The sequence below is a fragment of the Haplochromis burtoni genome, unplaced genomic scaffold (assembly GCF_018398535.1).
Source record: "Haplochromis burtoni strain Fernald_Lab_line unplaced genomic scaffold, NCSU_Asbu1 Contig_115, whole genome shotgun sequence".
Classification (NCBI taxonomy): domain Eukaryota; kingdom Metazoa; phylum Chordata; class Actinopteri; order Cichliformes; family Cichlidae; genus Haplochromis; species Haplochromis burtoni.
In genome coordinates this window covers 126,051-198,139 of record NW_024582476.1, presented here as the reverse complement: position 1 = coordinate 198,139, position 72,089 = coordinate 126,051, and the positions used below count along the sequence as shown (strand labels likewise).

Genomic DNA, 72,089 nt, shown 5'->3' with positions numbered 1-72,089 from the left:
TTGCTCTCCCCTCCTCCTGCCATGACGGCACAATTAACCATCAGACACACAATAGGGGCACATGTCCCCCACAGCCACGGCCAGCTCCCTCAGACCTGTACATCCTAATAAGGATTAGGCTAGAAGTTAACAATGAATGAAGAAGTCTTTCAGGAGCCTCTAATTCTATTCTGCCCTGTGTCACTTTTCATATGAGGTCTTTCACAACTGTGTGTTTGAACATAAGGTATAATCCTCTTAAATATCAAAGGTGGACAAATCATATTAATTTAGACATTACTTCCCCAGGCTCAAGAGCACATTATTCACTCGACACAGACCCCCAGTATCACCATCTGCTCTACTCTGTCACCTGCCACTGAGTGACAACCAAGTGCTCCTCCACTCAACTTCTTGCCTTTTTCCTCCATCTGACTTTAATCCTTTAGATTTAGTTCTTTTCAGTAACACTCTGATAAGTAATGGAAACTAGATAATGTGGAGACATGATTGATGATCAGGACGTAATTATACAAATATTTGATTCTGCGGATTGCTCCTACCAGTTAATCAAAAACTTTTGTGAAAAGTTGAATTTCTTTTGATATTATCTATCAAAAGAGAAAATGACTTTGTCACTGGCTCTGGCAAAGGATTTAAACCATCTTAGAAAAAGGTTTACAAGTATGTTCAAAGGATATGAGAATATGTGGCACACTTGATCTGATGAACACTTGAACACATTTTTCATGTTTTTACTCTCAGTGAATATTTCTCTTGCGGTTCTGTTAAATTAAAAGATTAACTTAAAAACATATTGTTTATTAAATATTGCTGAGCTTCTTCAACATCTTTTACAAAACCGCAGACACTATGTTATCCCTTAGCTGATTTAAAAACTCCACAGATCCACTTAACTGATACATTTTCTTTGATTGCATATGTTGGTAAAACTAGAAGGGATCTTATTTGAAAATTGCAAACACCTGCTTCGTTTTTCCACTGTTTAATAACGCAGTATACATCCAGCCTTGCTACATGTTTCTTTCTACAAGTGTAAGTGAAAAATGGCCAGAATCTGTTTCATCCTTTAAAGAAAGTCACAGTATCAGCCTACCTTCTTCCTTCCCTGGAGTTATATCTGTTCATTTGTACAACTTCAGTTCCACTTGAATTTTATCAGCCTTCTGCTGGCCTCTTTCGTGAAGATAGCGTATACATTCTGACAAGAATTAGCCTCAGACTAACCGATACGGCTCCTCCCCAGAGAGTTCATGCTCTCATCCTTTACTTTTTTCTCTTCTCCTTTCTTTCTCTCTGCTGCCTTCAGTTGGTTTTCTCTTCCTTGTCACTCACCTGTCTGTAAGACATCAAGCAATGCCTTTGTCTGACAGACAGCTGCTAGCGATGTCTGATGGAGTAATTTGCAACAAATGTACAAAACACGACTGATGAGAAAAATGTCATCCGAGGTAGTGGTGAACACTAGAGCACTGTGGATGGAGAAGAGAGGTCCATTTCCATTCATCACAAGTACTGACAGATGGTCCCAGTTCTCATTTTCCATCTTTCTGTTCCAAGTCCCTCAGCTCATTAATGTTCTACATCCTCCACAGGTTGATTTATTCTCTACTTGAATGCAGTGCTTACCACCACTTGAGAAAACAACCTGTGCATTTAAAGGTGTCGGAGCAGTTTTAAAATGCAACTGGAATTAGAGCGCTATACTACATAATGCAAACAATCAATATTTGTAGAACACAAGTCTTCATTTTCCACCCCGCCGGGTCATTTAAAGGGAACTGGAGCAAACCATCCAATTGTAATTTATATCAAACTCTGTCCAGATTCATTTTATGAACTCAGCACAAAAACGAGGGAAATTTGTATTTAGGTGATTATTTCTTTGTTGTAACAATCGTTCTTGGCAATAGATCCTTACACAATGGCAAAGCCTGTTTATTTCCCCTTAAAATGTGAAATGGTTTTCAGTTTGTCATTCTGTTTCTCCCTAGTTGTTGCCCGACGTTCTTTCCTGTGTATCTTTGCTGATTTCATGAAGGCCTGGTTTGGATAACCACATGTTTTAAGAGCTTTCTTTGCATGTCTGTGTTCCTTTTCTTTGCCTTCTGCCTCAGATGGAACATTTTGTGCCCAGAACATTTCCTCTTAGGCAGAAGGGAAAGAAAACAACTTAACCTTTTTGATATAAAATGGTTTTTACTTATTTTATCCCATCATATCTCTGTAATTTTTTTAAAAAAATTGAGTTATGTTCAAAGACATGTTTTATGAGATCACAGTGACCTCTAGACATCCAGCAGACTTCCATGTGAATATTTCAGAAAAAAAACAATACCCTCAGTCCACCCTTTATATACTGTATACTGTGAATGGGACAGAATGACATCCGAAAATGCTAATGCTTCCTGACCCACCTGTTGCTGGCACAGAGGCACATTATAGGTGGAAAAACCTTCCAGGAAGTAATGGTGAAGGCTACGAGGTGCAGGCAGGGTGTTTGACTTTGTAACACTCTTTGGAGTAAAAGGCTTGTCTGCGTGTTTGACCACAGCATGCTACGCTGTCAAACATCTTTATTTCTGGGGTACAAAAAAGCAGTTACAGGATGATATCGGCTAGCACTTTCCAGGGTGTCGGCCACAGATGGAAAATTGATTTTTCCTTCCAACAACATTTCATCTGTTCACACATTTGTCGTATCCGATACTGGACCGGACAAGTCCATGGGCTCTGATTTGGAGGTAAAGGTTAAAGACAGAACCTTTATGATCTACACTGCCTGTCATATTTACATCACAAAGCAAAACCTGACTGTATAGCAAAAATCAGCCACATAATTTGTATTACTGTATGCATGGGGGGCGAAGCTGGAATCTGTAAAAACACTGCAAGAAAAACTTTTGAAGCTCTGTTCAGATTACATTAACACTTTAGAGAATCATTTCATGCCAATCACGGATTATAGGGTTCAAAAAGAGAGGCTTCTTAGTTTTTGGTTGCATGCATGAAGAAGTGTATCAAGGAGGAGGTAAACAACAGATGTAGTGGAATAAAGCAGTCTAATCCTTTAGGTGAGAAATAGAATTAATAATTATTTTAGGAGATTAATAAAAATGGAAATCTTCTAACATATAAAAGCCACCGAATTTAGATAACCATGAAATGCACTGTTTCTTTTTCTTACTTTTCTTTCTTATGCCTCATTTGTATTAAGGTATTTTCCTCTTTAGTTCTTTATGCAGCATCAATCAATTTGATGTAGAGCTTCATCCACACAGTGTTCCTAAATTAATGGGGTTTATTCTTGAACACCAATCAGAACAATGTTTAAAAAGGGGGGGCTTTCTTAGTCCGTATGCCTCATTTCTGTGTGAAAGAGTTCTTGGAGATATGAAGGAAGAAAATAATCGATACACTACACAACACTCAGAATCCAACACTAACACCTTAACTAAAGGTTTTCTTTCAAAATTTCCCCTGACCCTGAAATGACCATGTTCTGTTATTGTTGCTTCATCTTCACTGAGGGGCTAAGAGCCACACAGAATTGATTGTATCTCCACAACATGGAGATGGTCATTGATCTTATTCTTTTTTTTAAAAAAATAAAAAAAGAAAGAAAAAATGCTTTGTTTAGCTGACATCTGTCTTTTCTCTCATGGTCAGGATACCCCAAAGCTTTATGGTGCAGGAAATCAGTGGGCTGCTTGATTACATTCAGTGTTTCAGCAGGAACACAAAGTACTGCTGCTCCTTGGAAAAATGCCAAAGACTAAATCTACCATATCAGGTCTGTAAAATTCAGAAAGAGGTTTCCCTACAGTGCCCCTTCCTTTTCTTTGCGGTGAATTTGATGGTGATCTCTCTGACAATTCCTGATTGTGGTTGGGGTACAGTGTCATGCTTCTTTTATCTCTCATTCTCTCCAGAGAGTAGAACCAATAGGCGTACTGCGCCAAGGCACCGATCACCACAGGTCCTGTGTTATTAACTGAGGTCAGATGTGAAGAATCAGTGATTCTCACACCTTCTTCCTGTCACTCTCTTTAATTCTCACTCATTCCTCACGGGAACTGAAAGGTTTTGACTGATCAATCACCTGCAAATAGCTTTATTGACACGGCATATGTAACATCTGCATTGATGAGGCTGTTTGGACAAACAGTTGGCATGGTCACATAACACTCAAGCAAGTGAAGTAGTCTCAGACTCAGCTCTAATCTGTAGTAAAATATTAATGAATAACTGTGGAGTTATGGAACCTTAAGCAAATGAGTAGATTGGGACAATGTTTCAAAAATTGACCAAACCAGTGAGGAAATTATTAAATACACACGCTAACAGCTCCTCCAGTTTTATTAATACATTTTTAATAATGCAAATATTATACATATTACACATTATTCAGTCTGCAAAAGGATTAAATTATGTGTAAAAGGGGATTGGCAGTCTTCTGTCAGGCCCGGCACTCAGCAATTTGAATTGACAAAATTAGATGCCAACTCTGTGTTATTTCAGGCTGGTCGGGCAGGGAGGGAGCAATAGATCCAAGTCCTGCATTCAGCTGTACTGTATTTTATTATCAGCATTAGTCAAGCGGCATGATGCACTGGGCTGTGAACTCTGAGCTGTGATCAGCTGTTCCACTCGGTCAGTCCATTAACACTTTTCTCCATGCATTGTCCTGAATCTAACCGCCCACTGTCACTCCGGCACTCGGGCAGGCCAGAGCATGAACAACTCTGATATAAGTTACGTAATATATAGATAATATATATGTTATATATCTAAGCTATTATATTATACTAGTGCTACCACTGGTGTTTTGTATTATAGTGAATATATATTCCTTATCGCCTCATGATGTGTGACTAGTTAACTAATATGAAGAGAGGTCTTTTTTGTGACCTTGATGCTAAGTGAAAACCCAAGAGCTGGGGGAAATCAAAGCAGCACACTAACATTGAAGCGCTTGAAGGTATACGTCACTCAATTGATTTGATTTGTAAGCTCTTCTACTTCTTTCTCCTCAGATTTATTTGCATGATAATGTGCAAGTGTACTAAAGAGAAGCACCACACGCCACGCGTGATCAATTGATAAAAAGTCCCTTATCAGACATGCACTCACACTGCTGTGTACTCTCATTCCAATTTTGTAAGAATCTCTGTTAATTGTCCTTCTCTGCCGTGTGGCCTTTATGCAGCCACAAACATGAACCCACAAACGCACAAAATCTTTAAACTACTCCTCTCTCTCTCTAGGGATATTGACCTTGCCAGTTACGTTCTGGTTGGCTGCATTCTGCGCCGATGTTGGGTCTGTCAGAGGAAATATACAGTCCTTGGCTGGAACCCAGGTGTGCTCAGGCAAACTGTTAAATTTGGTCATTACTCTTGTAATAGTGCTTTTATGGTTTGTTCACATGGGCCATGTGCACAACCGCCTCAGCAGAGCTTTGCTGTAAGGTCTGCAGACAGAGACGAAGGCATCATTTCTCAAGAAGCTCAAATTAAAATAGCTTCCTGTGTCCACGTATGAAGCACCATGACTATAAAGCAGACATCTAAACAGCCTGTTGCAGAACTGAAAGATCTATCTATCTATCTATCTATCTATCTATCTATCTATCTATCTATCTATCTATCTATCTATCTATCTATCTATCTATCTATCTATCTATCTATCTGTCTAATTTTGGATGTATGCATGCTACAACATATGTACGTCTGAATTGATTTGTAAGTGTCAACTCAACTAGAGGCAGGACCAGGAGGAGGGAAAAGCAATTCTAACGGCTTTTTGATGTAGATAAATGGCGTACAGATGGCCCACTCAATATATTTAAATGAGATATAAAAATCGGGGAGGGGGTGACTGGAATACATTGATTAGCCTACCAAGCAGACACGTTTTCACTGCTATAATTCAAATGTTTATATGATTTGATAAGTGCCCTTAAATATCATAAAAACGTTTGTAATGATGTCATCAAAAGTATTTTAAACAAACAGAAATTACTAAATAAAAATCTCAGCACTAAGATATCTCTATAAACATGATTTTTATTTGATATAAAAGTGTAATGCATTAATAAGAAAACGGTAAACTGTTACAACATAAATGTACACCGACATAATGGATAATATATTTGTTATTGAAGTTGTAAAACCCCTGTCTGTTTCAAATTAATGTCTGAACTAAATCCAATACTTTCCATTCATCTACTTTGTTTTAGGGATTAGCTATAGGGTAACAACAGTAAAAATATTCAGTTTTGTCCTCTATTACACTGTAGAGGAGAGGCAAAGTATTGCTATGGCAACATGACAGACACACTTGTCATCAAACATGTAATGTTTTCATCATTGTCCTACCAATGTGATTTACTAATGTCTCATGACTCCTCATGGGGGTGTTTATCAGATTAAAAGGAGTGAAACTGACACAAGTTAACCAATAGTGCAGACAGCAGAGAAAAGCAAATCTGAGAGATAATCAATTGACTTGACACATTATTAAAATTTAACATTAATGATAATAAACAAATGCATTTCTCCAATTACACTGATGTCATGATGTATGTATACAGTGTACATAACATCACAATCCCATTCCAGTCACGAGAAACAGTATTTTACTATGAGCTACTCATTTATTTCTACCCTGAATGCACTGATACTCACCTTGATCAGTGCGATGTAAGTTGTTATATTACCATGTTCTTTTTTCTTTTTTTAAAAAAATATAACTATAAATATTATTCAACAATAACAGTTTAAAGAATTGAAAAGTTTTAATTTGTGTGTCATTAAAACTTTTCAATGGCAATACCATGAAAATACTTACTTACTGGCATAACATACCATCTGTAAAAGGTTTCCTGAAATATCTGTTAGTCTTAACCTATAACTCTATTTTTATGTAAGTCATGTAGTCTGTGATCTTTCTGCTTTTTGTAACTCTACCTTGTGAAGTTGAATGACGACTCCCGAAACAGAAATTATCGAAGAAAGCTTAAGTCGGGCTGTAATTAGGAGATTTTGTGCCGTCGCGGTAGAAGAGATCAATACAAAGATATTAATATACAAATGAATATAAAACCATCAAAACACAAAAGATAATGCAGGGAAATCCACCACTGAAGACAGCCTTGGGTGGTGGTATTATGACTCTCTAAGATGCACCAGCCTAGACATTTTATGACTGAAGAGATAATCCTCTTCATTCAGCCATCTCGGTCTGCAGACACTATCCTGAAGGTAAGAACTGCTAACACATTCCAAACAATACTGTCCGACAAGTGTAAATTGTATTTACCCACAGTTCACCTTTAACACTGGGCTGCAAAAGAAGCCCAAATGCGATTATGCACGTGAAGAATTAATCCCGAGATGAGCACAGGGTAATGTATGGTAATTATCCAACAGGATATTCTTGCGTAGCGATTAGCATATCTGGGAGGCCAGACATGGATGGGAGGGCAGTCTGAGAGGAAGGAAAGGACACAGCTGCTGATAAGAAGCCCAGATTTCTTTTTTCTATGTTGATGGTCTGGCTACAGGCAGTGACTCATTCTCCCCTTTTTGTTTCTCTCTATCGTATATACGCATATACAACATCAGATGAAAATCTGAACAGTTGGATGTACACAAGCACTCACAGACTGACAACGCACCTATCATAGCGAATGCTGGTAAAATAAAGAAGGGGAAATGCTGGATATCTGGGAAACAAATGCTCTCAGACACTTACAGTGTGTTTATTTTGCACTTCGGTTTATAGTTTTATAAATCCAGCTTACAGTTTATGCCAGCAGCATGGTTCAAAAACTTTAAACAGGGGCATGTTTGTTGTTGTTTAACCTGTATTTTTTATGCAAACAAACATGCCACTATCATTTCTCATGAAGACTTGTTGTTTTCATATGTGCAGAATATGGTTTATAATGGTCTTGCTAAAATATGTAAGGTCTTCTGTGAAAATGATATCATCGCTCAAATCTATATGCATTGAAAAATGGTAGTAATGGCTCCTTTACTGATAAAATTAGTCATGCATTTCCATTCGTACCACCACAGATGCTTGTCAGCTGTGTATTGATCATTTTATTTTAGATATTATTATTTATACATACTATTACATTTATACAGTTATCACTTCTCTATCCATCTTGTATGAGTTTGGGACAAGAGAATGCAGCTTGGTAGAGTTTTAGCTTCACTGTCAACTTCAAGTGAGCCTCAGTCCAAGTGATACTGATTTAGAATTGTCATCCAAATAGAAACATGATGAAATCTGAATCGTGAAATCCCCAAATTCTCAAATTCTGTCCAGTTATAAAAGGAAAAATGTTTGTTAAATTGTTGAATTGAACCAACATCATTATTATTATTTTTATTTTATTTTCATTTTTTCCCATAACATCTTTTATGCCTCTTAGCATCCCCCAGCTTTTCATTTCTTCACTTCTACATCTTCTGTTGTACCAGTAGCAGTATTTATGAAATCTGAATAACAGACACAGGTTTCAACCCATTTTTTTTTATTTATTTTTTTTGGCTGCCCTCTAAACCCATTGCATAATGTGACCATGAACCACTGTATCAATTCTGGGTTTGGTATTTAGGTGTAATCAGCCATGTAGGACACCAGTTTGCTGAGAAGCACGGGCCTTTGTGAGATGCCCATCTGTTTAGTGTATTGGGACAAGCCCAGTCCCACAGAGCTGCTGAAATGAAAGGGGTGAGTATGAGAAAGCCCAGCTGAAAAGACAAGGGTGGGCGGCTGCATCAGGGCACAGTCTGTCTAAGGCACTCCTGCAGTTCTGTCTTATTCTAATGCAGCGTATACGAGTCCCCTGCTTGCATACAACTCAGAGATCAGAGACTGACAGATGCACCATGGGAAGCAGACTGGGATGTCTGATGCATGCATGCGTCCATCCTTTCATGCATGCGGTGTCTGTGTTCTCTCACTCTCTGTTAAGCTTTTTAGCTAATATTTGCCTATTGACTTGACAGTGTACATATTACCCTGCCTTGGTGACCTCTTAGCAGGACATGTATGTGTGTGAGAGTAGATCAATTCATACAGTGGGCTCCCCCATCCTTGTTGTTAGTATTCAGCAGTTTGGCTGAGCAGGGTGGGAGCAGGTGATAAGCTGCTATAGGCCAGTGAAACCATTCCAGCAAGAGTTGTGACCCTACTTCAGCAGGACTGATTATATCTTTCCCAGGGCTGCTAGGTCTGGCAATCGAGCCTACACTACAGCCTGAAACATATCACCCCAGACTGAGATCACAGCAGCCATGTTCGAGATAATAATAGCCAGTGAGCAAACAGTGGAAATGACAACAGCGTTGTTTTCAAAATTCTGTTCATCCTTTAAAATGTGCTTTTGATGAGTTATATTTAAAACTGTACATTCCTGCATCTTCATGGCTAAGCCAGACTCCTGACACATTTAGAAATGTTTCTGTAAACTTTAGATTAAACATAGCTTTAATCGGCTTCTTTGGCCTATTTTTAAGCTAATTTAACTATTTTATTTATAATTGTACAATTTCACATGATGAGTGCACAGACAGTTTTTGATAACCTTGCACCTTTACAAACAGAAGAGCAAAATAATAATGGAAAACACACACACAAACCATTTTTCCCGAGCAGCCTGGAGATGTGGGGCAGGTGACCTGCTTGTGAGAGACTTGCCATGTGTTGCATGGAAAAGAGAGCTTTTGGTCCTGTAGGTCCATATGCCCTCAAGCTCCAACAATCCTCCGTCCGCTTCCCCCTTAGACTTACACACAAGCATGCTTCTCTCTATCAAAGCAGGCTGCACCCCCACCCCCGGCGCACACTCTTGATAACTGACAGCAGCTGCATTGATGAGCACAATGCACGGGCCAAGGCAGCTCAGCTGGCCTCACTCCCCACTTGACACTGGTTTGACCTCTGGCATGTGAGTCTTCCTCCCCGAAAGATGCTCTTCCTATAGCCTGACACAGTCTGTCTATCTCCTTTACCCACACTCACACAGACAGAAGCACGACACACACCCAGAAACGGGTGCATCCTGAGGTTAGCTGGGTCAATTAAATTCAAACCAAGGATAAATGATTTGTAAATCATGTACAGATAAGGAATTAATGGACAATAGAGTTAGCAGCAGTGCTGCTTTCATTTTCACGTAAAAAAGTACTCACAGCAAGCATCCGTGGGTGTTTCTTCCAATGACCCATAGTAAGGAAGTAATTCTCAAGCAATCTTTATTTCATTACTGCCTTTGAAAAACCAAGTCACACTGTGCTTCACAGGTGAACATAAAATATAATACCAAAAGTTGCATAACTGGTGAAGCATTGAGAAAATAAACAAAGACTTTGAATAAAAAAGAATAAAACCATAGTTTCAAGGAGTTGTTATGTACACTTCTTGCCATATACTCATACATACTTCCATATGCGCACAAGGAGCATCAGCAGTGTATCCAGTACGAGTGAGCATGAAAGGCTTGTAATAGCTCACCTCCCTAGGGGACTGATGACACCAAGGAAACCAAACAGAAGCTGATGGTATGACAGAAGAGCTGGGGAGGGCGTGCTCATCGCTTCCCCTCCACCATTGTGCTCCTTTACAACTTTACAAAATAGCCTTTTAATTTGCTGCAGCGTCTGGGGTGTCTGAATTGTGCCAGCATCAATCACCATCATCACCAGGGCCGTAGGCACTCCGTCCCTTGGGCCCTCTCACTGAACGGCCCCCGAGGCAGATCACTCTGTCTTCCCTCATACAGGCTAGGTTTCCCAATCTGTGCGATTGCTTGCACTACCTCACAATCATGCAAACAATGTGATGCTGTTTGAACCCTAACATTTGCTCCACTCGACATCACTCAAATTTTGACCAGCCTTTGATACTCCAGTGTTGTGCATGAGAGGAAAAAATCTAAATACAAATGACACTGGCTTGAGCATGAGATTTCATTGGTTAGTTTTCACTGGTTTTTACTTTAAGAAAATCTATCAAATTTCTCTTTTTCCAAAAAAAAACAAAACAAAAGAGAATATTTACATTACATTAATATATATATAGACTATTTTTTCTATAAAGCTTCAAGATTTGGCTTGGGAAATTACCCCCATGGTGAAAAATGATATATCAAGACAGTGCCAGGGTAAAACACACTTCTCTGGGTTTGTTTTGGGGTTGTTGTTTTTTTTTTTTAAGTATTTGAGGTTAGTTGGTTAAAACTAGAGAAGGTACTTTGACAGAAACTGATAATAAACATTTTTTAAACTGTTTAAAGATCAGTGCTTCATGAAACCTGGCTTGTTAGGCATGTTAGGGATAGAGCCTGATACAAAAACCTAATAATACCTCCTCCTACACAATGTTCAGTTTGGGTGCAAATGATTCAAAGAAGTGTTGGCTCAGATCAGGATTTCTTACGTGGTTTACTAATATACACGCATGGCTGATGGAAAAGTTCTTATATAGTGCTTGATATGTGTTGTACATGTCTTATTTACTTTTTCTAAGTCCAAGTGTTTTGCTGCAGTACCCTAACCTATCAAGGTGAACTAACAAATAGAGATGCCTTTTTAGTAACAGACTGCAGTATCGTGATTGGATTAAACTTAAATTGTCCACAGAAGACAAGAAGGGCATTAGGAGAGGGATTTCATCTGCTACTAGTGTGTGTGTGTGTGTGTGTGTGTGTGTGTGTGTGTGTGTGTGTGTGTGTGTGTGTGTGTGTGTGTGTGTGTGTGTGTGTGGTGTGCTTGTAGTTTTTATTACCTTAAAGCGTTGCAGACCTATATAGGTTTTTATGTTTCTATCTATTATATTAAGTATATTGACTCTACATGTAATGAAATGTTCTATATAAAATAGAACTGACATTGACACTGACAATTATGTAGACTGAGACAGCTTCTCTTTGTTGTTCTAATAAACATCAGCTGAGTAATGTAAATGTTCAGTTAGGCTGTTGAGCTAAGTTTCACAACTTTGGAATTGTTCTTTTAAACTAAGCCTGTCCATCCATATTCTCTTCTGCTTATCCTTGTCAGGGTCACAGGGATGGGGCTGAAGCCTATCCCAGCTACCATAGGGCAAGTGGCAGGGTATAGCCTGTCCAGATCGCCAGCCTGACGCATGGCTAACATAGACAGATGCACAATCGCACTCACATTCACACCTACGGGCAATTTAGAACCACCAAATAACCTAATCCCACTGACTGCATGTCTTTGGACTGTGGGAGGAGACGGATATCCCCCATAGAACTCACACAGACACGAAGAGAACATGCCCGCTCCACACAGATAGGTCCTGGAAAGGTGGTGGAGTGGAACTCAGGACCTTCTTGCTGTGATTTATTGAATTCATTGACAGATGGACGGTTGGCTAGAGTCCATCTCTTCTTAACTGAACTCTTGCCACGTATAATCCCTGTTCTAGTGCTAAGGCCAGGCAGTTATCATGATGTCACTTATGAGCTGTTCTGACTGAACAAAGCAGACCATTAAGCACCATTCAGCATAGGTACCAAAATGGTAAAGTTATCCCGCTTCACATTAGGAATCTCTTTAATCTGCAGATATGCTTGTCATGCCTTATTGTGTGCTGCATAGTATTTTCTTTATGTCTGTCACTTCCCATTCTGCCACTGCCTAGTCAGTTTTAATTGACTTTAATTAGCATCTAGTAATTAATTTTGTTTTCTACAAATTATTTGTATGAGTGGTCCCAGTGGGTGGCCTTGTTCATCTCGTTAGGGCCAATTAGCTGCAATTAACAACCACTAATGACTTGCTTTTTTCATTCCAAAACAAACAGTGCACACCCTGGCAGATTCCAACGCTGCACAGAGACCTCTCGTGTGTATAAGTGGTGCTGGGGCCAAATGATGGGCCAGGCCTCTAATCAACACCTTCCCTGGAGAAACCAAACTCACTAAGGAAACATGTATCCAGCTTCCAGCTTCCCTCTGGTCTTTTTGTTGTCATCCACTATTACACCAAAGCTTCTGGGAGCAAACTTACTAACAGAATAAACTTATGAGAAATCTTTATTTAGTTTAACAGTTCAAAACATGTGAAAACAAATTTATTGTTGAGTGGGTGCTTATTTTTGCTTTTAAAATAATAATAAAAGTAATAATAATAAATCACATACTTACAGTGCCACTGAGAGACTGTCCTTTCTGCACTGTCTTACTTGCAATGTTTTGATGCCATCTTCCTATATGGTTTTGTGTAAAGTGTAAGGCCTGATGAGTGAATCAGCTGATAAATTCATAATTTAAAACACATCCTCTTAATTAATCAGCATTTACAGTTTATCAATAAGACCACAGCCTGAAAATAGTGATAACGATTCACGATATGCTACAAATCTGCTTTATGCACACAATTCTAGCATTAGATAGGCCCTTTAATCCCTTGATTTTAATTCCGTACACTAAGTAAATGTGTACATAGTTTGTTCAATGAATCAATAATAACCCCCTACTCCCCATCACAATTCTGCTTGATTGACTGGTTGTCAATAACTGAGATCCACATTAGTTGTGCTAAAAGCAGAATTTTAAAGTAATGACTTTAAGTGTCAAAGAAATGTGGAGACGTTGTAAATCAATACAGTGGACTCTGATAAAAATGACTGATAAAATTACGAGTTGTAAAACGTCAGGCGTGATGTGACCTTGCTTAAAAAGAAGAAAAAAGTCAAGAGAAAATCCGAAGTGTGGCTTTAAAAACGAAATTTTTAAAAAAAGAAGTTTTTTTAAATCTTCAAAGTATATATATAATATATATTATATATATAATATATATAATATATATTATATACTATAATATATTATATATATAGTAGCTCAACCTACATATCGGGACATCGGATATCAGGGCCCAGCAGAACCCGAAGCTTGTATGAGAAAATGCGCTATCTTCGTCCCCAGTGTACCAACATGGTGAGATAGCATCTATAAGAGGCAGCCTATCGCCACAGATTATAACCATTAGTGTTCCCAGTCATTTCAATGCAATGAAGAATAATGCAGGGCCACAGCGTCGGTCTGTGTGAAAAGACTGTGTTGAGCACGTCCTCTCCCCACAGCCTTTCTGCTGGGATAGACCTGCTGATCATTTGTCACCTGCCACTGATTCAGTCAGACTTATTCTCCGGCCTTTTCCAAAGGAAATCATTTATTCACGTGACATTATCACGGACTCTCAGCACTCTATTCTACAGAGGAAATGTATATCAGTCATAAAAAAGACTATTATTGTAAAGTGAACCACTTTCCTTATTATTTTATATTATTTATTCGTAACTATAATTTCTTTTAAATATTAGTTTGAGCTTTTCTTTTTAGCTTGCGGTGTTAACATTAGACATCCGTCACTAAAATCTGCTTTTAGAAAATTTATTTTTAACAATTTTCCAAGAAATAAAAAGGCTTTAAAACATATTGAGGTTTCCTGTAGTTTTTACCGCCACATTTCTATTTCCTTTTATTTTATTTTGTAACCATGATGCTTCACCTCTGTAACTTAAATAGTTATTTGTGGCGGACTGAAATGAAATCCCCTCATCCTCCACCCCTGAAGCTGACGTCACAGGTTTGTTAATAGGCAATAGGCTGAGCTCCGCTAGGTGAGCTCATTACAGCGTCTCTCTCAGAGAGAGCTCGTCAGAGGCAAAATGGGACACATATGACCACACTAAGCGCACAGACAGCATTTTATTGTTGTTCTTTCTTCTTCTCTACTTTAGCCAACTGCGGATTTTTCGCAGTGAATTATTTTAATATTTATGAATAGCTTATTTTTTTTATGTCCTGAAATCGCACACCTCGGATCATCTTCACGGCCCGCTATGATCTCCAGTCAGTGATTATTATATATACATATTTTTTTAAATACCAGTTTGTCTTCAACTGCTGATCTTTCATTTGGAGCAAAAGACTGAATTTGGATTGTTGCCCTGTGGAACAAAAAAATCAAACAAAAACAACTACTTTTACTCTCACTGATGGCGACCTAATCGATGCGAATAATTCGGATGAGCTGGATCTTTTGGATTATATGCACTAAAGCGAATCCATATCTAGGTGAGCGGGACGGAAGAGAAGAGGAAGAGTTGATTTCGCACTCGCACACTGGAGCGGGAATAAGTCTAGACAATGCTTCAGTGTGCCAGCTGTGAAAAACCTATTCTCGATAGGTTCTTGCTCAAAGTTTTGGACAGACCGTGGCACATCAAATGCGTCCAGTGCTGCGACTGCAAATGTAGTTTGACAGAGAAGTGTTTTTCTCGAGAAGGGAAACTGTATTGCAAGAATGATTTCTTTAGGTAAGAATTGACAGTGTTTGTGGTTTAGTATTTATAGAAAAGGTTTGGGGTTTTTTTTTAGTCAGTTAAAAACAGGTTAAAAATGCATTCCAGTGGTTGCAACTAACCATGTTTTTATACAATGGACACGCTTGTCTGCTGTTATTTTATCTCCTCGTCTTATCTTTCTCTTCTCTCTTTTCGTTTAATTCTCGGTTTTCTGTCTTCTTTGAAAGTGAAGCTAACCCTAACAGCTCCTGTGATTATTATGATGGAAAATATCTTACAATTGTACCTAATATTTGTGTTTAGCCTGTTTAGTTAGACAACTGCATTTTTACTTTCTGCTCAAATCTTACAGTTGTGAAAAACTGACTGTGGTAATTTCACTGACTACAACACACTAAGTTTCCGGTAGTTTGAATGGGGGGGTTGTTTTGTAAAAACAACACAAACTTGTCAAAACTGGGCCTAAAGTCATAGCAGGTGTAAAGGTGTTCTCCTAGATTAAGACCAACATATCACGTCTGTGCCGAAACTTTTCCCTGACTTTGGTTCTCCCTCTTGAACAGGAAATTTGGAACCAAGTGCGCTGGATGCGCGCAGGGGATTTTACCCAGTGATCTAGTCCGCAGAGCCAAGAGCAAAGTGTTTCACCTGAACTGTTTCACCTGTGTGATGTGTAACAAACAGCTGTCCACCGGAGAGGAACTGTATATCCTGGACGAATTCAAGTTCGTTTGCAAAGAGGACTATGAAAACAACTCTGGGAAAGACACAATCCTCCTTTCAGGTGATTTATTATTATTATTATTATTATTATTATTATTATTATTATTATTATTATTATTTAGAGTATTTTATTTATTTTTTAAAAAAGATTCCTGAGGTGCACTTTTCATAAATATTTAGCCTAGAGTAGTGGCATTTTCTGATTGTCTTATTCTGATTACAGTAACGACGTGCAGCGATCCAAGTCTGTCTCCGGACTCTCAGGACCCGCAGGACGACGGGAAGGAGTCAGAAAACGGGCATTTATCGGATAAAGACACGTGCAGCAACGAGAACGACGAGCAGAGCGCCGTCGGAAAGCGACGCGGGCCTCGGACCACTATAAAAGCCAAGCAGCTGGAGACCCTGAAAGCGGCTTTTGCGGCCACACCGAAGCCCACCAGGCACATCAGAGAGCAGCTGTCAAGGGAGACGGGTCTCAACATGAGAGTCATCCAGGTAAAAGCAACAAATATAGAAAAAGAAAAAAAAACCCCAGATAACTATAAGTTTACTGTTTTTTTATTCATACACAGACTCACACAAAGTGACAGTAACACAATCACCAAGGCACTAGTGTTACAGAGAATAAAGCCTTTGATGTAGGCAACTCAACAAAGCAATGTGGCTGGTGGCGCTTGCAAGCACCCACGTACAATATATGCTCTGCTGATTTTCATTTTTTCCCCCGCCTCTCATTTGGGGTTTTCCTTAATCTGTGCGCCCAGTGCGTCCCTAACATCACAGAGGACTCATGATGCCCATGGGCATTTTAAAAGGCCCCTTAATAATAATAAAAAAAATCGTGTCGCACGGATACATCTTGAATGCTAATTTAAAAATGCTATAAATTATATTTTTAGTGACCTAAAAAGTTAATTTTTGTGTCTTTTCTCATCAACTAAAACCTTACCCCAATTTATAAAGACCTTGTCATTATTTTGGGTTGATTTATTTCTAATCATCGTCATCCAAATCATCCAACTGCAATTTGTCGCCCTTATTTCAAAAAGCTGTTGGCCACACTTCATAATTCATGCTCTTTGTTTTTGAACTGCTATCTTAAAGGTTTGGTTCCAAAATCGGAGGTCCAAAGAGAGACGTATGAAACAGCTGAGCGCTCTAAGCGCTCGGAGACACGTGTTTTTCCGCAACCCGAGGAGAATGAGAGGCCTGGGAGAGAGAGTGGAACCAGGAGAGCTTGGACACTTTTCTTATTATGGAGGTGAGCTATATAAAATAATGATTAAGATTTAGTGTTTTAAGACTGTCAAAACAAACAGATAAATAAGCAAATATGGTACAAAGTATCTATGCTTTTTCAGGTTGATGCATTAGCTGTAATCAATAAAATGAACCTTATACAATCTTATAATCAATGCTGTTTTTGACCAAATTGTAAAAATTCAAGATACATAAAAAAAGCCACTACTATTCTTTCTTTAAATTCTGACACAATGCACTAATCCTTATGTTCATATGAGTGCAGAATATCCTGGTGAATACTATGGCTCAGGAGGGAATTATGAGTACTTTCAAGGCCCACCATTATCGCAAGCACAGACTCCAGCAGACCTGGGCTTTGTGCCCTCCACAGTCCCGGCTGGCACTCCACTAGGAGCCATGGACCACCATCATCCTGGGCACCACTGTCCCGGAGAGGTTCAGTGTTTCTCTGATACATTATCTCATCATCCCGTGGACTCACCAAGTCCGGAGCCCAATGGACCAAGTTCAATTCACAGCATCTCCAGTGAAATGTGTGGCCCCAGCACGCCCTTCACCACTGTTTCTCTCAGTGACAACGGATACACCAACCAGCTGTCACAGCCCTCTTCAGAAATGAGTGAAGGCACTGTTTGGTAATCAGGCTAAGACCGAAATACTACAAATGCAGTTTGAAGGCAAACCCTTAACTTTATTTCATATATCAGCTATTTATTTATAATTATTTATGAATATTTATTTATTTATTTATTTATTTATTTATTGTATTTCATTATGCTTTTTTTATTTTTATGTTGGTTATTTATTGACGGGCCACGTATTAGATAGTTTGGAATAATCTGTGTGAATTGGCTCGTTAATAGGTTCGCAGTGCTGGGCCTCACTGACTAAGCAATAAACAAATACATTAATACTGCTGAATCGTATTTTAGTGTTTACAAAACCTTTTCTGTCATGTACAGTACTGTGCAAAGGTTTTAAGCACATTTAATGCTTATATTCTTTATCCATTATACAAGAATATCAACTGGCCATAAGCCCATTCTGTATTCAGTTTTTTGGCCCATGCTAGCTGGAATAGACAGTTAAGAAGATGGATGTATGGATGGACAAGGCAATGGATATCCCCAAACATTCACACAGAGTCATAAAGAACTTCAGTGACAAGAACTACAAGGAGTTCTGCAAGATGCTATGGCCCACAGAGATCCCTCGTCTCATTGTGCTGTATTTATATCAGTCTAAGATAGCAAGAAGCGATGGAAACAACTGAGACCAGCCTAAATGCAAAGAAGAATCGTGACCATACATTCAAAATGGCTGGGAGAAAGAAAAAAAGAGTACCCTGATAAGCAATGGTAAGTGCACCCATAAGAATTTGTGCTTTTTAAAGGAAAATGGTGGTCATACTCAGTATTAATTTGAAACTTTTTTTCTGCTTAGTGCACTTTATGCAAAGTTAATTGATAAAATGTCAGATTTCAATGTCATTTCTAAAAACATTCACATTTTGATATGTTTAAAATTTGCACAGCACTGTATATGATGAAACTGACCTTAAAATTCAAATATGAACTGTGTGATTGTATTTGTTTTATCACCTTTCAGTGTTTCAGCCAACTTACAAATTCCAAGTATGAGATTGTGTGTAATATTCATGTTCATGTATTACACATGAACCACCCGCTGATTACAGATCATGAACGTGATACATCTGACCAAAAACATTTCTCAGGACTGCGGAAACATTGCATTGTTTTTTGTTTCGCTACACCTTTCTTATGAATAATTTGCTGTTTAGCATGTGTTTGCCTTCAAAGTATTGCCATTTTAATCTGAACATTTACATGAGTAGAAAATGATTTGACTGTGACATGATATGAGTCCAACCTGACAGTATGTATAATAATGGGCAATAATGGATGGAAGAGTCAATTGTTTATGTGACACTCAAGTGTTCAGAGGGTTGATTTTGAGTTGTTTTAAACATTTTCATTCTGGCATTAAATGAAATGCCAGAATGAAATAAATGAAATTAAATGGCAACCCATTTAATGCTACTATTTCACTATGCTATTTTGCATACCTCAAAAAATACTGAAAATACAATAAACTGTTGCCAAATGAAAGGACATCGCAAATCCTGCCATTTCAGTTGTAAAAAAAAAACAAAAAACACCTCTAAAGACTTAAACGGCTTTTGTCTTTAAAATGTCAAATTATTTATAACGATAGTATTTCACTTTTCCACAGACGACTTTTTTTCCATGAGATACTTGACCTTTCTTATCCGGTTTGTGAAACAGGCATCACAATGCTGTATAATAAAAGTCCTATTGATGATTGTTATTTGTTTATCACTTTTGGGGGAAATGATGGGAATTCCTTTTTCAGTCTTTCCTGATTTTGTGAATGTTTATTGAACAGGGATTTGTTAACATGTATGTAATCTTTTGAGATTTTTAAATAGACCAAAAAGATTACCAGAGGGAATCCTTTTAGTGTACAAATGTGCATTTAAAATATTTTTGTTGTCCTTTAATAAACACACTCTTATGGAGTCTGATGAAGAAGCCAAAGTGTCAGCAACTGCTTAAAAACTGCTGCAAGATTAGAAATAAGTTCTAAATAACATCAGCAATAATGCATAACCGCTAAAAGAGTTCAGCTCAAAAGTACTTGTATATTTATAACAGACATTGTAAAGTTGCTTAGCTTAATCTGTTACACTGATTGTGAAGAGCTACTCATTGCCATAATTTACGGTTTTTGCCATGACACTGAGTGCTCACTGTTCTGCTAAATCGGGAAAATTATGACTAAGTGAAATTCTAGGAGGAAATACAAAACGTCTCTTTGAAACTTTACTATAGATTCACCAAAATCAGAGCTGTTGTGCTAATGTGTTTATAGCATTATCTAATTGGCATTGTCAATATATTAACATCTTCTTTCCCCCAGTTATGTTCAGTGAGCCTAAGACACAATGTTTAAGTAGAAAGTTATCAACTCACATTACATACTGTATATATGTTGGTTTTTCCTTGTGTTATGCAAAGGAGCTTCATAAAATCTTTGGCACTTGTTACTTTGCTAGGTGTTTTCTTGATAATTCAAGAGCTGCAAGCACGTATTTGGATTCGCCGGCAATAAACAATGAGCCTTTCTCTAATGCCAGCTAAGTGACATGTTGCAACATTAACAGGCCAATGACAGAGTGACTATTTTCAAGCCAGGGAAAGGTGAGAGCATCATAAAAGGGGACAGGACGCTGCATAGTGGATCAGTAAGCAGTGAAGCGGGAGACTGAAGGAGCAGATCAGTGGAGCTGATTGGGGGAGGGGTAGAGGAGACGAGCAATGTCACAAGGCATAAACTGCAGGAAAACATGGGGATGGATCATCCACCTCCAGTGTATCTAGAGGCATGTTTATAAGTTGAAGATTAGATTTGACAGTGGCTAACAAATGTCAACCTGATCACAAAATATTATAAAAAGACATATGAGAAAATGTGGAGCTGAAGCTGGAAAAGAGAGTTGCACAATTGTTAATATGGTTTGCATTAGACTGATGTGTTTGAAAAAAACAAGTTCAGTCTCCCTTTTGCGTTACAACTTTGCGAAATGTTACGCTGAATGTTAAAAGAGTGACATTCAGCGTCATTTCCCCCAAAAAATTCATAGCAGGCAACTTGTGCTTTTAAACACTATTAAAAGGATGTGATAAAAACTATGGACTTTGACATAACTGGGCATGTTTTTTGCTTAACCAGACACATGTATATACCAGCTTATGATGATGAGCTTAACTTAACCTGCTAAAAGAGCTAGATAACATCCTAATGTTCAATATTCATCGAGATTTTCTTATAAATACGTGCAACTTGTCAAGGTTAGTATCAGTGTTGCCTGCTGCTAGTTGGTAAAGTTAATGCTAAATGGTATTTTCACTTATGCTTAACTTCCTATTCACCCATAACCCTTTATCAAGTGTAGAACCCCATGTAGTAACTTTATTTGCATCATAACAACGGAGAAAAAAACCCCCAAAAGAGTAAAATGTTCATGTGATATCCTCTAATAACACTCAAATTTTGAATTATTCAGTGAAAATCCTATAAAAGATTGAAATTGTTCCAGTCATAACATTTTCCTTAGGTGAAGAAGTTTAGGACACTGATGAAGAGGCAGGTGGTAGCACAAACCTGAGCTCTTGACCTCTCCAGTAATATTAACTGGTGGCAGTGTTATGCTACTGGGGGTTTGTTTTCCTGGTGCTGTTTGAGTTTGTAAAGGGAATTCTCCCTCAGAATCAGCGATTGAATTGACAATGTTCCAGAGGGCAGTAGGGGCTGAAACATATGCTATCCCCAACTGAACACCTGTAGAAGATTGTGGCCCAGTGTACTGTTCACCAAACACTAAAAACACCAAATGAGAGAAGAATAGTGTTGTAGTAAGGATTCTGAGAGTTGCAGAAGCATTGCCAGGTGCACTGAAGCTGCTCTAGCCCAGCACCTTACCTTTAATTTGTTACCTGTCTGTAGAAATGTACAGCTACTTGATATAGAAATGTAATCCTCAGCAGATAATGCTGCAGTGTGAGGGCTCTGAGATGCAATCCAGAGTTTATTTATGTCATTTAAATGTGCTCTCGTGTCATTTCAGCTTAGCATGAGAGATAGTACTGCTGTTCTTGCTGGCCTGCTCTGCTCTCCCTCGTACTATGTGTGCAAGAAATTCTAATCATGATGGTGAACTTAACATCAGTTGGCCATTCAGTGTAATTTGGTAGAAAGTTTACCACTTAAAGCATGTCTGAAAATGCCCCTAATACACAATATTATATTTTTTGCTAATATTGATCTTTGAATTCTGCTAATTAACTGAAATTTACAACATTTACACGTTCCCGTTTGCTGTAGCAGATAATGTTATGCTGGAAACGTAATCCCTATAATCTCAACAAAATACCTTGATGAAGAGAAAGATTTGCAAGTCAAACGTGAAACCAGCAAATCAATTTAAATCTCGCTGACAATGAGAGAGAGAGGGAGGAGGGGGGGGGGGATAAGACTTAATTGACCTCTAAGCATTGATTTGTGCACTTACCTACCAATTTAACTGCTTTCATAAGTGTCCTGAAAAACATAGCAAATCAAGCAAGCAATCATGGAACCTGGTGTCCAGGAAATCTGAACTGTATTTTATATATCGGGTATGTTTTATGCACAAAAGAGCTGATGGCTAATTAGCTGCCTACCGCTGACTGGATGGACTGTTTGACTCCTATTATGCCCTGACACTTGAGCTGGGTATCAGCAGCTTGGTTAGATGCCTGCAGCTATAGTATCTTTATTGTTCTTCACAAGACTAGACAATGTTCTTAGACAGAATCAGCATAGTTTGTTGGACCAATTATCAAAAGTTTTTTTTAGTCTCTTCTCAAGGAGAATAATACAGTCACCTATGAAGACTTAGCGTGAACAAATATAACTATCTTACATCCTGTGTATCAAAATTTAAACACCTGAAAACCGAGAAAAGAAAAGAAAAACCCAAAACAATAAGATAAATGCTACCATGTACTAATAATCTACTGCAATTTGAGATGAATCCTTCTGATCCTTATTTGATTTGAACTTAAATTTAGTATTTTTCTCATTGCTGTTCTTTTTAGCCCCTTTCTCAATCTAGCCCAATTCACAAATTTGACTCTTTCTTCACTTTATGCTTGAGGCTTGGTACTCCAGTTTCTGCATGAAAATCATTCACACATAGAATTTTATAATCAATGCCCACAGTAATAGGATTCCTCTGGCCATGGGCAATTAATACAGTTTTCTCCTTTTTTCCCTCCTTGCGCTGATCTCAAAGCTACGAGACATTGGCTTCTCCTCATTTACATATTTATTGCATTGGACTCAAATCTGGCGAGTGATTGATGTGGAGCCTGCCTTCTGAATTTTTAGCGGTCTATTATTATGAAAGACATGGAGGGGGGCTGCAGCACGTCAGTGTAATTTTGATTAAAGTTGAAGAGGACAGAATCACGAGTGTTCCCCACCTACTCTCTTTTCCTACACTGCCTAATCCGTGAGGCCAAGAGCTGATTTCAGCCTGTTATTGAGCCTGAGGAGTCAACCATTCACAAAAAAAGAGGCAGATTCACTTGTTAAGATTTTAATCAATGTGTCACTTGCTCCTAAAGTTAATGACAATGCGATTATTTTCAGTTATTAATGGGTCTTTGGAAAACTTTTTCTTTCCTCTCTTCTATTTATTTTGGATCATGTATGTGGCTGTATTGTTCAGAATAATGTTACGAGCAGTATCCATCTGCTCATGAATGAAATAATAAAAATTGTTTTGAAAGCATGATTTTCCTCTGCATAGCAAAGGCTTTTGCACACTGAATTCCTTCAGATTGCTTTGCTGCACAATGCAGACTGAGACAAAGACATGACACTGATGGCTGATCAGATGGTAAGCTTGTATGCTCAAGTGTGAAAAACTCTGCTCTGCATATGGTATATGTGCATACGTGCATGTAATGGGGTGCAGTATGGAGGTGACTGTAGAGCAGTTCTCCAGCTCCAATGGATCAGTTTCAACGTTTCATCTAATGTTTGAGCAAGTTTGGGACATAAAATGTTTCTTGTTTAGTGCAAGCTTTAGCAGTTATAATAAAGTAGCTAACATTCACTCCCATTTTTTGATTAAATGTAAACTCAAACCTTATAAAAGTTTCAGTTCAGGCGAATTTGCCTAAAATCAAAAGCAACCCTCCTTCTCTCATCTATACTTACACCAGCACTCATCTGGAGGCCGGACAGATTCTTGAGAACTTAGATGGCTTTTATCAGTCTGATTTAGATGTAGTAAACTAATGCTGATACATGACATTACTACAAGCTAGCTTGTCAAGCACAGGGATTTCTCTGGTTGGCTGCCTTTGTCCTTCAGAGCCAAAGGACGTGCATTATGAGATGCGGTAAACCAACAGTTCCATGTGGAGTTGGCTTTCTATGGTCCACTGATATGCCCTTAATGTATGCAATTTAATGTGACACATCTCTCAAATGGACTCATTGCTGGACTGGACTGATCTTTGCATTCAGCTAAACGGTGCATATCATAACCCATAATGAGTGCCACACAATACACTTCAGTGCAGGCTGTCTTTACTTGAACATATTAATTAATGCATCTTCAGTTCTGGCTTGACGGGCTTTCAGATTCTTTGATGGTGCATCTTGTACTAAACTTCATAACGTCAAATTAGCAACAATAAGTACACATTCCTAAAGTAATAAGATGAGGTGACTAAGTCACAAGGAACCTACAGTACACATAGTTCTATAAGTATTTCATTAAATGTAATTAAATTACATGAAATGTAAATCTGTAATTGAGTAATTTATACTTTTTAAAATTTATTTACTTATATTAGGCTATCTGTGTGGTGTACCTTTTATAGTGAGGATTAGCTATAGTTGTGCATACTTATTTTGGTTCAGAGTTTCTACTTTATTTTATTTTATTTTATTTTTTTCATTGTTGTTCAGTTTTCCTTTCATTTGATAGCTTGTTGGCAAAAAACCCCCCACAGGAAAGTAAAAAATAAAAAGAGCTTTATTTCGTATTACAGTGTATTCTATGGAAACATTAATAATAATAATACATTTTATTTGAAAGCGCCTTTCAAAACACTCAAGGTCACTGTACACAGAATAAAAAGCAACATAAAAGCAAGCAATATTGTCAGTCTTGTGCTAAATGGTGTGAAAGGAGAAAACTTTTTACTTTTGCATTTATTTAAAGCTTCTTCAAAACAAAGATTCAAAGAATAATAAAAGCAACAAATATGAAAAGTTAAACTTAAAAATCATAATAACACAAAATAAATTATAAACAGAAAAAAAGAAGGAAAAACTGCCTTAAAAGTGAAAGAAAAAAATGCGATAAAGGCATTAGCAGTTATACAAAGCCAAATGATAAAAATGTGTTGCCTGCCTGAGATCCTCAGGCAGGGAATTTAGTAATTGTGGTGTCCTGGCTGCAAAGACTTGATCACCTTTAGTGACGAATTCTTCTAAGTCTTTAAAAGTCTGTAGCAGATGGCGGTCTGTGGAATAACTGTACAGATGTTCGACTTTCCAAAAATTCAAATACACCGTGCATCTAAATGAGAAGCTGGGCATCCAACAATGTGTGACTAATTCATCACCTGGAGAATCTGAATATCTGTACAAATTCAACTGCAATCAACCTAAAAGCTGGTTAGATTTCAGTCTATAGCTCAAAGCGACCGACCAACAGGCTGAGTAGACTACAGAGCCCTGTAGTCAGAATGGCTCAGACAATTATGTTTGTAGTAGCATTTGCTGAGAGACACGGTAACAGTAGATAGCATCTTTTTCCCGTCCCACCCTTACCAACACGTCCAATATACTGTGAGGATCTACCGCGGCTTCCATATTTTCTATACCAGTTGATGACCTACAGTGATAATTGTGATGTATGGCCAAAGGTGCTGGACCTCGGCTGCTGACCTTTCCACAATCTCATACTGGGGAACCTTTACCATCGACCTCCTTTGCCCCTCCCCATTTTCCACAGATCGTATTCCAGGGGCTCCAACCTTCCTCTCCCTTCCTCCTCAGCCATGTACATATTGTAGTTGGCTCAACGTACGAAGCCCGAAACACTCCAGTGGTTCCATGAATGTTAATGCTGGGATAAAGGAGCAGAGGAGAGGGGAGGGAGGCACAGTACAATGGACAACTTTACCTGGCCTGCAATGCACAGCTATGTGAAGCTTCTTCCGTGTTACGGTTCATATTGATTAAGCCATGTTTTCCTTGTTATAGTATGTGTGTGAAATATTAAGTGTGTGAGCAGCATTTTCAGGACGAGTCGCAATCACACTCCCCAACCATGCACTGTAATAATTTCACATTTTGTATACAAAATGTAAGGATGACTTTTTGCTATTTGATCTTTGTGTAATTTTGGTGCAATCAAGATTTTAAAAAATTGCTGCTGATGTGTGCCAAAGTTCACTTCAGTCTTTACCAGGCTTGGGTACAGAGGAAATGGCAGCATTATGAAGTGACAATCACAGAGTGTTGCAAGCTTTTACTCCTGCAGAGGGCTGAAGTGCTGCTTTCCTGCCCTCAAAAGAGGTTCACAACCTCTGTATACCCTGCATTTAAGATGCTCTAAATCATTTATTTAAATATTGATCTATACGTGGGTTTGCATTTCAGGAACTGAGTTTGCGTTGAGACACTATCAAAGATTACAAACCACAAAACCTGGGATGCATGGGGAAATATCACTATCGTTCTAATCTCACTATCATGAAACTAAATCCAAACAAAGCCACCAGAGTGACAACAATGTTTTACTTTCTGATATAGGTTCAGCTTCACTGGAAGTTTCAAGACTGCATTTATATTCTCATATGCATTATTCACAATATATAGCACTGTGCAAAGTTTGGAGCCACCTCTCATTTCTTTATAGTTTATTAGAAACATGGGAAATATGTGTGATATGAAACAACAAGCATAAATGGAAATACAGTATAAGTGCAAAAAGAGACTGAAAGTCAATATTTGGTGATGCTCATAGTGCTCCATTGTGTGCTTTTGCAAAGCTCAATTCAATTCAAATCAATTCAATTTTATTTATACAGCTCCAAATCACAACAACAGTTGCCTCAAAGTGCTTTATATTGTAAGGTAGGCTCTACAATAAGTAGCAAAGTATATTCTGAGTGTTTTCACTGGCAGGGATGTAAAAGTATCCAGGTATGCTTACTGCATTAGCAGTGTGCTTGGGATCATTGACATGCATAAAATGAAGCAGCTGCCAATCAATTTTGTATTGCATCATCGTGGGTAAAAATGTGACGGTACTTTAATGATTTCAAAATACCATAAGTTTTGACAAAATCCTCAACACCGCTGACTGTTTTATAAATGGCTGTAGACACTCACTGCTGGACTGCTCTCCTGAACACTTTTAGACTTAATGACATTTTTAACTAAAACAAAAACTTTAATCACTCAATAAGATTTGTTGCCACTGATTTTCAGTCTAGTTGTGTCCAGCCTTTCTTCCTTCTCCAAGAATGGCTTCTTGATTGCTACCCTAACTGAGATTATTTCCAATTGAGGCTTCACAGAGCAGTAGATGGATCAGCTGAAGGGCCAGATGCATCTCTCAGATCTTGTGTCAGGACATTTCTGGATCTTTTTTCATCATATCACGACTTTTATCTTAGGCCTGTTCCTTCTTTTCTCCTCCACTTGTCCAGCTTCTTAAAACTGCACCCCATGGTGTGCAGTGTCTTTCCAACAGCATTGTATGATAACACACTTTTTAAAATTGCACATGATGCAACGTGAAATATTTTTTGGGTTTTTTTGTCAGTTATTGAAAAAAAATATTTTCCTCAGTGTGCCTTCAGTATATAAGAGAAACAGGTTTGAAGCCAACATTTATTTCAATACCGTAGGGGAAAAATTAATTAAAAAATGACCACATACTCATAAAATTGATAGCATTGTAGTGCCCTGGCCTGTTATAAATTTGCAGTATGTCTGAAATGTAAAAAGACAGGGAGGGACGCAGAGATGAGATGAGCTCTTCAAAATCCTCTGCCTGGAAAAAAGGGGAGAACAGCTGGGACCTGGCACTCCCTCTGTGTCTGTCTACTCTTTGTCATGGCCAAAAGACTCTTGTTTTCAGGCAGTAATCAGACAGCCCTGGGGCTCTGTAAAGACCCTGTTCTCTTTTCATCTCAACTGTTGCATACACCCTGCTAATTGGAATCCTGCAACTGGGTCACAGGCATTGTCTCTCAAGTGCTGTCAAGTCATTGTGACGCGTGAATGTGGAATTATGGTTGTCTCCGATGCATGATTGAGTCTTCTCATCGTAATGCCTCTTTTTCAGTCTCATCACAGATGTGAATTTTTCCCCCTTTCTTTCACTAATATTTCTTTCTGCCCCCTCCTGTTTTTGTCACTTTTTTTGCGTGACACCAGAAGTCACTGGGGCTTGTCATTTGGGTAAAGATGAATATTTAATTCAACTGTAGTAACATTTAAAGTATTCTTCTTTATTTATTTATTTCCAACAAAGCTTATAACTATATATCAGCAGATCCAGTTTGCATCCTTAACTAGAGAAAGATCATTACAAGTTTCTGTCAGTTTCACCTACTGATCCTCTTCCCTCCAGTGGCTGACGAGGAACCTGATTTCGCAGTTTGTCAGTGATTAAAAGCAGAATTAATCGGCCTAGCATGCCACTACAAATGAGCAAGAACCCTCTGGGAGACCAGCAAGACCAAGCAAGGCACATTTCCAATTATACTACCAAATGAATCATTTCTTTTATTGGGCCGTCTATAATTGTGGTGGGTATTGGGTGCATGCAACTCAATTTGTCTTACATATTTGTTGGTAACATGGTAATAGAGTTGACAGAGCCAAGGGGATGATATGAAAGAAAGAGCCGGAATAAAAAAAAGAAGAAAAAAGGGGAGGATGAGCTAGATCCCTCAATATTTGTTTGATCTGCTTCATCCTCCTTAATACTGTTGAAGTTTAAAAGCCAAAGAGAAAAATGGCACTTTAATCATCTGTGGATTGAGGAATGGGAAGACTATCATTTTCAAATAATCAGAAAATGTCTCTCCAGAGTCACAGACTTTGTTCTGACTACTGGAATTAACGAGGCTTCCAGTGATGTGATTATCAGTCGCCGGAATCATCGATATAGAAAAATAATTGACAAATTAAATTAGCATAAATTCTTGAAAACAAGACATTTGTTAAAAAAATAAGTCAAAAAACTTTAAACTAAGTTGGGTAAGCTTTATTTAAAGTTGAAGTTACATTTAGAGCACATCGTCATCAGTGGAGATTATTTTCCGTCTTCAATTAGGAAACATCCAGTTACTTAGAAAGCAGCTGGGAAGCTTGTCAGTACAGGTGTCAACACACACACACACACACACACACACAGAAAAGGCACAGCAATAACTATGAAGCCATTTCACATTGCCAACATTGGTATTCAGCAGGGCATTATAATGACACAATGATCCAAAAGTCTAAATTTAACAATGTAGTGCCCTTTAGCCGTTGTTATTATTAGCATTATGTACTCAGTTCCTAACAACAGGTTGTCTTTCTATCATAACACAAATACAGTCGAATATGTGATTCAGAAGACTGGTTTAAATGGTAAAAATAAAAAACATTTCATACACCAGACGTAAAAACTTCAGCAACAGTTGATTACAGTTAAAATGTAACGTATATGTGAACAGTACCTTTTATCATTTCACAGACATTTTTAAAAGATTTGGCCATTTGATTGTTAATTCAAATACATCTCTTTAGAAAAAAAAACAGAAACTCAAACAAATAAAACATAAATTTAGAACAAGCTTAACTTAAGACTCAACAGCTGTTGAGGAAAGAGGAAAAAAGATCTTTCTGAGCAAGCTTACGTTTTAAACTCCATCTCCATTTCGTATTCAAGCTTTCGTCAACTCTCCGTGCGTTACTGTTTGTTTCCCTTTGTGCATTTATGTTTGCACGTATGCGAGATGCAACATTTCAAATGCAGGCTTGATTCTGGCTGCAATGTAAGGGAACAGTAAGCACTAAAGTGCCTCTAAAGCAGCATTTACTGTGTGAAGGGGACAGCTGTGGTTTTGTTGTGAGGCGAGCTGCCCATTGCTCACTGCAGGGTAACTGTGCAATAGTTGGGGTTTAAAAGGGACCTTTCTGCTGCTCCCTGCTGAGCTCCCCTGTTCAATTCTGTCTTTGTTCAGTAACTAAGTGCTCCATGCTTAGGAGTGTAAAAAAACCCCTTTCTTTCTAACTCCTCTATCAATGTGTCGCCACTGTTGAGCTGGTCATCAAAACGCTTGCAAATCTTAGCAAGCGTATGTCACAAACCTAGGTGTCTTTTTAAGAACAGCGTGTTTAATTTATACTTGGGAACACTCCAGTTGAAAAGCATGGATTATCATGGAAGCATAGACATCCTCTCGAGTCATCTGTGTAAACTCCAAACGTATTATTAAATTAAATTCACTAGATATTTCTACATTGTCATTCTTTTAATTGCTCTTCAGTACAAAACACATGAATTCATCTTAAACACTAGCACATGTGTACTGCCATTTACAAAATGTTATAAATGATGTCAGTCAACTCTTGATCACTGAGAATCATTGCCAGCGGTTCATTAACAACGTGGCTGCTGCCAGCGGTCATCACGCTGGCTCCTCTAGCCTCAATCTCCAGATCAGGTTGAACCAGGCTCTGTTTAGGTCTGACTATGGCCTAAGCTGGGCTTTAAGCCAAGCATGGGCAAAAACAGGCCCCCACTAGGAGGATGCTGATGTCTCCATAGTGGACAGGATACGTACCACTTCTGCTCTCTGAGTAGGTGAGATGTGCTGGGTCATGTGCACAATAGAATCCATGGCAACCTCTGGATTGGCTTGAACAAGGCTGGGAGAAAAAAAAGAGAGGGAAACAAAAGAAAATGAACCTGTCAGGTGGGCGAATGAAGGTTAAGAAAGGAGAAAATGAGCTATTTAATTCCAGCACTCAGCAGCAGTTTGCGCTGTTGCACAGCTTTGAATGATCACCTGCGAATCTGCTTGAGGATGTGGTCTCTGCGGATGTACTTGATGTTCTCGTCAATGACTGATCTTGCACCCTCTTCTTCAGCTAGCTGCCTCTCCAGCCATGCCACCACTTCTTCATTGTTATCCCACAGATAGGCCTGCAGAACACAGAGAGCGTTAAAGGACAGAAAATGAATCATTGTATGCAGCATTTAAGCATATATAAAGCCTGAAAATCCCACTTTTTTCATGATGCAACAATGAGTGGAAGTAAAAGCAATTAAAAGTTACACACCATATTAAAAGATAAAATTAGCAAAATATCATGAATCAACAAATAAATATCAACATCAACAACAACAAAAAAGATGGACAGGCACAAAGTGGGGGCCTGATGTCTTGCTGACTGGACCTGATAGAAAAATTAGTATTCATGAGTGCTGGCATTTTCTGTTCCCAAACAAAGCCAGGCTGGAGGGCTTAGTGAAGATTTGGGGGTTTAATGGGCTCTTGCCTTTTTATGAACAGTCCTGCTTGAGGTCCACAAGAACATTTAACGCCCTTATTAATCATTTTTAATCTGTTTGCTTTTAATTAAGAAACAGCGTGTTGCTCTCCTATCTGCACGTGCCAGGGCTGTGATTAATTGTGGCTTAAGACAGCCAGTCCTGATTAGGGTAATGTATTAGCTAACAAGAAGGCCACTTCTTAAGAGATCTCAAACACTGAGCCGACTCCTGTCACCCCAGCGGCTGGAGCTCTGAGCCTTAGAAGCAAGGAAGCACAGAAGGAAGGAAGGTAAGATGATGACTTTCACAGAGCGATACACAATGAGACATTACCAAAAAAAAAAAAAAAATCTAACATGAAAGGCACTGAAAAGCAGAAATGTCTACAATCCTGTGTGGTTGTGTGGACATGATGAAAAGGTTCACTACATGACAGATATTTTGTTATTCCACAATTCTGGTTTCAGTCTACTGTGAAAATAACTAGAATTTACCAGTATTTTAAATATTCAAAGTTTTTATTTTGAATGAATTCTACACGATCCCGTCGCTCTCTAAAGTCAAACTTTAAAATTTATGAACCACCACATCCTTCCATATTATCATACTTTTCACTCAGAGCCAATACATATTGAACAATTTTACAACAAAACCTAAAAACGCCAACAAAATACTTTTTACCTTTACAGCCCCCTCGGCCTCCACAAACCAGCGGCGCAACATCGCCTGGATCTGCCCATCTGTCAGCTCGCTGTTGGCCACCTGGATCTTCCTCTTTACGGTTTCCTCCAGCAGCAGACGCCGCAGACGCCAGTAGAAGAACTGACGGGATGTCTGCCATTCTAGGATATCCTGAAGAGGCAAAAGACAAGCATCTAGCGTTACAAAGAGCTGGTATCATGAAGAGCTACGTTTTAATCCTGCTGAATGCCAATTTTAATGTGGAGTATTGCCTTCTGTATCAAGCGAAGCCAAAGGTGTGGCACTCAGGTAGCACTAATTAAGTAGACCACTGTATTACCTGGCTTAAAAACTGTCTGCTTTGACACAAATGTCAATGAATTTATAGGTTTCATTCAGCCTTAATAAAATAAAATCTAATTCAACACATTTAAAATGTAATTGTTGTAAAGCAGATTGGTGTGTTAATAACACATGCTGTTCTTCACATTACAGTGAACCGATGGTCTGAGGATGTCTGTTTTCCTTTTCCGTGCTAGTATACTTTAGAATAGGTAATAATCCTCTCCTGTATATAGCATGTAGGACAGGAAAGAGGGGAAGAGAAAAAAAAAACCACCCCGACTGCCATCCATCTGTAAAACACCCCTCTGGTCATGTGAGCAAAGTGTGTATCTGTGTGTATTTGTATGTGAAAGATGGGTCTGTGAAGGCACAGAATGAGATGGGGTCTGCCTAAGGCTGCTCTGTAGTTGCTAAGGTGATAGACCAGGGTCATCAGAAGATAATTATAAGGATGAATCTCGCAGCCTGTTGAGACCAAACATTATTCACTAGGCAGGTGCAGCAGCAGCTAGACTGATACTCCCCTATGGGCTTTTCAGGTTATTCACAGACTACACCTTCATATGTGCACACGTGATAGTGTTAGCTCTCACCGTGATGACCCCTTTCTCTTGCATGCGACCTGGAGTGTCATGGAGGTCCGCAAACTGTACAGCCACCTGATGGTAGATGGGCAAAAGAAACTCCTCACGCTCCTTAAGTTTGGTTTCAAGCTCTTTGCGATCAGGAGGGCTCAGCTCTGGGGTTCCTGTTGGAAGTTTCAGAGTAATAGCATGAAACATATTAGGCATATTTCACTGGATTATTCTAAAAAGTTGAATTTAGGGATCAGCAATCAAAAGTGCATGTGCTTATCTACATTTCTGAGAACGTATAATGTAACTGTATTTTCTGTTTACCTCTGTACTATCAGCCTTTTTTTTTTTTTTATGGAGGCAGTTGCATGGTAGTCCTGTTTTTGCCTTTTGGTGTGTTATACATAAACACAGGTTCTCTATGAGAATGTAGTTGGGAATCAACTTCTGCTAATAGTGTTTTATTATAGCACCGCCCCCAAACCCTCACTTCTCTCAGAGCAGACAGATGAGCTCCCAAAACCCTCACAGTAAACCATCACTATGCCGAAAGCTCCAAGCAATTGCAGCATTGGTCCAAAGGGGGAAAAAAAATCAATAGTCTGCATGGGAGAGACAGTAGAGCTAGTGATTAATCTGAGAAGGTTGTGACCGACATCTCCCAGGGGAATGCAAAAAAGATGACACAAAATCAAGAATGACAGGGAAAGCATGTATGCTCACACTTTTTGCTTCTCCCTTAAATGAAGGTAAGACCAAACAGGCAGGAAGAGAGATAGCCCTAAAGAGGAATACTCAGATTTCAAGTGTGGGGCTTACCCAATTTTTCAGCCAAGCCCATGTAGACTGGATCTACTCTTCTCATGGTCTTGACCAGATCCTTCCTTCTAAACTTGATCTCGACTGTCCCTTCAGGCTCCAACACACCACCTCTGGAAACAGAAAGGATTTAAGTGAGGAAAGACAAGGTATTAAAAAAATAAATAAATAAAAATCTGCCTCCTTTTCTCCAAAGCTCACCGGCTGTCCTTGTCGGCGTACATCTCCATGTGCCGGGGGTTGATGGTGGGATCTATAACGACCCAGGAGCCTCCTCTCAGCTCAGCCTGCGGGGGGATATAAACCAATACTGGCTGCTTGTACTCTCTCAGCCCATCCACAATGTAGGCCCCGAATTTCAGCACTTGGTCGTACATATCTAAAGAGGATAAAACCATATTAGATGAAGATAGGGTTCAATCACTAATTGGTTGGTGACTGAGGCAGAAGTACCTTTCATCCCTCCAGAAAAGCCCCTCCAATTGGCAAACACAATGAGAGGTAAGCCCTCCCGGTTTAGGTCCTTAATGGCCTGAGCAGTTTTGAAAGCAGAATCTGGGAACCACACCTGTCCTGCCTGTTGGATGAGCTAAATATAAAATAAAAACGAAAGAAGCAGTATCAGTACAAAGGTGTCTGTGAATGTGTTGTGTGCCTGTTCATTCTTGAATATATACACACTCAGTGACCCTTACCTTAGCCTCAGAGTCTAAATTGGCTGGATCAGCTGGGATCGACAGTTCCACTGACCTGGTTTCCACAGCAACAACTCCAGTCGGTATCCCACCGAGTCTGTAAAGAGGCCATCCACTGTTAAAATCTACAAAATACCTTGATATGATTTTTAAAAGCTAATCAATTTTTTTGTTTTGTTTTGTATATCAATAACGTTTAGTGACGTGTAACCTGGTTTTATTTGGGACTTACCTGGCTCTGCCTACCACTACACTCTGAGCCCACGGCTGCATGATCTCCATGAAAGAGCCATGGTCGAAGAAGCCAAGCTGCCAGGAACCCTTTGGAGCTTTATTGAGAGAGAGCAGAATACATGCACAGAGTAAATAAAGGCAAAAAGTGAAGTTAATTAATGAAAATTCTAAATGCAACACAATCAGATCCACTTCCAAAAAGCATTCTCTCTTCTCGTGATATTTTTAAAATCCCTAGCTCTCTTCTGTGTGCAGACTCAGCGTGTATATTCGCAGGATCTGTCATCTTGGCACCGCCCGTGATAGATGACTGTATAAGCAGACTTGCTCAGCTCTTTTTCTGCCTGTACACCCCAAGAAACATGCCCAGCCTAAGAGGTTACCATTCAATTAAGCTTGGCCACTCATCACTACCAGACGTTGACTGGCTTCCCACACGGTTCCCCGATCTCTTTGCCATCCCAAGCAGTAATTACACTGATGTGGAACCTGCTCAGTCCTGACCTGCAGTGTAAAACACACTGCATCAATTTTGGTGCTGATCTGGCCTTTGGCGGCATGGTGTTAGGCTTCACTGTTTCTTGCTTAGTTTCTTAATAGCCTTTCTCTTGTAATGAATTATTTCAACCTTTAACTCTTAGGCTATCAGGCTGAAATAATAAATCTTTATATTTACTTTAAATAACACAAAAGAAAATGTGGCTTGACTTTTTAACAACTGCTGATGAAGCAATATTGATGATCATTAGAGGAAAAGTGAAGTGTATACGTTATTTTTATAGTCAAAGCTTAGATTTGAGAGCTTAGATGCTAAACAAACCACTACAGCTTTTTTTGACTATGTTCAGAATTATAACATCAATAGCATTAATAATTAATAGGATGATTTCTAGTAAATAAAACTGGGCATTTAATACAGAGTAACAAAGAAGCTACAGTGAATAGAAGGTCTGCATTTTTTTTTAATACACACTCTTCAAATATTACTCGAGAATCGATTTGCTAGTCCAAACATTTTCATAATCAAATTTAAATACGTCCACATTAGGCACTCACTCTGACTGGGGCGTCCTGCCAACATCCAGCGAGGGTCATAAGGAGCCTTGGTAGGTACAAACTCTACCGGTCGATCTATGGGATCCTTGGCATTGAGGATGGGCACTGGGCTAGATTTACACTGAGGAAAAGATCACTCATTATGATCATGATATCACATTATTAAATGAAATTGTACATTACATTATTATATTTACATACGTTCTAAACATCGAGCTGTTACCTTGGGCATGTAGGACAGCCACTGCAAAAGAGTGAAGACTCCCTCAAAGTCATCGCAAACAGTGCAGTGAGTGACACCATTGTTGTGCATGATCTGAACTCCACCGAGTTGGTTGTTGGATGTATACACTTCTCTGCCCAGCACCTAATGTAGGAAAAGGACAAATGTATGGATTTGTGGGGAAATGTTTGACAAAGGTATTTTATTTTAGATCAGGCAACTAATGAAGGCAATGTTTCAAAACCTGAAGCATTAGTTTCCCGCTTAATTGAACAGAATGTGGATTTACCCTTTAAAAACTAGTCTCAAACTAAGTCAGAATACTGTTGCGCAACACTGGCTGACAACAGGAAGTGTTGTAAACAAGTTTCTAGTCTGTGTATCCAGGTTACGGCAGCCTTGTCGATACCCCTCTTTCACAGTAGTCACATTTTTGGGGACAGCGCCTGCTTCTCTTCATAGCCGATTTCCTAACACATTGCATGAATTAACACGTCCCTTTCTTAACAAGAAAACCTAATTCATTATACTGGCTTACATCCATTTCTGGTGTGCAACAAAAACCAATGTATCTGTATACATTTAGAGCCACCAAACTTATTTTATCTTCATGTTGTTCCTTTGCCAACCTGAAGCCATAAAATCTCACTTCCAGCCCACCCTATTTTCATAAGCATCTCAGAACAGGTGGCAGGGCCCTGACATGCTTCTATAAAAATCAGAGAGGAGCTCAATCCCTACCCTCAGCTCTCACCTTTTCAGCCATCATTTACTTTTTTTATTACCATTAATGGTTATGTATCTGGCTACAAATCTAGGGCACTCTCCTAAAGCTGTCAGGAAAGCTGGCTGCCCCAAGAAACATTGCAGTCACCTTGACATACACAAAACCCCTGTGCCTCTGGCCATCGCCAGATTCATTAAGATTCCACTGCGGAGAGAAGAGGAGGAGACAAAGGAGGAGGAACGAAGGGAGATGATTGGAAGGAAGAAAACGAGGCACCAAGTGGTAGCAACAGCTCGCTGGGGTATTTGTGCTAGTAGTTACTATCCATTCCCCATGAAAATAGGAGTTCTTTCCAGCAGTTAATGAAATGATGATCTCTGGGTGGTAGCCTCCTGCTCTCTATTAAGTTTCAGTTAATAGCCAGGAAGTCACATGATAAATGAGCAGGCCAAAAAAAAAGAAAAAAAAAATCTTAAATCAGTGTTGCTGGTTAAAATCATTTTCTCCAAATAAAAAACAAAAAAATGTGTTGCTATTCATCACCTCTATATTGTGGACATTTGTCAGTAACCATTATTGTGATGCTGCTCCTACAAATGGAGCAAAACAGTGGGACAATCTAAAAACAATTGAGCTTCCAGCAAATAGATATACCATCATTGGGCCATTTGCATGGTTTGTCATGTTGTGAACTGTCATCCAATTTGAAATGAAATCATCTTAATGCACTGACAAGGACAGAGAATGGGTAGCAAGCCAAAAGGAGGCAGTGATGCGTGCAGACACACACACAGACACACACTAATCAAGTGTATATAGGCGAGAAAAAAACCAAAAAACAATCTGCATCAGCAAAACTTTTCATTCTGATTAAAAACAAATGATATGGGTGTCCTGCACTGCAGCCTCTGGCATGTCACTCTATTTCTATGCAAATACAACTTCATGGTGCGCTTTCAATTATTCCACTTTGAGTGGCAGCCAGGCCTGTGGCTGGGATCGGAAAGGGAATCCCAGTAGAACACAGCAAGGCAGAGGGAATGAGCTTCAAAATTGCTCAAACAGGGAGGGGGGAACAAGCCATATAAACCGAAAAATAAAAATAAAATCATCAAAGCACACACCGTTTTCTGTTACATTTTTTTCATAATTCAAAAAACAAAAAAAAACAAAAAAAGGACGAAAAACATAAAAGACCCATTTGACCTTCCTGCCATATTAGCTGAAAAATTTAAAAGTCAACTAATGAATATATATTGGTTTGCTCATTAAAGCGCAGATGCATTAATTATATGAATTTAGAAACAGCTCATTTGGTGTTCACTCCCCATTACAGGAGAAGCAGAGTGCACATGTGTACAACACAATCATGTTTTTCTTCTACAACAGCAGAAAGGCACCATCACTGTATTCTACTGTATCTAAATTACACAAAAATGACCCATTTCACCTTATTGAGGGCTCCAGCTCCAGTAAGGATGATGTGGGAGTTGTCCACTTGTATGGTCCTCTGTCCAAGCCTCACCAGATAGGCTCCAATACCTATGGCTCGGCATGTGACCTAGAGGAGTGCAAGATTTCCAATAAGCAACCATCCAGCTTTTCACGTCTTTACATACAGCAAGTCTTTCTTCTTAACAGAACATACAAACTCAAGGCAAAGCAGCAGACTACATATATGAATGTGTGTTTGCACACAAGTGCGCACTTGAATCTTACCAGATTCATCGTGATGATCTCCTCGTAAGCCAGAGAGGATTCTCCGGCAATCATTCCCGACCCTCTCAGATTCTCCACACCCAGCCCCTCATCTTTACCTATAATGTCAGTGATCTTGTACCTGCGTGACAACACATACATTCACTCAAATCCAGATGCGATGACTCCCTCTTACCTTTGTCTCAATCTGTCACATCTTGTGTTTGAAGCTTGAAGATTACAAGCTTATAAAATCATATCCTCACATACAAAATGAACTATTAATGCATACTTAAAAAAAAAATTACCTCGATTCACCCTCATCCTCCACATGTTCGCAATGCACTGAGTTTAGAGCTGAAACCTTCTTGTAATCCTGAGGTGTGAGGTAGAGATACTTGAAACCCTGTAGGAAAAACAAAACATGCAACTGAAATAATGTTGACAGCTTAAAAATTGACAAAAATGAAGATGCAGCAGACAAAAAGTCAGGAAACTTTTTTTTAAAGACAGAAAAAAAAGAACAAAAAAAAATAATTGAGAGAACAGATTAGTCTCAGAATTTATATACTACACCTTTAGTAAAAAATAAATACTTAATACATAATAATAAACCTTCAAATGCAAATACACTGAGATAATGACAGCAATTCTGAAACAAAAAAATCTTTTAGAATTATGGAAAACTAAATAACTAAAACTTACTAAAATAAGTATTAGGAATATTACAATATTCTCAATAATTATCTACAAATAGTGATTAGTGGATTTCACTTAAAATAATAAAAAAAAAAATTCTATACAAATTTAAATTAAAGTTTAAGTATAGCCTAATGTCTCTGAGACTCTGCTGGCTGACCTTGTAAGGATCAGCTGGATCTTGCCAGGCCACATGAAACATATGTCTGATTTCCTCTGCCAGACCGATGCGTGCACCGCTGTTGGCCGCAATATAGAGTCGGGGGATGCCACTTTCCCGAGCCATCTCTGAGGCTCGCAGGAACAGCATGTCCTCCTGGGGCCCAAAGGAGCCTATCTTGTGTGTGATGTCATTGCTTATGACAATGATCTCACGTCCTGCTGGGTACTCTGGGGTTCGCAGGGTCATCCGCCATGCCACCATGCCAATCTGGAGAGATCAAATAGGGAAACTTTAACCCAATAAATACAGAATATCTGTAAGTATTAGACAATAAATAATCCACATTAGCTGCATAGTTGTTTTTCTGATTTTGACCACGTTTGCTCAACGGTGGAATAAAAAGTGTGGAATCCTCCATATTTGTTGAATCAAGACAGAATCAGAACGCAGCTTTACATCTTTGGAATAAATAGAAGTATAATATATACAGTCATCTATTTATCTATACTACCATCTTTATTGCATCAGAGCAAAAGAAAATGTGTACATTCTGAAATAAGAGGCGAGTGTGTCAAAAAATGTCAATGTCAAAAATTCCTGCTTTTCAAGGTTTGTTTTCATGCTTCAAGCTTAAACACGGACCTCGTTGCCCCCTGGCAGTCGATTCATCTGTACCAGCTGACCTTGAGCATCAAGAACCAGCTCTGTGAAGGTGAGCAGCTCAGAAGGAAGAGGACACTGAGGTAAGTCGGCATAAGCCTGACATGAATGCCACAGCTTTTTCAGAGCCTGAAGATAGGATAAAATAGGCAGCATGTTAATATGTTATTATTTAGTATATCTAAGGAGAAGCTAAATATAATAGGCACGTTTTTGTACAGTACCTGTCTGAACATTTCTGGAAAGTCATAGACATAGGTGGTGCCCAGAGATTGTGCTTGGAAGCGTTTAGACTGCAACAGGTCTTTGGTAACATATGGTGTATTGATGAGCATGCCATGCAAGGGGCCCTGCTTGTCTCCATATGCTTGGAACATAATCTGGAAAAAGGCCAGAAGTGGTCACTTTAGTGATACAATGATCTCTTCAACAACCTTGGCATTAAGATGAAATCAAGATGAAAACACATGACAGGGAAAAAAAAACAACTAAAAAAATGTGATAATGATTAAAAGCACTTCTCATAGTTACTGGACATCAAAAGAATTCGTCTCATGTAGCACTCTCACTATGTTGCAACTTTAGTATGTGTTATTACTTCATTATTTATCCTCCCAACAATATTACATTTTAATGCATGAAATGAGTACAGCTAAAACACTTCGAGCTGTCACTTTTGTTGGTAACCATATAACAGTCTTCACATAAAAAACAAACTGTGAATCTCTTATATTATGGAACCATTAAAGCCACCACAGAGCAAACATGGGAAAAAGACAAAAATAAGACATGAAATGTGTTGAAGATGACAGAAATCTTCCTTCATTGCTTCATGTAGCTTTCATCTCTTCAGCACTGCCTTACTACTGAATGGATGGCCGTGACCACTGAAAGATGAATGGACGGCTGGATTGATGAATCTCGCATATCTTACCTGAGTTACCTGAGTTTAGAAAAAAGATATTGCTAAAAGAACTGTCCAATGGGCTATGGGCAAGACACCATACTGGATCTCTACTCCAAATAATAAAAACTTGAAGTTTCTATTATGATATATACAATGAGAAATTTACAACAGAGTCTGGTAAATTGTACTCTACAAGCTGAGGTTTCCAGGAAGGAGCTGATGCCCTTTACCAGTGAATGGACAATAAGGAGATGAGATGGATGATGTATGAGTGCCCCACCTGTCGGTCTTTGGGCCCCACCTGTCCCGTTCGGGCATCAGTGACCTCCTTGTAGAGGCTGATATCCAGGTAGTAGCCAGATTCATTTGTAAGGAAGAGGCGGATGGGAATTTGCTTCCCCGTTGGAGTCAAGCGGATGTTAATCTTCAACTCGGCCTGCAGGACTCGAAGCTTCCACAGACGGCTGCCGTAACGCATCACCATGGAGCGCACAGACTCCTCGATCTGAAGTTCACAGGAAAAGATTAGCAGGAAGCAAACACAGTGGCAGTAATTTACTCTGTCAATCAGATATTTGTGGGTAATATTTTCCCAGACCTTTGATGGGTCCATGATGACTGTAGGGACAAAGTTGAGGAAGATGTGGTTACAGTCAGTTCGCACAGTTGTGTTGTTGAAAGCCACCTCCAGTTCATCCATAGCTTCCAGCAGCAGGCGCTCTGCTTCATTGTGAAGGTATTCAAAGGAGGCCTCCTAATAAAAGAGGAGGAAAAAATAAATCTCAACAGCATCGAACACGGCAGAATTTGGGGGCTAAAAATTAAAGGCAAAAAATAGAAAGTTTCTCATCCAAAACCAAGCTTGTAATCTTACCTTTGTTACCAGATCAGAGTGGCGGATAATGGCACGGACAAAGAAACGGTAGTCCGTAACTTCTGTGCCCACCTCCACTCGGGCTGCACCCAGATACAGGTGCATCTTGTGATTGGCACATGGAATGGCAGTGAGAGCAAAATTCCGCATGCGGTTGAGCTCCAGCTGGAATGCTAATGCAGGCTCTAAATGGCGATAGATCCGGTCCTCCTCAAACTATTGAGACACAGACAGGATACAATAACAAACAGTAACACAGTCCTGCAGAGACAAGTTTGTTTCAATATTTTACTGAGCACCTCAGTTTTTTTCTTAACTAGCACCTCTAACATTAACAGACACAGTTTAAATTGGCAATTTCACGATTGCTCAGTTGGTTTAAGTGTAAAAAGACGCCCATGAGCCACACACTGTATTAAGTAAATTAAGTCATGGGCAATATCAATCTCAGAAAGCTGCTAATGGGTGTCATTTCTCTTAAATGGGGGACATAATTAAAGAGTTCATTAGTTTAATGAGTTTTAGTCATGTCATTGTAGTGAAACTATCAGGAGTAACAGAAATGAAGAGCCATCACTGACTGCAACTGAATGAAAGTTAACACTGCTTGGAACGGGTGGTCAGTCTGTTTTTTTTTCCTAAACAGGCTGTTTCATTGTCATGGGAATAATCCGACATACATGTGCATTAAATACACAGTATATTCATCTTTCCAATAGAGGTCCCTTCTCCATAGGCTCAACATTAATTTGACATTCAAGCAAAAATACATTTTATATGACAGTGATGATTTGGATTTGTGTTATGTGAGCACCTACCTTGTCCCTGGCACGGAATGTGAAAAATTTAGGAAATTCCCTCTGTGTAAATAATCATAAGACAAAGAAATAAATGAATCAAAATGTTGTACATAACAGATTACATTTTCTATAAAGACAGCAATTCTGTGTTAAGAATGACAAATTAATTAGACTTTCACCAACTGTGCCTAATTACAGCAGCTCAAAAAAAGCCATTATGATCTTTGCTGAAATAGCTATATGGAAAGGAACAGTCACAATTAGGACCTTAATCGACACGCAGGGGGCCCTGTGTTCTTTTACTGCGATAATTTACCTATCAAGAAATCACTATGTATTCACCAAAGCAGAGGGCTAACATAATAATAGCAATGGGCTCAACGTATAAGCACCCATTACATTCTAATGCATAAAACATGTCCTCCTTTCAGAGATCCAGTGATTCTCTGAATAATGCCTGGTAGGCCTGTCTGATGTTATCACATGAAGTCTCCCACTTGCCAAAATAATGCCAGATGGATTGGAGACGCCCTCATCACACCACAAGCTACATAATAATCAGATGACTGCAAAAGTATACACAGTGTAAACCTTCATAGCTATGATTTAACACTGATTGCAAATGACCCACTGCAATATATAGTGAACTGAAGAAAAATCTTTTCAGAGTGAGCATGCATAAAACAGTAGCGGCCACAATGATAGGGACATCTGTTATTATGACAATGACTTTGTCTTTTCTATTCAAATCCCTGTCATCGAAATGCAACTGGTCTCTTGATAATATGTCAAGCTCTGAAAGACAAATGGTACATCACAAAACTGCTACATCTGGGGGTTCAAACTCTTATGTGGCTAAAATGTGTGGTCCCATCACTAATAGGGCATTTCCATCTAAAAATGATGAGCTCACAATCTGTGTGATTTATTTAAGCTGGTATAACCGAGCTGTAAAAAAACAAACAAACAAACAAAAAAAAAAAAGCAGCTGCAATTTGGCAAAGATTAAAAAAGTCTGTGCTAAACAGAATTAGTGTATGCATGTTAATACACTATCATTAATCTACCTCCTGTAGGTGGCGTTTCCAACAACATCTACAGTGATATTTTGCACTTTCTATGTAATTTGTGTTGGTTGTGAAACAAATGCACTGTTGACGACAGAATTCTTCTGCCTTCCATTACTTACATGAAACCTTTGGTCCACCTCACAGTTGACTTGCTTCCTGAAATCCTGTCATCAAAAATGCAGCAAAAGCAAGGCATGCAGAAGGAGATACAGAGACAAAAGAGGAAAACCAGCTAAATTTCAAATGCAAATTATTACCACAATTACTACAGTATTGCCACACATAACAAATTAATAAAATATTAGTGATAACAAAAAGGTCAGATGCAAGCTCAGTTTATTTCTGATATTTTGGTACATGCGGTTCAGTAGTGCCGAACTGATGGCATGCAAGGCAGCTGATGGTGAAGATGGATGGTTTTCTGAGTTTTAAGTTTTAAATCAGAAGCCTCACCTTTTGAGCCACGAGGAAAGTCAACCTTCGGATGCCGTGTTCAAACAGCAGAGATTTCTGGAATAAGAAAAAAATGTTGTTAAAAAAAGAAATAAATATATATATTTATAGTCAGGATGATAAGAACGAGCTAAGTCATCTCATATATATTCTAATCCATTTTCTTAACTGAAAAGATACAAGGTTTTTGCTGTAGATGTCTCCCACCTTTGACTGAGTGAATTCCCGGAACATAGCTGCCAGGCCATCATCATCAATGTCGCTGTCAGTCTTTATAGCAACATTCAGGATATGGATAGGCTCATCCTGGATACTCTGGGTGACAAAGCAAATACACATCTAATTCGAATCCTTAATTATAGGGGTCAGTGACAGGCTAGTGACTAGTACAAGTCTGCCCTCTTCACCTTGTTGTCCTCTTCACCGTACAGCACGGGATTGCCTCCTTCTGGGAAGGTTGGACTTTGTGGAGGAGAGTCAGAGAAGCAGCTCAACATATCCGTTATGTTCCTATAAAATATTTAAAAAATAAATAAAAACGATTAGTGATACTTTTACCTCCCAATAAAAACCACTCAAGTTTAGAATTCTTTTACACAAGGACTGACTTGGTGAACTCCTGGAAGCTGCGGAAAGCCACCATGGCTCCCATGCGCTGGCAGGGTGGTGTAAAAGACGTGTCAAGCAGAACGTCGCTCACACTGGCCATGTGCACCATGCCGTAGTGATTCAGGTTGGATGAGAATGACATCCTAAGGTGTAGACAGAGAAATATTAAAAAAGGCTTGAATGTTAAAAAACAAACAAACAAAACAAACAAAAAAAAAAACAAGTAGTAACAAAACACCACCAAGGAATGAACATAGGAAAAGAGCTATACCGTAGGCAAGGACATTTAGATATATCCTGTTACGATAACACCACTTTGCAGAGAACAAGACAACGTAAAACCACCAGAATGACCCCTCAAGTATCCAAGTTTCATTTTGATGTGTGTTAGTCCTTTGATTGTAAGCAGGCAACCCCAAAGTTACAGCTTGTATAAGCACTCGAGAGGTCTTATGTGTCAAACCTGTCCACAGTATCCAAATCTGATGCATTTTTCTTCTCAGCATTATCATCCTGTGATTCATTTTCTGGTGCTTTAGGGTCCTGGGGTTTAGTTTCCTCTAATTTAGTGTCCATGACTTTAAGATTTTCCAGGACTGAAGGAAACATTTTCCTGGCAGGACAGTCAGAGGTTTCAGTTTTGGAGATGCGCACTAGTATATGATTTCTACCGAAATTTTATGAGATCATCTTAAACTATATGACATACATAAGTTATCTTAAACTTGCACAATACTGAAGCACATACACGCAGCAGTTAGATACAGAGCAGTCATTTCAACAGAAACAGGCACCCATCAGTAAAGACATTTTTTGGCAGAAAGGTTGAATGCCATAGGCCATGCAGATGTCAGTAAAATTAAATTACTCTGCAATTATCAACCAGACTAGACCAAAGTTACTAAATCTAAATACATAAAACAGCTTTATAACCAACAACTAGATAATTAATCTCAACTTGAATTACAGCTTTATTCATCCAGCTAGCTAGTCACCGGTAGTTGATGCAATTAAAAGAATGTTTTACCTGTTTAGAGTGGGGATGTTCCCTCTGCAATCAAATAACATTGATTATCAAGTGGTTAGTGACAGGCATCAGAAGGAAGACATTTAAGGTGTAGCAATGTGTGCATGTGATTATATGTGTCCCTGAACATATTTTTGCACCAGGAACAATCAAATTATTCTGTGACTTCACACATAAAAAGATTAACGAGAAACACATCTGATGTAAATGCAGCCAATTACATTTGTATCCTTGGTGCTCTGTACGTGTGTGTGTGTTTGGGAGGGGGGGGGGGAGACTGGAAAATTTCATGGGTGGAGTTTCAGAATCTTGTATGCATCCACTGCATATAGAAATGGATGTAATGAATGGTAAAATTATGGTAAATAACTCTTTCTCACAATAAACACACATTTTGCTACTTAACTGCTTCCTCTACACATGCATCACGTGATCCAAAAAGAAACAAACAAACCCTGTTCAGAGACTAACTCTGAACAAAGAGCGGATCACGTCACACTCTCATGCCGTTCTGTATGTCACAAATAATGATGCAAAAATGAAGGTTAATTTATACACAGTAAAACACAAGCATGCGGATGGATGAGTGCAAGGATTTCAAAAAATAAGCACTACTTAGTAACCACAAGCAAATGCATTGAAACAAACAAAAAATACACAAAACATGCAATCACACATGGACGAACTGAACCCAGCTGCTGAAACTGAGTGAGTGCAACAGAAATGCCACAGTACTGTGTCTGTTAAAAACCTTTTCAAATACTGAGCATGTACAATAACTTCTGACTTTTTTTGTGCCAGATGTTTTTTTTCCCCTCAGAACTTAAGCAAGAGCACATGACCTGAAACTCTTGATTCTCAATTGCTTAATTGCTCAGTCCTGTTTTAACAAACCAAGAAAAGTATTTTCAGTGGTGAAAAATACCTTCTTTTTTTGCACATGACAACATTTACAGGAAAAACAATGGCGAACAGTGACACAGAGGTAGGAAAAAAAACAAAAACCCAAAAAAAACAGGGATCGTGGATATAAAAAGTGCACACATCCCTGCTGGGGGAAAAAAATAATGAGACAACAATAAATCATTATAAAAATTCTTCCCACCTTTATTGTGACCTATAACTTGTACGACTCAAGAGAAAAACAAACCAATCTGTTATGGGGAAAAAAAATGTAAACATAAAAAATAAGCTGGCTGCATAAAAATGCACACCTCTAAAACTAGTACATTACTGAAGCACCTTTTAATTTAAACGTGGCATTCAGTTTTCTTGAGTACACAGTTGTCATCAATTAGAGACTCTCGTTAACCTCGCATAAAGTTCAGCTGTCCTAATAAGATTTTGCTGACATTTACACCATGTCTATACTATGGGCTAGTGTTGCAAGACTGAAGCCTATTCTGACAAAGAAAACATCCATACACAAGTCTCCTAAAAGCTTGTGGGAAAATGTGATACGGTCTGAAGGTTGAACTTTTTGGCACAATTTCATACAGAACGTTTGGTGCTAAAACCACTATATGCATTACCGTACTTAAGGTGAAGCACGGTGTTGGCAGTATCATGCTTTGGAGCTGCTTTTCTTTAGCTGGAAACTTAAGTGTTAGTGGAGTGGACAGAACTCGAAACATTTCTACCACCAGTCACAAAAAACCCTTCAAGTTTCTTGCAGACAGCTGAATTAAAGGTTGTGCACATTTATGCAACCAGCTTATTATGCTGATTTGTTTCTTCAATTGAATTGTACAGGTTATAGGTCACATTAAAGGTACCAAAAGTTGAGAATTATTTATTGTGGTTTTAATTTTTATTTCTCAGATGCTTGGCATTTTAACTAGGGTGAGTATGCTATTTATATCCACTGTACTTAATAATAAGTATTATTTATCTTTTAACAGTTACAGTATAATAGGTCATGAAGGTTTTATGCAGCCATGCTACACCTTCACTTGGGATTTAAAAAAAAAAAAAGAGATAATAAAATGTTGTAGAAAACTGTAAGACAGGAAAAATTCAGGTTCCTCTATTTAGAAACACAGGCATAAGCAGCAACTGCAGCACATCATTGCAGGTCCCGCTGCTAACACGCAGACTAATATTATTATTGTTGTGTTGTCACCTTGCAAGCAATTTTGATAAAAGCTAACTTTTAATGAAAAATTCAACATGAGAGTATGAGTAGAATTACTGATGGCACAGCGTCCTGGGGAAAGGAGGGGGGTCAGGACAGCAGAATAGTAATGCACATGTACGCGTTTCAGCTATTTTCATGAGCAATACCTGTTGGGATGTGAAGTGGGAAGCATGAACTGAAACTCTACTATACATGTGTTGTCCTTCAGTTGTCGATGCTGAACACTGTTGAGCTCGTAGGCGATGTATGCTCTCCGAACATACACCTGACATTATTGAAGACAGGCAATGCTGGTCAGATATGTGAAGTGCTTGTAAAGTTTGTTCAACTTAAATTCAGAGAAACTGATTAATAAACAAGACTCTTATTCCTCTCACCTCCAGGGCAGCCATCCTGACTACCTGATTACTGTGGTAGAAGAAGTTGGGGAGAACGTCAAAGATGGATGTCTCTGAAAGGATCAGTTTCTAGAGAAAGAAAAATAACAAAGAAAAAAAAAAGTATAATCATACACCTTGGACATTTTGTCTGTTGTTGTGAAACACATGCACAGCCACAACTACTGCTCTTGCCCTTTAATGCTCACCTGAAGGTTCTCAATGCAGAACTGGTGCCCATACATATCGATGGCAGAGAGAAAGATTGACTCCACCTGGTTGTGTCGTAGCTCATAAGAGGGAAGGTGGGAAGCTATCAACACCTGGAAGAATAAGATAAATGTGCTCTTCAGGTATAGCACAGCAAACACTACTTAATTATGCTTTCCTTTACATTTTCTGACAGTGTCAACCTTTACACTGTTTCAGCTACACACTTTGTTGTGCTAATGTGTCACATGTTTTACTTTATATTTATTTTTAAAGAAACTGAGAGCATATAGTGACATCTGGTGGGAAAATACTAAATAAATAAAGTCTGGTAGTGAGTTACATTTATAGTTGTGTTGGTGTTTCTGTATTGCTCAGCGATCACAGGTGATTCTGAGCTTTGATGTTGCACTTTGACAAACAGTTGCTTTTAATAAAACAGCAAAGAGAAAAAACTTCTCTCTACACAGACTGTCAGAGATGTATGGATGAATATTAGCTATTGCATTACTAAAATGAGCAAGCTAGATACAACTACAAACTATGACATTGTGTTTCATACTGTGCTTACAGGGCACATTACTGCTCAACAGAACAATCACAGAGTTTAAGGCCCATGTTGCTGCAAATTATCTTAAAAAGTGCATGTCAGGCTACGCCAGAGGTTAAAAAATCCACAGTCCTACCAATTAGGCATTACCTGAGCCAATCCACAGCCTCTGCCATTTCAAAAGCTTTTCAGCTAAACAAACAGGCTTTTAGATCTTTTTTTTTTTTTCAACTAACTTCTTTTAGTTTCCGAATAGTACTTCTTCATTGCTGTACAGTTTTGTTTTGTTTTTTTAAATTCTGTTATTTCATTGTAGTATGTCAAACAAGATTAGGAGTTCAATTCTGACCTGCCGAGCACGCAGCGCCACCTTTGCATTGGTTGTCTTGCTGAGCTGGGTGAGTTCAGTCAAAATGGCCATCAATTCATCAGTTAGTGTTGGATCACGGCCACAGAGCTGGTCCTGCATGGAGAAGAAGAGGAAGAAGAAGAATATGATAAAGGCACGACTGCTGAAAATCACTTTTTTATAGAGATTTCTAAATCAGTAAGAATGGATACTTACAATCAGCATAGTAACAAGTAGATTCTTCTTGGTGACTTGAGCATGGGAAAAGATATAATTGAGCACATTGGCCATGTCACCCTTGTTTTCCTCACGCAGTGCAAAGACACACTTATCGTAGTGTCCTGTTGACAGATAGATAAGAGCGTTGTTAAAAACTGGACAGGAAACTTGAGGTTTAAGAGCACCATCAAGTGGTGAGAATATGCTAATGCAATGTTTCTGCTATCCAAGCAAGAAAGTGTCAAATCACTGTTTCTCACCATTCTGAAACTGGATCTCTACTTTTAGATATTGTCTAAGCAAGTCCATCACGACAGCCTTCATGTGACCTCTGATGCCGCTGCGGTACCTGTTAGACACAAAAACATTCTGGTCTTACAAGAAAAATGTATGCTGTTGTGCAGATAAAGCACACAGACAAAACATTTACTTTAAACCCTAGGATTAAAACTTGATGATATTTAGATAAAAAGTATGTTGCTCACTTCTGCACCAGCTGAACAATGCTTTGTGTGTTCATAAAGAAGACTTCTCTCTCTGATTTCTTGTTAAGAGTAGCTGCATGGCTGTCCAGTATGTTTGCAATCTGGAAACAAAGGAAGAAACAATAAGCATTTAATCCCACCAGCAGTGGAGACTGATAAGCATTTAATCCCACCAGCAGTGGAGACTGATAAGCATTTAATCCCTTTGGCACTGACAACGCGTTCCTTAACAAGTGTGTGTTACAGGCTATGTAAAGAAATTTAAAAGCTACATGAAATTCTGGACCACAAATCTATTTGTCACTCACACACACCCGCACCTAGATATGGTACTTTCATTCTGCATGAAGCCACTGGGTTCATTGTTTTCAAAATACATTTTAAAAAAATGGTCACATGAAAGTGGGCTGTAACTGTATAAGGAGCTCAGGTCTGAAAAGCTGATAAGGTATGTGTAGTAAGAAATATGTGGTTCATGTGCAAGTGTCTGTGATGCACCTGCTGGCTGGGGAACTGGCAAAGCACAGAAGTTATGTTGCTGGCATACTGAGCCATCTCCTTCTTGATGGCCTTCTCCACAGCAGGGGGGATGCGACCTGAAACACTCGTCATGATGTCTTGAAGCTCCAACAGTGGCAAAGAAGGATCGCGCATGGTTTTCATTACCCTTTCCACCCATTCTTTCAACTAGGAGAGACACAAGAAGTGTGTTCAAGACTAAGCAAAGTAATGCTGGTGTGCACACTGGTGTACATGAATTCTTACCTTAGCACTGAAGAAAGGCTCAGGTAGACAATAGCCATTCATCATGTGGACAAGATGACCCAGTGTGTTATGGAAAACTCTGTGCAGCTTCTCTCCTCTCAAAGCTACTGCCTGGATAGAAGGCAGGGTCCCTGTGTAGAGCTCAGCCTGTGAGACAAGACAAATACCGATTACTAATAAGTCACTGGATTTTTAAAATACATCAGCGTGTCAATGGTATGTTCTAGTAGGAGGTAGAGGTTATGGTGTGAAATAAGCAATTCTTAATCCACTGCTTAGTTTATTCTCTGCTTAATTGTTGTGTTAAGTGTTATATTTTTTTAATTTATTCAATTTGGTAATTTTACAATTTCTTGGGAACTCAACTGCTGTTTTGCTCTTTGCTTCACCATATGGGTGCAATATAGACTCATGATGATGGTGAGCTCAACCTCATTTTGGTTCATTTGGTTCCTCATAGATAATGATATGTAATTATAATACAATGGTAGAGCAGATAAATGCTTATAGGCTGGATGTATATATGTGTGTGTGTGTGTGTGTGTGTGTCTGTGTGTGTGTGTGTGTGTGTGTGTGTGTGTGTGTGTGTGTGTGTGTGCTCTGTGTGTGTGTGTGTCTCTGTGTGACTCTGCGTGTGTGTTTTCCAGGTATGGCTTGTAGAAAGCAAGCATATGTGTCAGTGACGTATCTATTCGATTCGTCTTAGTTTGAGACGCTTGTGCTGGAGTTTAACATCCGTTAGATTTAATTGTCTGTCTGTCTCTTCTTGCACATTGGTTCCCCTCATATAGCTGAACATAAAGCGATTAATCATTAAACGCAACACATGCATATTTAAACTAATACTCAGTGTTACCAAGATACCTGCTAAGATACTTTTTATGGGCAAATGACATCAAAGTTAAAACCGATGCTCTAATTTAACCTGATGTAAACAAAAATATTACGTTAACCGTCATTTTGCATTATACACAATCCTACTTGCTGCACAGCAAATACTGCATCTGTGACAACAATAAAGTGGAATGATGAGACATAATGTACCTGCTGCACTCTGCTTGGGTCATCCAGTTGCAACTTGGCAATGACACAGCCAGGCTCCAATGCTGCTCCAGCCCTCTTCACATAGTGAATACAACCAGACTCTGCTGCAGTGAGGGTCATGACCATCTTCATCACCTGTTTATTTGCAAATAACCATATGTATATTTACAGATTCCATCTTTATAGTGGACTGCACACAACTAACCATTAAACTAATGTACCTCTATTTCAGCGTAGCACTGGCCAGCAAACACATGCCCACCATCCTCAATAGTGTACTGAATGAGTTTTCCTGCTGAAGGAGACCGCAGCAGCGAGGGATCATTTTCCTTCTCAAAAACACACGTCTTGTTCCCAATTGTGATGCGATACCTGACAACAAAAAAACAAAAACAAAAACAGTGTTAACAAACCAGAAATTAGAAGATTGATGTGAACATTTTTTTTTAAATTATTATACGAAAAATTATTTAATACGACGCCAGAGTGTTACAGGGATGGCCCTTTAAGACTGTATGAGTGTGAGGGAGGGAGAAAAAGGAAAGTCGAAAAGTATGAGGTGCTACCGAGCAGAAATGGGAGATGGAAGCATGTAAATATAAAAATAACCACTGCAGCCAAAAAGAGTGCCTGACGAGCGCAGTAAGCTATTAAGACTCGACTTTACAATGTGTTCGTGTTTTCCTCAATAATGTTCTGCCTTTTTTTTTTTTTTTTTTTAAATTGTTGTCATGTGGTAAACTTACAGTTACAATAGTAACAATTCTTTCATACAGTTAATGGTTTTGTTTACCTGTCCACCTCTTCTTTCATGTACGTAGTGTAGCTGCTTCCATCATATGAAAGCAAAAGACCTCCATCACTAAGCCGATGGACATCCACCTCAGCAGAAGAATTGTTCATGATGACCACATAGGAGTTGGGAGACTGACGAGTCACTGTCAGAACATACTTAGTACCTTCATAGATCAACTCCACATCCACAGTGTTGAGCAGCGTGTGTGGTGGTAGCACCTGCCCCCTGGTCAGAGAGTACAGAGTGTCTCATGTTATCTATTCAAAATGCTGTTTTTTCAAATGATTGTTTCTACTGCGGCTTACAACAGATTACAACTCATTTGTTTGTTTACATATTAAATAATGGCCAAAACGAATTTACTAGTAATGCTTCTACACATAAGAAACAGTTTAGCAAAGAAACAAGTTCAAATTGTATCTCTGTTGTTAGCAGCCCATCTCAAAAACAAATCATCTGTTCCCATTTCTTTAGCCAAATCTATGGAAAATACCAACAGTATACAGTGTGCCCTTAAAAAAAATGAAAAAACTGGACAAATGGTGGGCCTAAAACAATTATATATATTTAACATCAAATGATCCTCTACAGTTCTCTAAAGCCTCATCAGAAAGTGTCTCAGCATTGCGATGATCCCAAAGACACTGTCAAAGCAATAAAACCATACGTGGATAGAAAATGCACACAGGGGTACACCTTTAGTCATTGACTATCATCTCGACAGAGAATGGAACCAGTCTGGAGAACTATTCCTGAAGACTACTTCAAGAAATGAAAAGAAAGCTTGCCTCAATGTGGGCAGGCTGTGTTGAAGACTTAAAGGTAGTGATGCCAAATATTCACTTTCAAGCTCATTAGAATAATTTTTGCCTTATATACTGCATTCCTATGTATGTTTAAAAAAGAAAAACCACTGCACACATTTCCCACATTCCTAGCAATATATAAAGGATTGAGGCTAGAGAATTTGCACAGTACTGTATTTGACCATATATTATTTGCATTAGATTTTTACCTTTCCAGAGAGTGCAAAAAGTTGGAAACACTGTTCCTGAGATTAACATCTGCCACATGCAGTGCACCGCTCACAATTCCCAGCATGGTATCAGGACGCTCCGCCTGCATGTAAATTACACTTTACAACTTACACAAAAACAGTCATGCATTATATGCTGTGGATATCAGGAGGATAAACCAAAGAGACTATCATCCCAACATTTGGTTTTATTGTGGTTTCAGTGCAGACACTAACATATAGGTCAAACATTAAATAACCTGTCATTACAGTTAAGAACATCCATTGGCAACAGCTGCATAATCTCCACATACCTGCATCTTCTCTGAGATAAGTCTGTCCAGCCAGCCTGTGTCGATACTATTGTGCTGGAAGCTTTCTGTCTCCAGAAGCTTAATGAGGTATTCCACTGTTGTCCTGAAGTCACCCCTGATAGACAGCTCCTTAAGCGCAACCACCATGTTTCTAAAAGAAGCCATAACCTCTGTTTAGACATTGTACAGAAATAATCCATATAGGTAAGTGTATATAATAAAATGGAGTAAAAATAATAAGATCAATGTTTCTTAATTCTGAGTATACTCACGAGATGGCTTCTTCACGATTCTCTCCCCATGAGAAGCAGTGCCCAAACTGGGAGTCGGCAAACTCATGCAGCCCTCCAGCCGCTGCAACGCTGAAGTAGCCCCATACATTCTTATTGCTGCGGAAATTCAGCTCTTGCACTGTTCCAGAGCTTGGCTTGAAACCCTGCAATCACACAACATAAACACAGTGATGCAAAGTGGACATTCAAACAGTAGTGATAATAGTACTTGTTGTTTTTTAAAAAAAAAAAAAAAGAAGACTGAAAAGTAATATCAGTCACACAATAACGTCAGCAGATATGAATCGTTGGGTAACCTTTGGCTGGAAAACTTTTGCACAGCAGGAACGAGTGAATCTTACCTCATCTGGGTTCTCACTGGTGATACGAGCAGCAATGACATGGCCCCGTGGGGAAGGGGCAGTTGACAGAGCCTCAAAATCAATGGGAGAATCCCCCCAGGGCTGAACGCCATAAAGCATTCTAATGTCTTTGATCCGATGAAGAGGAATGCCCATAGCAATCTAACAAAGAAAGAAAAAAAAAAAAAAAAAAAAAGGGTATTATTAACGTAACACATGGTGATCATAAACTAGCATGGAAAAATGATAACAGTCTGACTAAATAGCATATATTAGACCATGATTACTTTTCCCCCCATTTTTTAATAAAGAACCCCCAAAAGATTTCTTTGTCGTGCCTATTTGAAGCTTATCAATCCATCTTTCAACCAACCAAGATAATGAGCACTGAATCAGATAGTGTGTCACTCCCAAGTAGCACCCAATCAGCTTGCCTACAATGCCCTCGCAGTCCTTCAGCTTCATTGCCACTGACCTATTTACACACAATCCTAAACACTGCAGAGCAGACCACGTGACCCACCACTGCTACTCCGTGATCTGCTTCAGTGTTTCTGCACATTGCGCATTTGCCGTTGGTTGCCATAGCAACCAGAGGCCCCATCATAGCATCGACCGTGGTGAAGCATGCTTATTTTTAGAGTCTGTGACTGTCCTGTAGTGGACAATGTGTATGATGCAACTGTGAGCTACTGAATAAGTGAGACCAACCTGCAGCTGGGCAGCAGGCAAGTTGACATCAGCCACCATCTCAGTGCACGGGTGTTCCACCTGTAGACGAGGGTTGAGCTCCAGGAAATAGAAGCTGCCATCCTGGCTGTAGAGGTACTCAACTGTACCAGCACTTACATAACCCACCAACTTAGCCAGCTTTACTGCACACTGAGAGGCGAGAACAATTCAGGTTAATTCAAGCTTGAAATTTGTTGGTACCAATTTCCATTTATCAGTGCAAGTGATGCTAGAGGGGGAATACCTTTTCCATATCCTCAAACACATCAGAAGTGGCGATGGTAGCAGGAGCCTCTTCTATAATTTTCTGGTGTCGTCGCTGCACAGAACAGTCTCTGCCAAACAGGGAAATGGCATTGCCATACTGATCAGCCAAAATCTGAACCTCCAAGTGACGGGCATGCTTGGCTAGCTGCATGACAAAAATGGGCGATCCTGGGACTTCTGCCTGGACCTGGAAAAGATAAAATATATTCTTGAAATCGTAGAATACATAAAATACCACCGTACCAAAAAGCAGAAAAAGCTGTACATGTTCACTTACCTGTCTGAACAGGTTAGGGAAATCATCAGCAGAGTTGACTTTACGGATCCCTTTTCCTCCACCACCTTCAGAGGCCTTCACCATTATAGGGTAGCCAATTTTCTCTGCAGCCTTGTGATAGAAAGAGATGTTAGAAAGAGTGCATGCAACACTCATTTTCCATGATACACTATTAGGTGAATTGATTACTTTCATGCCACGCTCTACATCCTGGACGCAGCCGAGCTCATACAAGTCGTGAGGAACGTTGACGACCTTCTTCTTTTGGTTATTCTCTGGCCAGTCCACTGTCAGACCTGAAAAAGAAGATCCCAAAATGTACTCAGCATAGAAACTTGTCAGTGTCACTGCGCATTGTTAATATTTTATTTCATCTGAAATGTTGACCAGCTACAATATTCAGACACCAGAATCTATGACCTACCTGTTCCGCTCCAGGGCAGTGTTGGAATTCCAGCTGTCTGAGCCACGATGGAGGAAGCAATCTTATCTCCAAGCGCCCACATAGCCTGACTTGGTGGACCTAAGAAAAGAGAGAAGAATTTTAACACTTTACTCTTACGTTACTCTGGCAAATGAAGAACAGGTGATGGTCAACAAAGTGACCCTCACTCCTCACCCATGAAAGCAATGCCATGCTTTTGAAGGAGCTCTGGGAGTTTGGGGTTTTCTGAGGCATGCCCCCATCCAGCCCACACTGCCTATAATACATAAAACAATACAACACCAGATGATAAATAAAAAAGAAAAAAAAGAAAAGAAAGAAAGGTAATTACAGAAGAAACTATTGAAAAATATTCTGGTGATACCTGAACTGGTATGCGTTTAGCAATGTCTAGAATGAGCTCAACATTGGCATAGTTGTTGTTATTAGTCCCCCCGGGTACAGGCACATAATGATCTGCCATCTTGATGTACTCTGTAAGCACAAAAAATATGACAAAACATGAACAATTATTCTCAGTCCTGTCAATAATACCAAAAAAGGCCAGTCATATTAGCTATAAGATAGTTAAAATGTAAAATTTTTGAATGTAAAATTTTAGAATCATCAGAATCAACATACTTATTAATCCCTAGGGAAATCATGTTGAAATGTTGTATGTAGAAATCATGAAGTCAATATACCTGTCTCAAAAGCCTCAAAATATGCTGAAGGTGGTACCACATACAATGAGTCTACTGTTTGGGGAAACCAAACTTTAGCTCACCTGCATTGGCCTTCAGGTCTTCTGGGGTCACCATGACGACAAAACGGATTGCCCTTTCATTGCGAAACATTTCATAGGCCCAGCGGCGGATGGAGCGCATGCATTTCACTGCTGCAATGCCATTGTTTGCAATGAGCACCTGAAAAAGGAGATCAGTTACTATTGTTAACATAGTCTAATCACAATATAGCAGGAAAGTTATGAAATGCACATACAGTGAATCATTTGACTGACATAATATCACAATTTGAACTTGAATCTTTTAATGTTTTTTTTTTATTATTGCAGAGTTTATAAATTAGATTATTGTATAGAATTATTGTCCCTATATAACACGTTGGGGTTTTTTGGAGTTTTTTTTTTTTTTTTAGATCAGAATTTCTTACCTTTTCAATGACCCTGTTACCACCAAAGCGTGTGACAAATTCAGCAGGAGAAGCAACAGTGAAGTCCCTCTGGAGGTCAATACGCCTGCGATCTCGTCCTTGTTTCACCAGGTGCAGGCCTGACATGCTTGATCTGTTTTAATTTAAAAAAAAACAAACAAAAAAAAAAAAACAAACAAAAAAACAAAGAATATCAATATAATGTCCCTTTGGTTATACAGCTTCTGGGTAAGTTGGTGAAATGGTCAGAATGTCTAACCATAAATAAAAATCTATGACAACAGTAGGAAAAAAAAAAAAACAAAAAACCAACAACCTAGAAATAAAATAATGGAAGAAATTGTTAAAAAGAGTAGAATTTCTTGTTCAAACACATTTACATGTTGGGGCAAGTGCTTCCAACAGAAACTGCCGAGCCCTGTAAATCAAAGCTCCACCCAAAGAGGAAGAGTTGGGACAGTTGGGTACTATGGGTGGAGGAACGTGACAGGGTGTGGCAGAGCCTGGGCCCGTTTAGCTGGCTGGCTTCTATATGACATGACACTGGATGGTTGCATCACTGTAAAGATCTTGACGTGGAACAACTCTGTCCAGATGTGGAAGAGATTGTGTGTGTGGGGGGAGTGGGGAGACGGGGCAGCATAACCCCCGTTCATCCAGTATTTCCAGTTCTGACAACGGTAGTGCCTCCCAGTGTCTTTCAGTTTACCCTCATTGAAACTGATCACATCAAAACCAGCCACAAATAAAAGTAAACTTGCTGATTATGGCACAAAGAAAGTCAGCATGCAAGAAATGATAATAATTAATGTCCCAAGTGTTTTTGCAAGTAATTATACTTAGAGGTCAAATACACATAAAAACACACACGCACTGTTTTTTTTAAGATTTTTTTTTTAACTTAAATTTAAAACGAAAACTTTAAATAACAAAACACAGGAGATCAGGGAGCCCAGTAGGAAAAAAAAACAACCCCACCCCACCAAAAAAACAGGATTGGCAGAGAGGCTAAAAACTACTATCATGAATAGCTCCTTTCAAAAGTTTGGGAATTCCTGTCTGTAAAAAATCATTTGACCATTTTTCCACAAAAACATTCTGCAGTCAAGATGACTGCTCTCCAGGACAATCTCACACAGTGAGGGCACAGAGGAACCTTTAGGTAGAGTGCAACTAGAAAAACCGCATTTTTCACAAGTTGCTCAAAGGGTTATGAAGCCAAGGAAAACTACATAATCTGAGCAGAGCATGCTGCGTGTTATTTTAGACTACAGATGTTGGCTAGTTTCACAAAGACAGCACAGAAAGTTGCAGGATCCCTATCCCTATCTCTCATTTGCTATATATAGCTTTTAGAAGGACATTTACAAATGTTTGAATAAAATGTATATTTCTGTTGCATTACCATTTAGAAGCCAGACAGACAAAGAAGGTTTACAGGCTAACCTTAAATTGTGCATAGGACCATCAATGTGGTCGAAGCCCATTTCATAGGTGCTCTCCGAACTCCCGGAAGATGGAGACAAGGAGCGAGTCTCCTTCTCGTCCAGCTGTATGTCCACCTTTCCTTGGTTTTCATCCTCTGAGTTCTCCTCTGACACAGATCCCACAATGAAGCGAGAGTGCAATTCCGCAACAGCCGGAATCTTCTTGGCAGCACCGTCCTGTTGTGCCATGGTCGGGCGACAGGAGCAGGCTCCAAACACTGACAAGAAGCAGAGCAGTGGTTGCAACAGTTATAAAGGAGCCACAGAGTACAGTGTGACACAGATTGCTTTGGCTGGAACACAAGGCTGTTTGTCATTATTGCAAAAGTGGGTTACATGAACTTAAGTTTCTTGATAGTGCAATTGATATTGCATCATTTTTGTGCACACTCTGGAAAAAAATGCCACTTTATGATCTGCCAAAACAGTTGCTTAGAATAAAATATTAATAACAAAATATTAAACAATAACACCTGAATGTAATGAGTGCTATATTGTCACCAGTAATCATATAGACAGAACCAATGAAGCATTATTTAGGCAGACAGCCATATAATCAAATTTGCTATTTGCCAGAGTTGCACTGTAATCATCAGTTGTCCTGTGTACACTTTGCATCTGCTATTTAAAAGAGTGGACAGAAGCAAAATAATTAAGACAATTGCTTGATTAAAACTCCTGTTTTTCCTCAAAACCCTAGCATCTGCTACAGTAATACTGACATTCCCTTTCTTCTCCCCCTTGTTAATTTACCATGAAGGGTCGAAAAAACGTTAATTAACAGCCACGTGCGGAAACGATAAGACGTTACTTAACTGCTATGTTGCTGTCGCCCTACCTGTCCAGTTGCTACAACTGTTAAAAAAAACCCACCTGTCAGAGCAAATGGAAAGAGTAGACTCTCGGGTAAGGCACACCTTACCTCTCGGCAGGCGCTTGCGGGACCAGAAAAACAAGCCGAGCACTGCAAACAGGCACGCTGTAAAAGTGAGCCAGGAGAACATCACGAAATGATAGCTATGTTTAGCTTGTTAATAGACCCATATTTCTGTTTTCCGCAATGAACATTATTTAATGACATAACTTTAGAACCGCCTTCTAGAAAAAGAAAAATTAAGGGGGGGAAAAAAACAAGAACTAAGGCTGAGTCGACTAGTTAAGGTTACCTGTCCGGTGAAGGCTAGCTTCTTTACCCAGCAACCCCAGATAAGCTGAGGCGCAGGTGCTAATAACGCTAGCTTACCGGCAGGCGCTAATACAATTATAATTCCACAGTAACGGCACTAATACAATAGCACGGACTGTACTGTACTGGCTACCGGTGTACTGTACTGCAGTGTGGGTGAAAACCTGGGTGCAGACGCGAAGTAATAAGAGATAAACACTTGCAGGTATGCTAGCGACTCACCGGTGGAGATAAACCGACACGTAATCCTGAAAAAGAATTGAATTAAAAAGATCGATAAATTAATTGTATCTGCCAAACATCTCTCTTTCGAGTGATGATGAAAACATCACATCATGATGAGGTCACACATCACCATCAGATGCTTAAACAGCAGAGAGTGGGGTGATGTGATGATGCGCAGGCAGGTTATTCCTGGGCATTGACCTCTGACTGCAGCTTCCGCTATAGAACTAGTTTAGATAGTAAAGACATCACACCCAAGACATCACACCCAATATTAACGACTTCAGCATTAGGTGTTCAGGCTGTCTATCTATTCTTCCGTTTATAAGGGAATGACGTAAAAAAAAACAGAAAATATATTGTATGTTGGACGTTATGAACAACTTGTAATTACAAGTTGTACATAACGTCTAACATACAATATATTTAATATAATAATATAATTTTAAAAAAGAAAGAAAACTGTGGAGTCAAGATAACCACGGCTGCTACACCAGCTGAAACCAAACGAAACGCTAGTGTTTTTGTAACATCCATCCAAGGTGCTCGATACTATATCTGCTGAATTCTTATGATTAAAAATATATATGAACATTCCAAAAGCAGAAAAAAAAGAAATAATGTTTTTTTGCTTTTGTTTTTTCTTCTATCCAGTCAATATAATAAGGTCTTAGTAATCAAATATCAGTAAACGACACGTTAGCGCTGAATGCTTTCTGTCTAGTTCAGCTAGATCTATGCTGATTTCGCTCGCAAAGCTCCAATCAAATTGCAGTTAATCTGTGTGGGCGTGTTTAAGGCGGTAGAGGGCCGGGAGACACCCGGAAGAGGTGGCGCTTGAGCATGTGCTGTCAATGTACACAGCTACATATATGTAGCAGAACTGAACTTCGGTGTGCGGAATCTGTGACGAGCACACAGTTTCGCGGTTGCAGGTCTTCGTCGTTGTTGAGTAGACTGCGTGCAGCTGAAGCATGCTGTGAGCCCGCTAACATCAGACTACATTTAACAAGTCTGTTGTACACTATTTTCACGACGGGTAGTTTGAGGACTACGTATGCAAACTGGGAATGTCAAAAATCAGGGGCGATTTTAGCCCATTTTGGGGGGTGCTTCAGCACCCCTAACATGAATCAAAGCACCCCCAAAGATTTCTTACTTTTTTGACAATATTTGCTGTTTGTGTGACACACTACTAAAAATATAAAAAGCATACAGTACTGTACTTGTGTGAGACGTAACATTTTAACAACAAAAGTATAGATAACCCCCCCTCCCAAAGTGATTTGTTCCAGCTCGCCTCTCCCCTGCTCTGGCTCTAGGATGGTGGCTGAGACGCAACGGAGCGGAGGTGTTAGTGTCTGGCTTAAAACAGGACATATTAGCTGCATTTAACCTTCAGTTACTCTTTATATAGTTAGGTAGGAGTCAGACCATGTTTCTTTTTAGCTGAAAAACATTACACCAGGTAACCTGCTGTGTTGAAAACGTGTTTTCTGGCAATGTTTGCTACTCTACAATCCGTCCTGCTCTGTAGTTAAATCAGCGACATCTGACCGTCCTGTTGCTCCCATTGAAATATACAGCCTATTTAAAATCTAAAACTTTAAATTGTCCGTAGCCTGCTGTTGTTACCACTGTCCTGTTTGAAATGGATACTAACTAGCTAACTGACTGGATGCCCATTAACCTTATAACTCCTGTTGTGTGTGCGTGTGTGTGTTTGTGTACAGAGAGACAGCCAGGTTCATAATGGATATAAGGAAGTTTTTTCAAAAAAAGGAGCCACATTCAGGTAAAAGTGTAAAATCAAATGATCCATCAATCAAGAATAATATTGGATCAGTGTTTCAATGTTTATATCTTTTATTGGTTGTTCATGTGGTTTGGTTATTTGCCTTTTGGTTGAAAGCACACTGAGAGAGGACTTTTTGTTAGCGATCTTCATAGAATTTGTTTCATATTAATGTCATTTTTCATCTAATTGAATACAATCTATTTGTGTATGATTGTCAGTCCAAAGAGGGAGAGAGGAAAGAGGGAACGTGAAGAGAAAGTACAAGGTCAGGAAGAACCAGGTAAGAAAACAGACAGGGAACAGTGACAGGCACAACAGAAACTGTTAAACTGACAAAGAGAAAAAACCTGATTTTACTCACACAATCAGGAAGTTGTGTTCTCCCTATATTAAAGCTGCTATAAAGAATCTGCAACACAAACTGGGTTGATTAAAATTAATGATATATTTTTATGTGGTTCAGCCACAACTCTACTAAAACCTCAGCCAGTAATAGGTAGGCCAACTTTTGGACCGTCCAGTTGTCTGTATGACTGCCGCAGTACGTACATCACATTTGCGCACTATCAGAAAGTGCCAAACGGTGCCCTGGTGGAGTGAGGAGCTGTAAAGAGAAGCAGATGCTCTGTTTATATTCTAAAAATGTTTTAAGCTTGTTTCAAAGATTCTGTACAGCAGCTTTAAATGTTTTCCAAAAGCACACACACACTTATCAGTGTTTCTCAAACTTTTTACAGTGTGTACCACCTGAGAAAAATGTCAAGCTCTCCTAAGTGCCACTATGAAAGCATGAAACTCATAAATCTTACAACACAAAATTAGTATCTGCAGTAAAGATTTTTTTCATACATTGTATACATTCTACCACAGGCAAAGTTGCCTCCATTTTTATATTCTTTTTTTAAATATTTTGTAATAATTTATTTGTAATAATTTATTCTGTTTTGGGAGTGTTTTTATGTATCTGTATTATATTATACATACACATTAAATTTAATCTCTGTCCAAAAAATGCACTCAGTTTACTTTTTACTCACTATGAGCATCATTCATTATTCTCCTCCAGTAATTAAGGTTAGGATATGTATTTTTTTATTCCAATACATTCTTCTTTTGCAGCATTTAAATAACCTTGATCAGATTTGATGGTTTTGTTACAGACTTTTCAAAAAAGTCTTCTGCTTTTCTTTCACAAATGTGGGGATTAAATTGTGTTAAAATGTACAAAACAGTGATGTCATGTTTTGTGACGAGGACCCAGGCACAGAGAGACTTGATTAATTTAAGAATCTTATGATTTAATAAAGAAATTTGCAGACTTGCACAGAGATGGTAAAATTATGATGACTGATAACGGAGACTAAGACAACAGACGATGAGGACAGGGAGGAACAGGGGTTTAAATGCACCAAAGTGACAGTCAGAGAGAACTCGGGACAACATTTAAGGATGCAGGGACTGACAGAGACAGGTTTATCTTGCCTGGCTGGGCAGCTCTCTGGGTGCTCAGCACCCCCAAAGCTCTAATCCTAGAATCGCCCCTGTCAAAAATTAAGAAAGAAATGCGTTCAGTGTGCAGTATATTAAAGATGTTTATTCATCACTTCAGTGCAGGCAAGTGGAGTGTATAGACTGCAGACGATGTAGTCAACGGAAGACTTATTTCATATCCCGTTTGGCTCACGTTAGCTGTGTCGTTTGAAAGCTGAGAAACTGGCCTGTCTGCATTCAAACTGGTTCCGGCGAAATCCCACTTCTAATCACAAACGAGAAGCAATTAGGATTGATCGTATTTAAATAAAGAGACTTGAATTCATATATTCTCTCTGTGAAACTGTTTTACAAAGACAGTTATTCAAAGTAATGTTCATACTTAATGTGACGAATTAAACATTGATTTTTTCTTTTTTTTTACCGTACTCGTGTGCGTGGATAGCCACGTAAAAACGCTTAAAACTTTGTCTATTCATGTGTAGACAGTAACAGCTTGCTCAGGTTTCTGATGATATGAAAGTGTAAATGCAGGTCGTCAGGCTAAGAGTCCTAAAACTAAGCCCTAAAAGACTGAAAGAGAATGAAATCAAATTAGCTCATTCAAAACATGATTTGGTTCATTAAATGTACATCTTTTAGTTAGAGTCTACACCACTTTAACCCAGTTGTTAAAATAAAACAGGATACCTGTGATAAACTATGACAGTTAACCTTAGTGAAATACCCTCGATTACCAGTTTACATCAAAGGTGTAAATATATTATTATTGCACCTTAGATCCACTAGGTGGCTTCAGAGGCCTTAATGTGCAGCCACCATTCACCACTCAAAGTGGTTCTGAATTTATGGGATTTCAGCAGGAGCAACGTTTGTCTTTCTATTTCTTGACTTTAACATAAAGATACATGCCAAAAGCTTAATTTACATTAACAAAAGCTTTTAAATTGTTTCCATGTTAAGTGAATGACTGCATCAAGGCGATCTCATCTATTTAAGCCATCTGTGTTAACATTTTTATCTTAGCTCATAGTGATGATAAGGATTGATTTAAAAATCCAATCATAGAGCCTGCATTGCCTTCTCTTGACACAGTGATGTTGAAAAACTGAAGTATTTGCAAGTTAACAGTCTTTTAGCTAATATTCTGCACACTGTGAAGTGTGAAATAGATGCTTCCCTCCCAGTGTTCAGAGTAGGTTAGCACATGCCTCCAGAAACTTGATATTTCAGTGCACTGTTGGTCTATTTTAACATAACCAAAATTATTCTTTTAAGTATTAGTAGAATTAATTAGTGTAATACTAAACATGCAAGTGACAGGAATAAATATTGACACTATTGCAATCACAAAAGAGATTTAGGATTTAAAAAAAACTTTCTTTTTTCTTTCTATGCTTTAATAACTTAGTTTTGCAGAAGACAAAGAAGCTCTAAACATTCACTAACACACAAATGTATTAGGAAGACTTAGGTATTCCTTTTTTAAGTCTCAAGACAACTAGTGACAACATTTATTTTGCCATTTGTCAGTGTGCCCCAGCAAACCTCAAAGTAAAAACAGTGTGAATCATCTTGTTTGAATACACAGTCAGCTATCTACATTTGTTTGTATACATGCAAATAGGTGTGTCCTACACTGATATGACCTTTTTTACACTCTCCCAGTATGATTTAGTGTCTTCAAATTTGTCCCTGTCATTAAACGCCAACTTTACTGTCACCAAGTGACAGTGGTTCAGCTTTATGTGAACCACTGTCACTTTACAAATAGTGTCACTGTCCAGCTAATTTTTTTTTCACACGGTTGAGCTAACATATGCCATAGCTTTATGACTATTGTAATGCTGTGTGCGGACAGATGTAAAATATGCAGGCAGTAAAATGAGGGCACTGCAGCTAACGGTCCAATTTAAAATCTGTCTCTTGTCTTGCCAGTGTTTGTTCCTGGAAAGGTGTGGGTGTTGGATGAGGGGAGCAAAAGTGCCGAGATGTGTTGCCACAAGAATTTGTTTAGAATTAAGATCATAAGTTCAAGAGCTCCCCTTTTCTTCTAATGCATTTGACTGTGACTTAAAATAGAAGATGACAAAAATGTTCTATAAGGTCTAAAGGGCAACCAAGGCCACAGTTGCCTAGAAATCAGTACAAAGAAGGATGGGTCATAAGGAGCAGCCACATAGGCTGACCTTTTCTGAAATAGAAAACAGAAGTACAGAAATAAAATGTAAAGCTTTTTTTAAAAATAAAGTAACTACATAAATAAAACTGATCACCATTAGAGAAAAAAATAAGGGAAAAATCCCTTCTTAAATCAATATTAAATATCCTGGCATTTAAGAACAATGATAGACAGCACCACATCCAAAAGTTTGTTTTTTGTTTGTTTGTTGTTGTTTGTTGTTGGTTTATTTTTACGAAATGTAGGGTTGCAATGCACAACAACTCACCAAAAGATGACCCCGCCCAAAAAAAAGAACAAACAAAATAAGCAAAATTAACGTTAAATAATTCAGTCAAATATTACAGATTAGAACATCTTTATGTAAATTGTGAAAACACACACACAATACACAATATACTTGCATAATTCCATACACAACATCACATCTCCTGGAGATTTCTCAAGTGCTGGTTTAAAAGAAGATAAACAAAAAGTCCTGAGTTTTTTCAAGCTCACTGCACATTTTTGGTATATCAGAATGTGAAAGTGTGAAACAAATATAAAACATTCTGAAAAAAGGCTTCATTTAGTCACTTTCTTGTGAAAAAAAATGCAAGAGAAAAACTATTTACACATTTACATAGAATAAAGCAGTAAAAATGTGTTTTTAGTTCTGTTTAAAGCACATTACATCATATCATCCTCTAAAGAATTTCACCCCGGGCACCGAATTTTGCATAGCACATGTTCTGGAATTCCATTGAGTAGCTTTTAGTAGAATCTAGTACAATATTTATTTGAATCATTAAATTAAACATGCATATCCAAGTCTAGTATAATATACTGACTGTCATTGGACCACCAAGTCTGTCTTTATTAAATTTATGATAATATGATCGATTTAAAGAGAAGCAAAAATATAGACTTTCTGCCAAAACATTTTAAATGATTGTCATATGTGACTTCACTTGTAAAATAGTCTATTATGGAGGATTTGGTTTATTAGGTCTTATGACTAGATAGCTGTTATTGTCAAACACCAGAGTTGACTCTCGCTCAGATTGTAAATATGATCTACCAGGCAGTCTGGATGTTAGCAGATTTTGGCTTGAAGTGATCGATGTGGGAATCTGATAGGGGCTGAATCGCACCCATGGTCGAGAGTTGCTGTAACGTTGGCTTCTGGAATGCGACGAGGCTGCAGTGCAGAATGAAAGGGCTGGTGTGACTGAACCTGGTGCTGCCATGTAGCGGTATGGATATGAGAAAAGTCCTCCATAGGGTGATGGTGAAATCCCCTGCATTAAAAAGTAGAGTTGTTAAGATTTGTAGTACAGATCTTGTCATCTTCCTTTATATAAACAGCTCTGTAAAATTAAACTTTATTAACCAGCAACTGAATACATCCGATTTGTTTTGTCTTTAACTCATATTATGGAGGAAATCCAAGGCATTAGGAAAGGAAGTCAGTAAAGGTAATCAATCCAGTCCCATTAAACAACAAGAGGATTGACACCTATGCTTTACTTTACACTGAAAATGACCTGCACACTATAAAGATCTCTAAGCCATTCATAAAGAATTCACAAAGGCTTATAATGAAGTACAACTACTCAAGTAATACATTCCAACTATTGTTTTACTTTATTCAGTAGTTGTTTAATGAAAAACTAGACATTCATTGTTTTTCATATTGTATATATTCATTTAATGCTTTTATATTTTGTTTCCACACATAATACACCAAATAGTGATCAAAGGTTTTTCTGTTTTTTAGTGGAAAATCGGTTTACAAAGAACCTTTGTTTTTGTTTTTAATTATAACATGAAGGCTTGTAGGATTGCACAAACAGTAGGACGAAACATGAAGTAAGATCTAAAAGTATGTTCTCCAAATTACAAACAGAGCTTGCTATGAAACATATTGGCACGAAACATATAACGTATTTCAGCTTTACTCGCTGAGAGTTTCTTTAACTGTAAAAATTCTGCAGCTGCCCAGTGTGAAGTCCTTTGTTAGTGCTCAAAGACTTTAAAGATGCTACTGAAGTTAAGTAACTGTTACTGCTGTATACAGCACTTACAATTAAATGAATGGATGAAAATTTATTCAATAACTTAATATAGTGAACCTGGGGAAGCGTACCTGAGATGCTAGCATTTGCTGTGACAGTTGACGTTTGAACGGAGCTGAAGAGGTGATGCTTTCAGAAAACAGGCTTCCATTTCTTAATCCATTTATACCAGATGAAGTGGGAAACATATTCTCCATACCCATATTGGAAAAAACCTCTGGCTTCATTGATAGCTGTCCAGATTGAAATGACAAAGGTGTCCCAATCCTACTAGAGAATTGGCTGTGTGCACTTGAGAAATCCAAAGTGGGTTGCTGACCAGCACTGAAGGATGATGCGCTCCATGACTGTAACATCATAGGCACGACCCCATCTTTGATTTCACTCATTTGCTCTTCTAAATCCGTCCCTATAGAATGTCTATCACGTGAAGCGCTGCTTGATGTTCTTGCTTTTGTTGCATCCTGTTTGTTCTTTCTGAGATCACACTTGTTCCACAGTATCTCTTCACTTCTCAGACTTAAACCCAATGTGTGTTCTCTCCTGGAGCAGCTGCCTTCAGCGTTGCAGTCATCTAGTGGATCAACGTCTGAATCACTGACAACGTTGGTCTCGTCTGTGAGGAAAAAAACAAACACTTGAAACATTTTGAACCATGAAGAAAACACTGTCAGACAGTGTGTCATGGAATACTTTGCAGTCAAATTGAATGAGCCATCATATTATTAACCCATGTTCTTTTGAAACACAGTTTAAAATGCTTTGTTAATTTTGCATCAAATAAATATTTTTTTAAAGTAAAAACAAAAGCAGATCCCCAAACTACAAACAGCAATTATTGGCTTGAGAATATGTCATTAAAAGGAAAACACGTACTAAAAACAAAAGAAAAATATATGCAAGCTGTTTCAGTGTAGTGACTATGCAGTAGATCTTAAGTTAGATTATCACTTCATGAACACAGGTCAACAGTGGCTGCCTAATAAAATAATGAACTCTAAATGAACCCACCTTGACAAGTTGATGTGGACATCAGAGGGCTGCTTGTTAGTTGTGGGGAATAAAAAGGCTCACTGGTACTGGGCTGCTCATAGGAATCATCAGAATCAGCAAAGTCCTGGTCTGCTTTGCTTTGGTTTCCATTCAGTGAAGAAATGTTTAACTGTTTATTTCTGGGGATCACAAATCGAGATTGCATGAGACCATGCACATATGGCCTAAAGATGTATTCTGTTTTCAAAATGTATACCTCTTTTCACGTCTCCCATTTCCTGTATCTCTGAATCCTTTGGCAAAGGGATTGTTGTCAATTTTTAGTTGTGTAATCTTGATGGAAAAGAAGGAAAGATCTGCAGATTAATCAATCCAAAGTTCATTGTGCAGTGACAAACAGGCACAACAGTAGTACACACTGTATAATCCATGTGGATATTTGTCATTTGTGTATGAGGGGCTAAAGGATGATGTTACCTTTTCATTTTGATAAGCAGTGACAGCGATGAACTCTGTCTCTGGGAAAACATAAGTCCGGAAGGTGCTATAAGGAAGCTTCATTATGTCATTCGCCTTCACAATATGAAATCTGGGTTGGTACTTGTGCATGGAATTCAAAATTGTCTGCAAATTAGAAAAATAGAGTTGGAATTACTGGTATTTGGGTAATTAATTACTACAACTACAACCATAATAAAAGCTTTAAAGCAGTGCACCCAGTCACCCAGCATAACCATGCGAAATGAGGAACAAAAGCAACTTTTCAGTGAGTGTTACTTACAAACCCATGTTTATCGGACATGTTATTGGTGAGTTTGAGTTTATGAAAGGCAACAGGCTTGCTCATCCATTGTTCTCCTTTAGACGGACTGTCCGGGTGGATGTACATGCGCTTTGGCATCTCTGGGTCAGCTTTTCCAGCCACCATCCAGCGGGAGTTGTGAAACTTGTAGCGACAGTCGTCGACAGCGACAATGTCCATCAGCAAGATGTACTTGGCTGTATCATTCAGCCCTTCTACTTGCACTTTGAAAGGGGGAAACATCCTCCTGATAGTTAATGAAGAAAAAAAGAAATTGTTGTATATGTCATAATTAACAGTGTTATTTTTGTTTTTTCGTCTCTTTTTTCTCATAGAGCTTCTATTTGTCTATGGAGGTCCCCCCCTTGTGGCATTTTTTAAACTTCCGATCATCAGCAAAACTAGATTATTCGCTGTTTTTCCCCGTTAAAGCGTGAACATAGCATTTGTGCGCGCTTTTACAGGCTATTTACAATAAAGCTACATTTGAAACGACAAAGACACTACACAAATTCTCAGTAGACTACTTAAATGCGCATTGCACTTGCCTTCCTGATTTTGTGATAACCATTTCAGTTCCTATTTTGTGAAATTCACTCCACAAGTTCTTTGATTCCAGCGTAACTTTCGGGTCCTCGTCCAACCATTCTTCTGGCTCAAGTCTCTTCAAGGAACGTTGCTGAACGGCCTCATTTTGGCACCCCAGACCTGCGTGCAGCCCCGCGTCAGGGGGTGCCTGCTCTGACAGAGACTTGGAGAAGGACGCGACGTCCGGAAAAGTCGGCGCGGCGGGAAAAGAAGGCTGTGCGCTGGTAAGGAAGGCTGACAAGGACAAGGCACCGGGTCCGCGAATTTGGAAAGGATAATAAGCCATGGGAACAATGGCGCCAACTGCATTTCTCAGCACAGCATCCGATCAGAAAAGTCCCAGCCAGCCCGCGCAGGTTGCAGGCGCATGGCGTACATCCAGACAGCAACTCCGATTTTAAAAGTTTATGAATTGTGTGGCATGATTGGTCTTACGAGGGAATGCAAAATTCCCCACTCTTAAAATACTGAGAAAGAGGCAAGAATCCGCTTGTAAATCGCAAACGGGGAGAGAGCAGCTGTGAACGCTGTGACTGCACAAGCTTGTTGAAAACAACTGGTACCGAGGATGAGAACAGAGGGAGGGAAAGAGACTGTGTTTGCGCTGTCACACGTCTGTTTTCCCTTGCACAAGGTACACTAACGAGCCAAATATTTTCGACAGGGCTTCGTTACACGTAGCTTACCAATTACCAAACACGCATAATGATAATAACAATAATAATAATGTAAAAATATTCTATGATATGTCAAAAAAATAAAATAAAATTACAAATCAGCGCGTGTTACTGATAACAGAAATACATCATTTACACAGTTCAGGATGTCTGGAGTCACTTTACCTTCTTGAATAAACTAGTTACGAGACAGGAAAGCTCGAAAGTGGAAGTGTTGCACGCACGCACACACACACACACACACACACACACACACACACACACACACACACACACAAAGAGAGAAACAGATTCCAAACGTGATGTTCAAAAGGTTTAAGTACTGTCTGGTGTGTTTTACTTTGTTGAATTTATTGAATCAGCAGTCTTGTCACACCTACAAGCCAGTGGACACTATTTCAGTGATGAGGATGTACACATCCTGGACAGGGAGGAATGCCTTGAGCGGGGATTCGAGGAGGTCATTTATGTGAAAAGGGAAAGACCATCTCTAAACCAAGGAGGGGGGCTAAGGGTACATCTTTCTCCATCTTGCAATGCTGTGATTGCAGTCATTACCCAACTATCTGTGAATGTTACTCATGGCCATTGATCAATGGTCTTTGATCAGTGGTTGTTGATCAATGGTAATGACAATCTCCATATTAATGAAGAAAGAAGATATTTGCTTTCAGTTAAAATTATTTCAAAGGGGTACAAAACCACAGAGGCATGTTCATCTCAAAGAGGTTCACTCTTAAAGAGGTTCACCAACTCTGTCCAGTAAACAAGGTCTTTCCTAATCTTGTGGTTTAGCAGCATGAATTTAGCTTTGTGCAGGTCAAAGAAGGAGAGGGTAATTTGTATACCTGGGGAAGTAAAAAGTGACAGGGACTAGCTAAATGGATCAGAGCAGGTTGAAGTCCGGGATACATTAGGTCGAGGGCGTTGCCTCAGACTTAGAGTAATTAATCTCGTAAAGTGGAATTTCACCAAAGGACCAACTGTCCCAATAA

General features: G+C 38.9%; 3 protein-coding genes across 13 annotated transcripts; 1 reads left to right on the top strand and 2 right to left on the bottom strand.

Annotated features, from left to right (window-relative positions):
* Positions 1-14,698: 14,698 nt before the first annotated feature.
* Positions 14,699-19,691, top strand: LOC102304473 (LIM/homeobox protein Lhx1). The gene is made up of 5 exons (XM_005928526.3): positions 14,699-15,369; positions 15,921-16,141; positions 16,304-16,578; positions 17,188-17,344; positions 17,609-19,691. The coding sequence occupies exons 1-5, from the start codon at positions 15,200-15,202 to the stop codon at positions 17,983-17,985; spliced, it is 1,200 nt and encodes a 399-aa protein (XP_005928588.1). The 5' UTR covers positions 14,699-15,199; the 3' UTR covers positions 17,986-19,691.
* Positions 19,692-29,227: 9,536 nt separating this feature from the next.
* acaca (acetyl-CoA carboxylase alpha) lies at positions 29,228-60,714 on the bottom strand. 11 transcript variants are annotated; one of them, XM_014335568.2, is made up of 56 exons: positions 60,504-60,714; positions 60,018-60,074; positions 59,055-59,313; positions 57,609-57,741; positions 57,223-57,361; positions 56,821-56,930; positions 56,631-56,712; positions 56,436-56,534; positions 56,201-56,307; positions 56,012-56,122; positions 55,712-55,921; positions 55,447-55,617; positions 54,736-54,897; positions 54,374-54,537; positions 54,102-54,252; positions 53,788-53,891; positions 52,770-52,997; positions 52,198-52,348; positions 51,977-52,111; positions 50,933-51,079; positions 50,666-50,854; positions 50,168-50,268; positions 49,943-50,031; positions 49,680-49,804; positions 49,464-49,577; positions 48,564-48,677; positions 48,355-48,444; positions 48,124-48,242; positions 45,841-45,864; positions 45,277-45,426; positions 44,813-44,956; positions 44,612-44,714; positions 44,412-44,519; positions 44,205-44,261; positions 43,871-43,915; positions 42,700-42,741; positions 41,882-42,097; positions 41,606-41,761; positions 41,288-41,512; positions 40,325-40,480; positions 40,083-40,229; positions 39,438-39,707; positions 38,887-38,984; positions 38,600-38,720; positions 38,331-38,441; positions 36,154-36,297; positions 35,931-36,051; positions 34,873-34,969; positions 34,641-34,737; positions 34,399-34,534; positions 34,147-34,324; positions 33,946-34,058; positions 33,145-33,299; positions 32,207-32,377; positions 31,038-31,174; positions 29,228-30,897 (listed from the first exon to the last, which is right to left on the bottom strand). In XM_014335568.2, the coding sequence occupies exons 3-56, from the start codon at positions 59,282-59,284 to the stop codon at positions 30,771-30,773; spliced, it is 7,224 nt and encodes a 2,407-aa protein (XP_014191054.1). In that variant the 5' UTR covers positions 59,285-59,313; positions 60,018-60,074; positions 60,504-60,714; the 3' UTR covers positions 29,228-30,770. The 11 variants fall into 11 exon arrangements, with proteins under 11 accessions (XP_014191054.1, XP_005928591.1, XP_042079513.1 ...); XM_005928529.3 differs by lacking the exon at positions 60,018-60,074; XM_042223579.1 differs by lacking the exons at positions 60,018-60,074; positions 60,504-60,714 and adding an exon at positions 59,912-59,940.
* A 5,604-nt stretch (positions 60,715-66,318) lies between these two features.
* On the bottom strand, positions 66,319-71,110 carry LOC102306097 (T-box transcription factor TBX3). The gene is made up of 7 exons (XM_005928533.2): positions 70,378-71,110; positions 69,809-70,076; positions 69,505-69,651; positions 69,284-69,360; positions 69,046-69,206; positions 68,106-68,650; positions 66,319-67,257 (listed from the first exon to the last, which is right to left on the bottom strand). The coding sequence occupies exons 1-7, from the start codon at positions 70,701-70,703 to the stop codon at positions 66,943-66,945; spliced, it is 1,839 nt and encodes a 612-aa protein (XP_005928595.1). The 5' UTR covers positions 70,704-71,110; the 3' UTR covers positions 66,319-66,942.
* Positions 71,111-72,089: the final 979 nt, after the last annotated feature.

Bases quoted from the DNA above. Each gene is read 5' to 3' on its own strand.
- LOC102304473 (XM_005928526.3), top strand. From the start codon at position 15,200: ATGCTTCAGTGTGCCAGCTGTGAAAAACCTATTCTCGATAGGTTCTTG. The intron at 16,142-16,303 runs GTGATTTATTAT...TTCTGATTACAG, and splicing joins AGACACAATCCTCCTTTCAG to TAACGACGTGCAGCGATCCA. The intron at 17,345-17,608 runs GTGAGCTATATA...ATATGAGTGCAG, and splicing joins ACACTTTTCTTATTATGGAG to AATATCCTGGTGAATACTAT.
- LOC102306097 (XM_005928533.2), bottom strand. From the start codon at position 70,703: ATGGCTTATTATCCTTTCCAAATTCGCGGACCCGGTGCCTTGTCCTTG. The intron at 69,652-69,808 runs GTAAGTAACACT...TCTAATTTGCAG, and splicing joins TGTCCGATAAACATGGGTTT to ACAATTTTGAATTCCATGCA. The intron at 69,207-69,283 runs GTATACATTTTG...TGTGATCCCCAG, and splicing joins AATGGGAGACGTGAAAAGAG to AAATAAACAGTTAAACATTT.
- acaca (XM_042223579.1), bottom strand. The intron at 50,269-50,665 runs GTGCATCACAGA...CTTTGTTTCCAG, and splicing joins GCCAGTTCCCCAGCCAGCAG to ATTGCAAACATACTGGACAG. The intron at 34,535-34,640 runs GTAAGGGTCACT...TTTTATATTTAG, and splicing joins ATTTAGACTCTGAGGCTAAG to CTCATCCAACAGGCAGGACA.